Source organism: Pistacia vera, unplaced genomic scaffold (genome assembly GCF_008641045.1).
Source record: "Pistacia vera cultivar Batoury unplaced genomic scaffold, PisVer_v2 Contig710, whole genome shotgun sequence".
Taxonomy (NCBI): Eukaryota; Viridiplantae; Streptophyta; class Magnoliopsida; order Sapindales; family Anacardiaceae; genus Pistacia; species Pistacia vera.
Window position 1 is genome coordinate 101876 of NW_022196569.1, and position 57166 is coordinate 159041.

Sequence of the window (57166 nt, forward strand, 5' to 3'; positions counted from 1 at the left end):
TTCCACATGCAAACTCAACAAATTCCTTAGTAATCATAATTTATATGTACATGCATAGAAAGTATACATGCATGTCAAATTCATTACAATCCATGGTCCCATAATTCATCATACTTAAATTTATCCACATGCATGTCAAATAAATTACGAAAATTTAGAGATTTCTATTTCCAAAAGCTGAATTAATACCAAGATAATATAATTATGCATATATATAAAGAACAATCCAATAGAAAATGATTTAATCTAATTTATACTATTCCACTCACAATTTTTTCTTCCTTCCTAGCTCAAGTTCTTGGTCCTTGCCTCACTTTCTCCTATTTGTTTCAAATTTTCCAAAAGAATCAGGATCTTCCATGGAAAGAATGGGAAATTGAAATACAATAGTTTAGGATACAATGCATGCATGAATCAACTTACTCTTCTTCTTCTTTACCAAATTTCACTCAATTCTTTTTCTTCTCTCCTTAATCCTCTGGGCACTCTCTCAACATTGCTCTCCAATTTCATTTCTTCAATTTTTTTGTTGCAAATTAACTAAATCTAAATTTATATATAAAACTTCCCTGGAAAATTTCACTTTAGTTTAAAGTCCCTCGGCAAATTACCATGCACCCTCTAGGAATCGACTATCACCCTTCACCTCCCCAAAACATATAATAAATATTTTGACATATCACAAATCACCCCTTGGAAAAGTCTGCATGCAACACTATTTGGAAAAATTCAACAAAAACCCCTTATATTTTGATAAGTTCTTTGGCCCCCCTTAAATTTATACATCTTCATTTGTACTCAAGTCCCCTTGCCAATTTTTTATTGATCCTACCAGTTCTTATTTCCTTACCACAACGCCTTGGAAAATTTTAATTTCTTTCAATTTACCCAGATATAGAAAAGAATAATACTACGCATACAACATTCTCATACAACATTATGTGGTAAAAGATAATTTGGTGAAAATTTAATTTTAATTTAAAATTAGCCAATCATATTTTGCCACATAATGTTGTATGAAAATGTTGTATATATTACTCTATAGAAAATCAGTTATTCAAGTTTAATGAAAAGAAATACCGGGGTATTTCATGTCTTGGACCTACAGATAGACCCCAAATTCTAAGGAGAATACTAGTTTATTCTACATAATTGACCTGATGCAGATTTTACCCGAGTGGGTCATGATTGGGTTTTCAGTTGGTTCAGGTGAAAATGGAAACGGTTCATACTTCAATCATGGGAGTTCAACTCAAATTTGGATATAAATGAAACAAAACAAACTAAAGCAAGACATACAAAAACAATAGTTGTTGCCACAATTTCATTGTTTGTCATTGTTATGGGATTGATAATAGGACTAATCATATTATTGAAGAAGCGAAAGTTGATAAGAGGAAACTGTATAGAGATAAGGAGCTTGACTTCGATTAACGATGACTTTGAAAGAGATGTAGGACCAAGAAGATTTTCTTATAGAGATCTTGCTTCTGCAACAAACAACTTCTCGGATAATAGAAAGTTGGGTGAAAGAGGGTGTAGTGCTTTTTCTATATGGGCAAAAATTCGTATTGGACTCCTGTCAGGCCCAATTGCAAGCTTTACCTCAGAGTCCACCAACAGATGGCCCAATGCCACGACTTCATATCAAAGCTCATCCTTTAAGAGGGTCCACTCTACGATTTGAGCCATTCTACAAATTGAGTCCATCTATGAGTCAGAGTTCGCGTTTACTACTCCTTAACAAGACTCCCTAAGTCCCATAGAAATTCTAACATTCTAAGGATTCCGAGTCTTATGGGAACTCAAACACTCTTAAGTACTCCTAGTGACATAGGAACTTAAACCACCTTAGCTCCCTATAAATAGGAAGGTTGGTCCTCTCAGAAAGACATTCACACACAATTCCTCTCTTTGATACTCTTGTTCTTGCTCTTTTAAATAGTCACCGTTCCTAGCCGTAGAGCTAAGTTTTGATCATTCTACACTAATAGTCATGCCTCAGCTCCACGGTCATGGTAAACCCTATCGCATTCTTTTCCACACTAAATTTCATCGCAACCATGCTGACTTAAGCATCGGAGTGCCTACAGCCAACACCACACCGGTGTCTTGGACTTCGTGTTCATTCTTCTCTATTTCTTTGCCTACAAGTCTACAAGGTTGTCAGTGGCCTTTTTCTCACAAGATCATCCTTGCAAGCATCCTCAATAGATTCTAGCAGTCTACATTTACAAAGGTTACCTAATTGACATAGACATGGTTGTTGCGGTGAAAAGAATTTCCTGGGGCTCTAAATAAGGTAGAAATGAATACATTACAGAGGTGAAGAACATTAGCCAATTAAGACATCGCAATCTGGTGAATCTTGTCGGCTAGTGAAGGTGAATTTTTACTCTCCTACGAGTTTATGCCAAATGGAAGGCTTGATTCTCACCTTTTTGGCAGCAAGCGACCTCTTGTTTGGGCGTTAAGATACCAGGTATCTCTCGGTTTACCATCTTCTTTACTTTATCTTCATGAAGAGTGGGAGCAATGTGTCATCCACTGAGATATCAAGTCAAGCAACATAATGTTGAACATAAATTTCAATGTCAAACTAGGTGATTTCGGATTGGTGAGGCTCATGGACCATGAACTGGGTCCTTATACAACTGGATTGGCAAGAACTTTTTGATATTTGGCCCATGAATATATAAGCATTGGCAAGGCTAGTAAAGAGTCAGATGTATTTAGTTTTGGAGTAGTTGTTTTAGAAATTGCTTCATAAAGAAGTCAGTTGATTCCATTCAAGAAAAATCTGAAATGGGTTTGATAAAGCGGATTTGGGATCTATGCAGAAGAGGGAAACTTGTTTTGGGAGCTGGTGAGAGAACGTTTATGGAGTTTGATGAAAGAGAAGTTGAGTGTTGTAATACCCACATTCAGAAATATGGTAGGGGTTATTTTATAGTCATAGTGAATATATTTAACTAGTTTTATAGTGGAATTCCATAAAAGTTTCAATAGTGGCAAAATGGTCATTTCACACATAATCACATGTTCAAGTGAAAAGTAAGTATGATAAATATAATGTACTAAGTGTGCTAGCCATGAGAATAGAGTGGTAGAAAGATTATGGAAAATACATGTGATGTGATGCCGAGATAAATACATGTTTGTAAAGTAATAGAAAGAAACTAAAGAATAAGGGTAAAATGGTATTTTCAATCACAACTAGATGAAAAAGTGGGGAGTGAAAATGACCAAGAACATGTGTTAAATCAGTGAAAAGTGGGGTATATCGGTAAAGCACGTATGGCATAATTGGAATTATTATAAAAGTGCAAGGCCAAATGGGATACACACACACACACACACACAACACCACCACACACACACACACAACACACACACACACAACATATAGATATAGATATATATATATATATATATATATGTATGTATATCATTAGTTATAAGGATAAGGCTTCAATTGACAAAACCGTAGTCATTCTCATCCCTTGGGCACGCCACCTTCTTCCCCCATTTCTCCTCCATTTCTTCAAAGTCTTCCAAGAGAATTACATGAGGATTCATGCCTAAGTGAATATATGTTCATTTTGTGGTTTTCTAAGCATGAATCAATGGAGAAAGTGAGCAAAGGAATCAAAGAAAATGATTCTTGCAAGAAAAAGGTAAGCAAACCCAATCTAAGCTTTAATTTGAGTAGTATATGTGTAAGTTGATTCTTGAGTGTTTGTGTATGATGTATGATAAGAAGTATTGGCTGTTTAGATGCTTGTTTGATGGAGAATAATGTGTAGAAATTCGGCCAAGATGAGTAGTTATGTAGATGTGGTGTTTTGGTTAAACTTTGGATGAAATTTTGATGAGTTGATGTTGGAATTTGGAAGTGTTGAATCCGGCCAGATTTGAAGTTAAGTTTGGTGAGTTTTTGGTCCAATGTTAGTGGATTTGGAGAGATGTTGAAGTGTGGCCAACCAAATATTGCATGTGCATGTGTATTGTTTGATGAAAACTCAAAGAGAAATGCATGCTTGAGTTTGTTAAATCTTGTTGAAGAAATTGTTTGAGAAAGGAAAGAATTGGAGTTGAAAGGTTATGTTAGGCTTAACCAAGTGTAAGTTTTAGTATTCAAGAGTGCATTTTGTTATGCCAAAATTTAGAATAACACTTGGTTATATTAGTTCAATGAAATGAATGGCCTTTAGTGCATGGTTCAAGTTGCTTGAACTTTTATTATTAGTTTGAATGACATATTGTATTTAGTCATTGAATTATAAGTTTTGAAACTTATGACTTTAGAAAAATGATGGCAAGAATTGCATATTAAATTGTTGCAATAGTGTAGTATTGATGAGAGTAAAAGATGGGTGATTATACTATAATATTACAATATGCCACCATAAATTGTCAAGCTTGTATGCTTGAAATTAGAAAGATCATTCAAAGAATAGCTTGGCCAAATGACTATATTGTTGTTTCTTGTTTTGAGATTAGTTATAAACAATATGTAATAAGTGATTTTATTGTAAAAAGAATTGAAAAGCTTTCCCAAGTATAAATATCAAAGAAACATCAAGGAAATAGAAGTTTAGTTTATGTATTAAATACAAGACCATTTTAGAAATTGATTGGCATGAGTATAGTTTTCATGCCTTATAATATATTACAAGCTATAGAATTGTGCTAGAAGATCTTGAGAATATGTTGTATTGGCCAAAGTTTAGTTAAGAATGTTAGAAAGAAATTAGAATTTAGCCAAAGTATATATGTTGTGCCATATGTTAGATTGAATTTACAATTATTAATATGACAATATAGATTAATGTATAGAATGTAGCCAAAAGAAAAGAAGAAAGAAGGGCATGTATAACAATGTTGATGGTCATGTTAAGAGAATGAAAATTTATGGCATTAAGATTTGTATTTAGAAAGTTGTACAAGGCATGTTTGTTACATTAGAAAATATTACAGAGTAGAATTTGTGAGAGATAATGTAATTGTATACATGTACATTTTACATAGCCTGATAGAATTGAAGAATTATAGAATTATGTAGAAATTATAAAATCACGTACGTACACATGATGCATAGAATTCATAAATAAAAAATAATATAGAAAATGTTTAATTTAAGCATGTTAATAGAATATAACTTTGGGCTTTCCAAAAAAGTATAGAAATAAAAGCCTTAGAATTAATAGAATACATGCCAGAGTCAAACACGTATTTTGGGATCATGCATAGATAGCATATAAATGCATGGCATAGCATAGCATATATTTCAGAAATTTTAAAATTATTGGAAAATGTCTAGCTAGTTATTTTGCAGATTTATAGAGCATGTTTTCAAAGAGTTGTTGTGATGGGGAACCTGTGAGCATTCGCTGCGTTAGCTAGTGGCGACAGAGATGCAAAAGTTTCCCACATGCACGCCGCCATCAATGAGCGGCCTTAGAATAGAAAACAGAATTGTACAGTCCGCTAGAAGTGCATGTGGATGAGAACAGTACCCAGAAAGAATTTCAAAATACGCTCATACAGCCAAGGTTCCAAATCCATGCCTCAGCCTAGTCCAATCGACAAACCAGAATAGAAAACAGAAAGAGTTTCAAAAAGAAAGAAAAATAGAATAAGAAATAGAAAACAAAAAGAATTTCAGAAAGAAAGGAAAAGAATTTCAGAACGAATGCAAACATGATCATTTGCATATGCATTAGACATTTTATGTGCATTGCATCTTATGCATTTATGCATAGATTAAAGAGTTTATTTTATTATTGCGTGTCTGACTAGCCAAGAAAAGAAAATAGAAGCCCATGAGAATAGAGAAGAAAAGAAAATAGAAGCCTATGAGAATAGAAAAGAAATTAGAGATATTCAAGAAAAAGAATAGAAATCAGATACATGCTAGAAAAGAACAGAAATTAGAAACATGACAAATAGCAAGGAAACTTAGCGATTTGTTAAGTAGAGAAAGAAACAGAAAGTTATAATCTAGTAGAGAAGAGAAATAAAATGATAAAGAATAGCAGAGCACTAGAAGGATTTAGAAAGATTTGAGAAAAATAGAAGACTGCTAAGTAGTACGCCTGAGAATAAAGAGAGAAAGCAAGCATAACTTTAAAAGCAGTACTGTGAAAAGGGGGACAGCAGAGTAAGAGCATAGTTAGATTTGGTTTACTTACTGAGCATTTATAGCTCACCCCGTTGCTTTTTTTATTTTGTAGGTATTAGATTGTAGTGGTTAGGAGACGTCAAGCTGGCAAGAGGATTGCACACACTGTCTCAGTGAAGGAATTAATGTGGATTTATATATGTGAGCAATAGTCATTGTGTAATAGTATGTTATAACTAGATTAAGGATAAAAATTTTAGATGAACACCCTTTTTTAAGCTAGCAATTCTCTAGATTCTCTCTATAAGATACTCAGTGAATACTTGCCTAGTGAAATATTACAAGTGTTTAATGATTGTTGGATTATGGTGTGCTCACCCTAATTGCAATATCAGTGTTGAAGAAAAGAGGACAAGCCACTTTGGAGAGGATCAGTTGACTCAGTCATCTAAACAGAGTTGATGTGTCCTGTGACCTGTGACTTGGCGCCTATGACTCATTGGGTCCTATGACTTATGACCTAGCACCTGTGACTCATTGGGTCCTATGACTTATGACCTGGCACCTGTGATCTGGCACCTGTGACTCAACACTTACAACTCATACAACTCATACAAGGCTACAGATTTTGTTATCGGCACATCACATATTGTTAAGAGTTTATCTTAGTCTACAAGAAATGTTCTTGCACTTATAGTCGTTAGATTATGTCTTAGCATTATAGTAATTGGATAATGTCCTAGGTTTATATATATTTGCCGCATCTTAATGGAAAAAAGAGTGTTTATTTTGCTCTCATTCTTCTTGTTGTCTTCGATTTTAGCCTTTGCATAATATTACACATATAACATTTTATACAATATTTTTTATACAACATGATGTCGTAAAAGATGATTGGCTGATTTTAAATTAAAATTAAATTTTCATCCAATCATCTTTTGTCACGTCATGTTGAATAAAAATGTTGTATGTATAGTATTACTTTTAGTTTTTTTTTTTTTTTTTTTTTTTTTCTGGTAATTCATTGCTTTTGAATCTTAAACCAAGAGATAAAATTCTCACAATAAGACCCTCAATAAGGCAAGTGTTTTAGGTTTTAAATTTTGAAGCGCCATTACCAAATCCTCCTGCAAAGATGCTTATTCTTGAATATCGTGTGTCTACAGCATATGCTAGTTCCAATGAACCATCCATCTCTATATCAAGCCGCATCTCAGCTTTTACTGTTATGATATGGTAGTCTTTAATGCACTCTTCATATTCTTGTGTTTATCCTTAAATATTGTTTTTAGATACACTATAAATATGGTGTTGATAGAGAATAGATAAAAAGTATTAAAAAAAAAAAAATCTATACTTGAATTTGGTTTTAAAATTTTCCATAATACTTTATAAAAGTGATTGTAAATAGCACCAAAAACATTGCATCATGACCTAATTATAAGGTTTATGAGTACCTACTACTTTTAAAGTACCCAATTTAGGGTTTTGCTTAGTTGCAGACAAAGTTATCTTCTTTTTCCAAACCACTAGAGGGTACCAATTAACTATCATAAATAGAACCAAAGTATTATCTAGTTATTCATTTTTGGGTCGTATAAAATAATTGATTTATTAACAACTAGTAGATCTATGACAAGTACATTAACAATGTGTCAAAAGAAATTGGTACAAAAAGTTGTGGATACACTTCTGGATAATGGAATTCTAAGAAGGGATGGTCCTATTAAAGTCTTAATTAATTGTTCTCTTTTTGCGTCTTATAAAAGAAATTTTACTTAATGTCAAACCTAAGATTTCTTATATGAATGAGATTTGATCCTAAGATTTTTTGTCCAACCTCAAAAATCAAACCAATTAAATTAATTAATACCCCCAAAATCTTTAGGTTAAAAGCTTCATAAAGAATTACAAAAACCAAAGGATAATCTAGTGGGGATTGGATTAGCATAAAATTTGGTTGTCAAGTCCCTTTGCACTGGACATAAGTACAAGTTGTGGAACTACCTGTCAAATCACATTGTGTTTTGACAGGTGCATTTTACATGCTGTCTATGCACATAAATGAAGTGAAGAACTCAATTTCAATTTTAGGATTTAGTAGCTGAGAATGCAATGCTTGCAAATTAACATGTGTTTAAATTAAAGAGGAAGATGAAACCCAATACCCATGTGATTACTTTGAGAGGACAGCTCATGTTTGAGCCTGGACTCTTAACATGTGTTAGAAATGAATATATGGTGATGCATCACCAAGAATTGTCATCCTTAATTAACCAAACTCCATAATATAATATCATAAAATTAATATTAAATAATATGCTTAAAATTTTATTTAAAAATAATAATTCTAGGCTCTCTATAAGAAAATACTAAACCCCTTATATTTGGATATGTCTTATAAATAAAATTAGAAAATATATAACCAACCCATCTAAACTAATGGGTGTATTATAGTTTATGTTTGAGTGTAATTTATTTTTAGTGTTTTATTATGCAAATAAAAGTTTGAAAAATGCAAGTATGACAAAAATTTCTTTTATTAGCAAGATGAAAGTAAATTTTTTGTTCTAACTTGCACTAGTTATAAATAAGAATAAAATTCATATTGTAATAAGTTATAACTTTTTTAAGTTAAGAACTTGTCTTTATATAGTAATAATTATATGTATATTGTAAAAAATATATATTATATTACATTAAAGGTTTAAGATAATATAAAATATTTATCTAAAATTGTTTGGGAAAATGATTTATGCTTTAGAGTTATCACCACATATTTTATCTTGCAGGTACACAATAAGTCGCCAACATGGATATCTTCTTGTTAAAGCTAAAATATTTTTAGCTTTTCAAACATATTTAGAGTTTCTTGGCACGAAACTTATGTTATTTCTGGACTATCATCCTCAGGATTATCTCATTCCTCTTCTTGTCTAATTTCAGTAATTATTTCTTCTTTAGTTAAAACATACACGATTTGTTGCTCATTTAGATGAATGAGGAAAACATTAATATCCATTTGATAAATGTAGTGAAATTGTTGAATCTAATCGTTCAATTCTAAATGACTCTTTGATATCCATTTCCATACTACCCTAATGCTATTAAAACAATAAATTGAAATCTTAATACTACTAAAACATGAATTGAAATCCTAAATAAGAAATCAAAACAATAATTTTTAAATAAAAAATAATAATTCTTGTAACTACACCTTTATTAAGTTATAACCTCCTCATAATGATAAATTTGGTTCGTCTCAACATTATAACTATAGAGAGGTTCTACTCTGTGTGTGTGTGTGTGTGTGTGCGTGTGCATATATATATATAAAATATTTTATATTGATTTTACAGTATTTTCAAAATTATTAACCAAACAAATATAATCAATAGAAATTAGTCAATCTCCAAAAACTGTTTTAATGTTTTAAAGTCCTGTTATTCTTGATATTAAGTTTGATTTAAGAAAAAAGGTGTCAAACAAAAAATTTAATTAAGTTTGAAGTTGGGAAAATAAATCTAGTTAAGTTTAAAAGGTTATTTTGGATATTAAATAGGGTTTAAAAAGATTTTTTTTTTTTTTTTAATTATAGAAGATGTGTACTTAATCATGGGTGGCAATGTTTTAAAACCTAACTGATTGATCCGATTAAATTAGGGCCTGGTGCCTTCACCGAGCCGAGTTACCAATTTTCTTATTCATCGAAAACCCTAGAAATTAAGACTACGATCAGTGAACAATTAAAGGTTTGGATGTTAAGAGTTTGAAGAGAAAGGATCGATGAGTGCAACAGTGGCGACGAAGGTGATTTCCAATGAGTCAATCGATCGAAAATCACAAAACTAAATCGACGACAAAAACTATTTGTTGTTGACGATTGGCTAGGCTATTGAGGGAAATGTGAGATGGGTTTTGGTCAAGAGGCTGAGGGTAGTGTTTCATAATGACAGGGAGTGTTGCTGTTGCCAAAAACAGACCCTATTTGCCTTGATTTGTCGATGTCATCGGTGGTGTTTGGGATATTTTTATAAAATTTCAAACCTATAAGGACTTTTTGATCCACCGATCAAACCGATTAAACAAGCCAACCCTGGACCTAACCACTTTGTCGAGTTTCACCCCCCGTTGGTTTTTAAAACATTAATGGATGGTGAATATTAATTAGATGAGAGCTAAAAATCACTTCTCCCAAACCAATAGATCATGCTTTTCTCTTTTAAGGGTTCGCATTATTCAAATATTGCAAAGCATATATACCCACATTCTCGTACATAAATATTTATAATAAATATCTACCATGGAGAACAAATAAAATGCCATAAATATGTTGTGATTCATTAAAACTAAAACAGAATCCTAAGAAAAATGTTGCTAGTGACTAACTGGAGCCAATCTATAAAAGTAATACTAGCCTTACAAAGAGCCATACAAAGAGTCAAATCCAGCCATTGAAATTTATAATTGCCTCTTTCTTTTTCTCTTTTTCCCTTCTTTCAAGGACTAGATCTGACTCTTTGTATGCATCTTTATAAAACTAGTATTACTCATTCTATAATACAAATAAGGTTCCTACTATTTGCGATTCTAATTAGATGATAATTATTAACTTGATAATGCTATTCTGTACATTGATTATCTAATCAAATAGATATCCCAATCCTTCACCATTGACCGTTATTCCCAATGCAATGCTACAATTTATATCTCTATTATTACTAAGGAAAATGATAGACTTACCGACTGGTGTGTACCGATTTTGTGCACCGAATGACGTGACAAAATCCTGACCGTTGATTAATATTAACTGATAATAAATAAACGGTCAGGATTGTGCCACGTCATTCGGTGCACAAAATCGGTACACACCAGTCGATAACTGTAGCATTACTCTATTACTAAAGAGATTGTTGCTTTATTTTTTCCAACTAAACATGGACATGAATGTATTGCCAGAAAACGCCAATAAGACAAGTGTAATGGGGTTTTGACATTTTAAGTCACTATAATATTATATGACAAAGGAGTCACAATCTTCAGGCCTAGGAGTGTTTGAGAGACCACGACTGAACATTCCGCTTTTGGAACAAGGTTCTATGGCCACAAAACAAGATACAGAAAATTGACAAAAATGTCTCAAAACACTTCCCCTGATTTCCCCCTATATTAATTTATCCACACACCGAATGTGCTTGTTGGTTAATACANCCCCCCCCCCCCCCCCCCCCCCAAGCGAAGACAGGGATGACCTCATACATCCAAGCCTACATTGGAAAAAAAAAACAGTCTATATCATAATTCAAACGCATATGTTACAAAAAAATATAATAAAAAGCTATTAATATTTACCTACATTGCCCATGGGAAGCCAAACAAATTGTACGTGCTTGGTTTATCCTTCCCATCCCATTGGGACTGCTTTAACGCCATGTCTAGTTTTTTCAGGCTCCTGATGGTTCGGTCATATGATTTCAGTCCCCATGGATAAGAATTAAAGAACTTCAAGTTGCTTGCAAATAACAGCCAATCTTTCTCAACAGCTTTTCTTGAGTCACCAGCCAATAAGATCTAATGTAAAAACAAAACCAAGCACACTTGTATCTTCTCTTTATCAGTATATTCAACTGTTTCTAGACTTTTCTCTAAACCCTGTGTTGTAATAGACTTAGCCCCCTGCAAAACTTTTTATGAAACTGTATGGCTCTCCAACTATTCTTTACTGCCTCTGCCTTCTTTTCTGGCACTTCCCCACATCGTAAGCCCGTCACGAGGGCATATTCCATCATCTCAAAACGTAGTGGCTTTTCCGCCCACCACAAACCACATTTCTTTTTTTTTTTTTTTTTTTTTTGGCATCTTACTGAGTGTAGCAACATGTAATGCACTCCCTGCCCCCAAAATGCATTTTTCCAATGAGTTTTGAGTCTTAAAAACTGACCGAAACAAGTTTGACTGAAATCTATATGACCATTCCTAATTCCATCTAAAATGTCCTGTATTCTGTCAAAAACTTCCCAACTGGACCTGACCATCACCCTTGCAGGGAAGTAGGGCACTTTATCGCTTATAAGGTCCAACTCGTAGTCTGTGATGTTTACGGCCCGCACAATCTACACAATCGATATAAACAAAATGTCAGCAACAAAAATAAACCTAAACAACTAATAAACAAGATATAAGCAACAAAAAATTATGACTGTGGTCGGTTAAGCGATGTCAGATCGGTTAAGAGATCTTGACTCTGCCTCGTGCAAGATCACTTAAGCGATCTTAAATCGCTTAAGCGACTAAGAGTCAACTTAATCAATCGCTTAAGCGATATGAAGGATCGCTTAGCCGATCTTAGATCTGGGCAGATGGAGAAAAAGAGGTTAATCGCTTAAGCAATACAAATGATCGCTTAAGCGACAGTTAAGAATGTACCCTTTCTTCGGCGGCCTGCTCGCTCTCGCCGGCCTCCTGCTCGTCGCCTGAATCATCAGATGACTCCTCCTGCCCTGAATTCGCATCGGAATCCTCCTCCTAGCTTGAATGATCGTCGGACTCCTCGTCTTCAGAACCGTTTGACGATTCTTCCCTCTGTTCTTGTGCCGCCGGCGTCTCCTCTCCCTGTCGACCACCTTCACTGATCGGATGATCCACCGGAGCAGCCATTGAACTGCTTGCGCCACCAAAATCTAGGATTCGAAGTGGCGTTAGGTTGTCCTCGTCATTGTGAGTATCAGCCATGGTTTTGGATTGAATTTGGCATGAAAATTTGTTGTTTGGATCGGAAATATTGGTTGTATCGCCGGAAATCTCAACTATATTTTGTTTAGGGTTCAAGAAATTGAGTTTATGATTGAATATGGTGTGGAAATTTGCGGGGTTGGATCGGAAATCGCCTGTCTCCCTCTGGTTCAAGAAATGGATTTTTGCCCTCATGAATTTCGATTAAGTGAGGTGAACAGTAAATAGGGCTTGTTTTGAGAAATTTCAAATTTTAAGAAAAAAATTTTGTCTATTCGACCCAAATATGTTTTAATCCTTTCATTTTAACCCATTTTATGTGTTTAGGTATTCCCGCTTGGTCAGTTGAGCGATCTCTTCCAAGGAAGCATAAAATCTGCCCAGATAGATGATCGCTTAAGCGATCCTATGGTATCGGTTAAGCGATTCCTTGCTTTTACTCTTGGTCGCTTAAGCGATTTAAGATCTCTTAAGCGATCTCTTCCGAGCCAGAATAAAATCTGACCAGATCTATGATCGCTTAAGCGATTCCTTGCTTTGACTCTTGGTCGCTTAAGCGATTTAGGATCTCTTAAGCAGAATAAAATATGCCGAGATCTATGATTGCAAAAGCGATCCTCTTGTATCGCTTAAGCGATTCCTCGCTTTTACTCTTGGTCGCTTAAGCGATTTATGATCTCTTAAGCGATCTCTTCCGAGCCAGAATAAAATCTGCCCAGATCTATGATTGCTTAAGAGATCCTCATGTATCACTTAAGCGATTCCTCGCTTTTATTCTTGGTCGCTTAAGAGATTTAAGATCGATTAAGCGATCTCATCCGTGGCAGAATAAAATCTGCCCAGATCTATGATCGCTTAAGCGATCCTATTGTATCGCTTACGCGATTCTTCCTTTTTACTCTTGGTCGCTTAAGCGATTCAGGATCTCTTAAGCGATCTCTTCCGAGGCAGAATAAAATCTGCCAAGATCTATGATCGCTTAAGCGATCCCCTGTTATCTCTTAAGCGATCCTCTGGTATCTCATGCGATTCTTCTCTTTCACTCTTGATCGCTTAAGCGATTTTAGATCGCTTAAGCGATCATTTGAGAAAAAATCTTGGTTGCTTAAGAGATATCTGTGGTCGCTCATATATCGCTTAAGCGATCATGAAAAAAAAAAAAGAATCCTACATTTCTCCTGTATTATGTAATAAGCTGTCTTTTATAACTCATTTTCCTCCCAAATACGAAAAGAATAAGCAGCAAAATGAAGTCATTTATATCAATCTAATCCATCATAGATCAAAAAAATAAGAGACATCAATGTAATTGAAAGTTTATACTTAAAATCATTCATAATAGTGCCAAAAATGAATAAATCCTAAGCCATTTTGACAAGTTTTGGAATTCGGTATAATCACTGTCTGAGATCATTCTTTGGTACCATGCCTTGCCAGTAGCCTTGATTGCAGATGCCGCCAGTATGAGAAGTTTTGGAATTCGGTATAATCATTGTCTGAGATCATTCTTTAGTACCATGCCTTGCCAGCAGCCTTGATTGCAGATGCCGCCACTATGAGAAGTTTTCAAATTCGGTATAATCATTGTCTGAGATCATTTCATGGTACCATGGCTTGCCAGCAGCCTTGATGGCAGATGCCTTACCGGGAGCCTACTCTGACAGCCCAAGCCAGTTTGAGGAGTTCCATCTCATTGTTTGCCACAACCTGCAAAATTATCCGGCACACCTGCAGCCACGTTAGCTTTTCTAAATAAAACACAAAAAAACAAAATGTTTTTCAGGGCCAATTTGTTAAATGGAAAGTTGGGATGTCTGGGGAGTAATATTTTCTCTCTTCACGAACCCAAGTTATGGAGTGCAAGATTGAAAAGTTCAATGAGTCCGTCTATTTCGGTAAAGCTGTGTATAAGCATGACACCTGTAGCATCAGCACCACAACCCAAGTATCAACATCAACATCACATAAACTACAAAATTAAAAAATACAAGTTCCAAACCTTTTCATTGGGTTGTGGTCACTCAAAATGGATCAATTTCCCCATGGAAGCACTCAACAGCCCAGCGCTCCCGAAAGATGCTCATTGTTTCGTCATTCAATCCGTCCATCGGGCTGTTGGTCATGTCGAATTGAATAAATTTTATGGCATATGCCCCACAATCAGCACTGCAATAGGAAGATGACATTAGCATTAGAATCAGCTTATAGAACAATTCTATTATGTAAGTTAGTTTTATAGAAAATTTACCTTGACTTATTTGTTGGGACGGGAACGCGCTTGAGTGGCCACTTTCCCGTCAATGCTTCATCAACGAGGTGCTCAAACATCCCGCTCTCGCATAATAGCCGCAGGAATAACACAGACAGTGCCTCCAACTCGGTCTCCAACTACTTGTCTCGACAAATTGTTGGGTTGCAGTCAAGGATCTTCAGCAACCTCTCCTCTAAGAGCTCGACGACTGCTATCCAGTGCATTTCCTTGACCAGGATGATGCAGTAGACACTTTTAACCTTTGCCCAACTGTGGCCATATTTGGGCCTGTCCCCCATTACATACTGCATAATCCTGTCATCAAACTTAAAATCATTAGGGACGCAGTCCAAGTCTTCTGTGCCTGATCATTTTCGCTTGGCTCCTTTTGCTACAGATGTACCAATGGCCTTTTTCAATAAATTGCGATATGTCGATACTAGTGTTTGGCCAAAGGCCACATCGGTGATGACACAATCGAGATACAGTAGATCACCATTGCTAGTTTGTCGCAGCCTCATCAGTGCCAATATCTCATCGATGTGCTGCATCAAATAAAAACAACATGATAAGTATACAATACCTCATGGAAAACATAAGCAAAAATAAGGAAAATTAAGCGAAAATAACTCACCGAGTCGTGAAGCCAGCTGCCCATCGTCAAAATCTTTTCATACCAATCCCGAGAATAATCCCCGGTCTTACACTTTACAAGGGCATCACTTCTGGATTCATTGTAATAGGCATAGAAGGGTTTTTTTCTTTTCCCCCTCTATTGGCCTATACAAATCGACAATGGACTCCATTTTGCTTGCCCGCTTCCTCCCGCTTCCTCCATTTGTACATCCCCGCTTCCTTTGCCTCCCGCCTCAACCTCCTCAATTATAACTGCCCCACTTCCTCCAGAAACCTCTTTAACCCCCTCAATTTTGGCTTCTTCCTCAATTTGTTTCTTTGTTTTCCTCTTAATTCCACATGTTAGTATGATGTAAGGCGATTTCACAAAACCTGCTCTTTTGGCTCTCTTTTTTCAGCCCAGGTTGCACTTTAACCGCCTTCAATACTCCACCAACTTCCTCCTGCAACCTACCAACTTCCTCCTCCACCCTAACAACTTTCTCTACCACCTTATCCACTTTCTCCTGCACCCTACCAACTTCCTCCTCCACCCTAACAACTTTCTCTGCCACCTTATCCACTTTCTCCTCTACCCTTTTCAACTGCTTTTCCATCTTATCAAACAAACTCTTTATGAGGTCAACCACCTCACTCTTCCGACCCCGACGCCTTGGCAAAGCGGTACTTGTTGTACCGGTTTGCTGAGGTATACGAACCTCTTCCTCCCTCTCTTCCTCCTCCCTCCCACCGATTGTGTCTTCATCCTCCTCAGCGTCAACCACATTCTCAAGCAGTGGCCCTGCAACTGCCCTCACATGTGTGACCCCTTGTAGGTCCCGCGTCAGGCGGTCTATCCCTTCATCCCTTTGATCCTCCAGTGCTCGGAAAGATGTGACATAGTGCTGTTGCGCTTCACCCCCAGTAGTGGTGAGGAAGGGACGGACAACCCCCTGCAATAAGAAACAAAATCAATCAGATTTAATCGACATTTTAAAGCAAGTGCATGTTCAAGCTTAATCCTTTAATCTTACCCGAGCTGATTGAATTTCAATCTCTATTTGCTCATAATCCGAATGGGTACACTTATGGTCGTGCCACCGCAACATCCTAGGAAATGTCTGTTGCACAACCGAAGCCCTAATCCTCCCCCCTACCTTAGCCAGGACAGGGATGACCTCATACATCCAAGCCTACATTTTAAAAAGACAGTCCATATCATAATTCAAACACATATATTAAAAAAAATATAACAAAAAACTATTAATATTTACCTGCATTGCCCATAGGAAGCCAAACAAATTGTACGTCGCCGGTCTATTCTTCTCGGCCCATTGGGAGTGTTTTAACGCCAGGTCTTTTGCTTGCAGGGACTCTATGGTTCGCTTAAATGATACCTTTCCCCACGGATAAGCATTAAAGAAGTTCAAGTTGCTTACAAACTTCACCCAATCAATATCAATGGCTTTTGTTGAGTCACTAGCCATTAGGATCGAATGTAAGAACAATACCAAGCATAGTTTGAATGTCTCTGAATCTTTAAACTCACCATCTTTTAACCTGTCCACTAATTCCTGTGCCTTAATAGACTTCTTCCCTGCCAAAACCTTGTTAGCCAACCTTTTGGCTCCTGTACTGTCCGTTATTCTTTTTTCGTCAACCTCACCTGCCAATTCCCCACATCTTAAGCCAGTCACCAACGCATATTCTATCATCCCGAAACGTACTGGCTTTCCATCCACCATGAACCACATTTCGTGCTTTTTGTTGCTTTTTATTGAGTACAGTAACATATAATGCACTCCCGACCCCCAGAATGTCTTTTTCCATTTTGTGTCCATATCCCAAAAATGACTGAAACAAATCTCTTTGAATCTCCTTTCACCATTCCTCACTGTCCCTAAAATCCCCGTTATTCTCGTTAAAACATCCCAACTTGACCTCACTGTCACCCTCACAGGGAAGTACGGTACCATATCGCTTACAACCTCCAATCCGTACTCTCTATAGTTTACGCTCCAAAAAATCTGCACAATCAATATAAACAAAATATCAGCAAAAAAATTAAACCAAATCAAATATAAACAAAATACGCTCTAGAAGAATCGCTTAAGCAATGGGCAGATGATTCTACCTCATACGAGATCTCTTAAGCGATCTGAAATCGCTTAAGCGATACAAAGGATCGCTTAAGAGATTATAGATCTGGGCAGATTTGGTTCTACCTCGGAAGAGATCGCTTAAGCGATTACAGATCGCTTAAGAGATCTTGTACGAGGCATAATCAACATCCGCCAGATCTAAGATCGCTTAAGAGATCTTTTATATTGCTTAAGCGATTCATCGCTTTTACTCTTAAGCAATCCAAAATCAAGAGTAAAAGCCATCAATCGCTTAAGCGATCCTTTAAGCGATATAAAGGATCGCTTAAGCGATCTTAGGTCTCGGCAAGTACAAATACCTTTTCTTCGGCGGCCTCCTCCTCCTCCTTTGAACTCTCGCCGGACTCCTTTTCCTGGCCTGAATTCTGCCCGGCCCCCTCTTCCTCTTCAGAACCGTTTTGCTCCCGTTCTCGCTCTTGTTGTGCCGCCGTCGTCTCCGCTGTTGGAACACCTTCATTGATCGGAAGATCCACCGGAGCATCCATTGAACTGTTTGTGCCGCCGGTCTCTACGATTCGAAGAGGCATTGGGTTTTCCTCCTCATTGTTAATGTCAGCCATAGTTTTAAGAAAGGAAGAAGCTTTAGAATTGAATTTAGGTGTGAAACTTCGCTAAAATGTGGACTGTTATAGCCGAAAATTGCACAGATGTGTTTAGGGATTGAAGATATCGATTTTTGCCTTAATTGGTTTCGATGAAGGGATTTGAATATTTGGGGCTCTTTTGTAAATTTCAAATTTTAAAAACTTTCATTAATTATGTTTTGTCCTTATATGTTTTAATCTTTTCATTTTAACCCATTTTACATGTTTAATGGATCCTAATTGTGCCACGTCAGCTTCTCTAAATAAAAAAAAAAAAATTGTAAACAGTTTCATGGCCCATTTTTTTAAATCCAAACTTGGGATGGGCGGTCAGCTAAATTTTCTCCATGTTTGAACCTGGACTTTAACATCTGTTAGAAATGAATATATGGTGATGCATTACCAAGAATTGCCATCCTTAATTAACTAAACTCTATAATATAGTATCATAAAATTAATATTAAATAATATGCTTAAAATTTCATTTAAAATAAACAATCCTAGGCTCTATATAAGAAAATACTAAACCCCTTATATTTGGATATGTCTTATAAATAAAATTAGAAAATATATAACCAACCCATCTAAACTAATGGGTGTATTATAGTTTATGTTTGAGTGTAATTTATTTTTAGTGTTTTATTATGCAGAATAAAAGTTTGAAAAATGCAAGTATGACAAAAATTTCTTTTATTAGCAAGATGAAAGTAAATTTTTTGTCCGAACTTACGCCAGTTATAAATAAGAATAAAATTCACATTGTAATAGGTTATAACTTTTTTAAGTCAAGAACTTGTCTTTACATAGTAATAATTATACGTATATTGTAAAAAATATATATTATATTACATTAAAGGTTTAAGATGATATAAAATATTTATCTAAAGTTGTTTGGAACAATGATTTATGCTCTAGAGTTGTCACCACATCTTTTATCTTGTAGGTACACAATAAGTCGCCAACATGAATATCTTCTTGTTGAAGCCAAAATATTTATAGCTTCTCAAACATATTTAGAGTCTCTTGGCACGAAACTTATGTTATTTCCGTACTATCATCCTCAAGATTATCTCATTCCTCTTCTTATCTAATTTCAGTAATGATTTCTTCTTCAATTAAAGCATACACGATTTGTTGCTCATTTAGATAATTGAGGAAAATATTAATATCTATTTGATAAATGTAGTGAAGTTATCTAATCTAATCGTTCAATTCTAAATGACTCTTTGATATCCATTTCCGTACTACCCTAATACTATTAAAACAATAAATTGAAATCTTAATACTATTAAAACATGAATTGAAATCCTAAATAAGAAATCAAAACAATAATTTTTAAATAAAAAATAATAATTCTTGTAATTACACCTCTATTAAGTTATAACCTCCTCATAATAATAAATTTAGTTCATCTCAACATTATAACTATAGAGAGGTTCTACTCTGTGTATGTGTGTGTGTGTGTCTATATATATATATATATATATTATTTTATATTGATTTTACAGTATTTTCAAAATTATTAACCAAACAAATATAATCAATAGAAATTAGTCAATCTCCAAAAACTGGTTTAATGTTTTAAAGTCATGTTATTCTTGATATTAAGTTTGATTTAAGAAAAAAGGTGTGAAACAAAAAATTTAATTAAGTTTGAAGTTGGGAAAATAAATCTAGTTAAGTTTAAAATGTTATTTTGGATATTAAATAGGGTTTAAAAAGATTTTTTTTTTTAGTTATAGAAGACGTGTACTTAATCATGGGTGGCAATGTTTTAAAACCTGACTGATTGATTCGATTAAATTAGGACCCGGTGACTTCACCGGGCCGGGTTACCAATTTTTTTATTCATCGAAAATCCTAGAAATTAAGACTAAGATCAATGAACAATTGAAGGTTTGGATGTTAGGGGTTTTGAAGAAAAAGGATCGATAAGTGCAACAGTGACGACGAAAGTGATTTCCATTGAGTCAATCGACCGAAAATCACAAAACTAAATCGACGACAACAACTGTTTGTTGCTAACGATTGGCTAGGCTATTGAGATGGGTTTTGGTAAAGAGGCTGAGGGTAGTGTTTCATGATGATGGGGAGTGTTGCTATTGCTAAAAACAGATCCTATTTGCCTTGATTTGTCGATGTCGTCAATGGTGTTTGGGATATTTTTGTAAAATTGCAAACCTATAGGGACTTATATGTTATTCGTAGGGGTGTTTTTATTGGATTTCAAACTTTTGGACACCTTTGACCCGCCAATCAAACCGATTAAACAAGCCAACCCTAGACCTAACCACTTTGTCGAGTTTCATCCCCAGTTGGTTTTTAAAACACTGATGGATGGTGAATATCAATTAGATAAGAGCTAAAAATCACTTCTCCCAAACCAATAGATCATACTTTTCTGTTTTTAGGGTTCGCATTATTCAAATATTGCAAAGCATATACCCACATTCTAGTACATAAATAATTATAATATATATCTACCATGGAGAACAAATAAAATGCCATAAATATGTTGTGATTCATTAAAACTAAAGCAGAATCCTAAGAAAAATGTTGCTAGTGACTAACTGAGGCCATTCTATAATACAAATAAGGGTTTGGTAAATTTTACACTATTTGCGATTCTAATTAGATGATAATTATTAACTTGATAATGTTATTCTGTACATTGATTATCTAATCAAATAGATATCCAAGTCCTTCACCATTGACCGTTATTCCCAATGCAATGCTACAATTTATATCTCCATTATTACTAAAGAGATTGTTGCTTTATTTTTTCTAACTAAACATAGACATGAATGTATTGCCAGATAACGCCAATAAGACAAGTCAAATGGGGTTTTGACATTTTAAGTCACTATAATATTATATGACAAAGGAGTCTCAATCTCCAGGCCTAGGAGTGTTTGAGAGACCACGACTGAACATTCCGCTTTTGGAACAAGGTTCTATGGCCACAAAACAAGATACAGAAAATTGACAAAAATGTCTCAAAACACTTCCCCTGATTTCTCCCTATATTAATTTATCCACACACCGAATGTGCTTGTTGGTTAATACAGTATCCAAGACTCAACATGAAGTAGATATACAGTGAAACCACCGTAGGTTAAAATAGCCCATGATGATGCAAAACTCTACTGCTTAAAACTTCTAATATGTAAATGTTCTTCAGGTAAGTTTTGTCAATTCTTTCAAGCATATCATACTATCAGCCAGAAGTCTTGTTAATAATTGTAGGCAAGCAGCATACTCCTGGAACGCACGAAAAAATCAAAGAGATTGTATGCATTAGCACACTTTTAAGGCATGAAGCTCTAGATAGACTGCGATGCAATTTCTAAAACACCACCCAGAGACAAGCCTCACTGCATGTTATCTTCTATATGATATGAGGTAATGAGCAGATTTACGAAATGATAAACTATTATCACATTACAGTCAATCTTTTTTATAGTTACATTAATACTCTGCAGGTGCTAGATATGGTTGGTAATGTACCTGTCTATAATAAAGAACAAACAGCACCAACCTTTGAACTAGCACATAGAGAGCTGAAGATGTCTATTTCAGGATCATCAGGTACCACGGTTTGGGCAGACATTAGCAAAATGTGATGGATCACCGCATACATAACATCTTCTACCAGATATGGGATCACCAGTAGCTGACACAAAAGTCATATCCGGAGCACGTCCTACACTTTGACTGCCTCTGCCACGGCCACAGCCACCCCTCCTGCTCGTATTAGATGCTGAGCCGCTGATGTGTGCATGTGGATTATTTCTTCCCCTAGTGCCACTGTTGAGGTCATCTTCCCATCTACATTGCAGTCAATAGGATGAGCAAAGAGGCAAAGTCATTTATTTTATTTTTTGAGTGCTGTATGGATTACTTATTTGAAATATACTGCTCACTGTAGTGATTTCTGGTTCAAAATTCAACTTCTATTTTACTATACATCTAGTTAAACATTACACCAAGTTTTTATTTAGAGTAACATTACATTTACAAACTACCAAAATAAACTTGTTCATACAAAGTAGAATAAAAGTAGCGGATAAGTGATAGCTACAAATAAAGTATAATAAATGACACGACAATCACACAGTAATGCAACTACAGTTTGTAGTTGTAAATTAAATATGATTCTTAGATTAAGGCAAATCAATCTTCTAAATGACAGTAAATATGCAAGCAGTTTATGTTTTCAGCACATGATGAGTACTGGTTGAAGTGACGGTAGTCAGACATATTTGTAGCGAGTGATGGTCGCTATGCCTCACCAACTCAACAAGTAGAATCCTCCCATCCAAACTAAAAGATGTATTAAGAAGGCTCTCTGGAAAATAGAGAAAGGAAAAAGAAAGAGGAGCAAAGAACCCCAAAAAGTAAAAAATGCAGGGAGAGAGAGTATGCTCAATCAAGATAAACAACTAAAACCCAGAACAGAAAGCAAATGAATTCCTACGGGTCCAGTTTAAATGATTGTCTAGAGCAATTAATTGTCTAGGTACTGGTATACATACGCAAAGAAATTGCACTCTTGCGAAGGACATGAGTAGAACTTCCTTCCTCTGTTGTTTGCTGTATTAGCAGTTCGCAAAACACATGTCGTTCCACATGTGGTACATTGCATAAAAGACTCTCCTGCCAAAAAAAATTTCAAAAAGAAATTTCATCAGAACAAATATCAATCCAATCCCCAACAGTGCCATAACAGCTGCTAGCCAGAAAGTACAATCACAGTCTCAAATCACAGTTCGGCAGCCAATGCAAGTAACAACTTCCAAACTGGTCTCAAGTTTAGCTCTCAAAACAATAGTTATTAATGCATTTGTAGGCTGTAAGCCAGTATTGTTCCACAGAGCCTAAAAAAAATCTGCTAAGTTGGATGTTCCCAAATAGTAGTTATGTCAAACATATCCTACAGATTTTATTATAAATTTGAACCCTTAAATGCAAGATTAAAACCCATTGTTCTGTCTCTACAAATTCAAAGTTAAAACTGGCTCAAGATGATATTTTTCCCTGAGTTATTTGTGCAGGTAAAATGTAATCTGAAAGCAGATAACAAAGGAAGAGGAAAGGAGAAAGACAGAAACCAGAAAATAAGAGGGAAAGGTGGAGAGTTGAGAGTTGAGAGTTGAACAGGAAACATCTTTCATAACTTTCGTTTCAATCACTACCAATATCACAGTCCTATTTCTGGGCTTTGATATAGATGATAGGAAACACTGAATCTGACTCCAAAACTGGAAAACATGAACAGGATGAATTACACAAAATAACGTACAAAATTGACTGAAAGTTGCACAGATGATTTCAGAAATTTCTTCCACAATACTGTCTACAATTTCTATTTTGTAACATAATTTCAGAGAAGGATAAGCTTCGAAAGAAAATTTAACTCTCTAAAATTAGAAACATTACCATTTTAAACTCATGTGATACAAGAGTACATAATTCAGTTTCTACACAAGCAGATAATTGTGTCCTGTTACTGGGCATGTGTAGTAAATGCAATAGTAAATTGACAAAGCAAAAGTACGTTTTTAAAAAAATATTCCAAATGTTGAAAAGAAATGGGATTTTAGCATTTATACCACTTTGCATGTTCATCGCTCTAGAGCGAGCATTTCGAGAGCCTGAAAGTTGTGAAGGGCAATCACTTGAAGCATGCCCTGTTTGCTGGCAGTAAATGCAAGCACGCTGCCTAGTGTTACTTTGTTGAACATTACCAGATGATACACTCGGTCCTCGGCCTCTTGCTGGATAACACATCAAACATGCGGTAAGAGGTTTTTGTATGTCAGTTTGGGCAACCACAGAAGAAGAAATACCTGTAAGACTCATACCCTCCCTTTCCAAACAATTACGAGAGAGTACAGTGCAATGCTGCTTCTATTTTTCTTTATTTTATAAATTTACATACATATAAGTACATACCTGGAATGCGTGAACCAGTTCCACAGATTTCTATTAACTGTCTAAGAGTTTCATCACAACCACCAATGCAGCCTGCTCACATGTAGAAGAAATTCAGCAAGAGATAAAAGTTTCGGATTCCTCAAAACTATATTAATCTTTAAAATATCTCCTGCCGAGTGAAAAATAATAGTATGGAGTATGAGAAATTATGATTGTGTGTTTGTAATTGCAGCCAGAAAAATTGTAGATAGAATGAAGATATGAAAATTTATGAACAATAGTATAGGGGAAAAATGAGCATCATATAAATGCACAATTGACGCTCATTTTTCACGGGGCAAAATTCAAGAGAACTAGAAGATTAGAAGGATTAAAATGATTCAGTTGGCGTAAGAAGGACATTGTTTCAAGTTAGTGGTTTGGCTAAAGCAAAAAGATGTTCAACAAGTGAAAATTGCCATTCTCACAAGAGGTATCTCTTAATGTCTAATGTCTTATGGCTAGCAAGAATGCCAATCAAGGAATCACCAATTATTTGAATGGAAGACATGGTCCTAATCACTAAGTGAAATCTCTTGGGGATCAAGATGATGCATACCATAAGACATTAGAGATTAAGAGATACTTCCTGCAAAAATGGCAATTTTCCTCCTATGGGCAAGCAGCATTTGTCACCAAAACAGGGGTATAATGGATGAAAGAAAGAAATTGGGCTCTCGTTTGCTTGTCTTGAGATTTGATTGGGTTAAATCTTACTGGGCATGGTCTTAGATCGGTACTACCCCATCATTCAGCCAGGATGAAGCTGATCAACACCTGCCTCTTCTTCCACAAAACACAGATACATCTAGGTAGAATAAAATAGCTTAAATTGATGCTTTACAATGTCAACCACACCAATCACTCTACATGAGAGGTGAGCTACAAAATATCAATCAAAAGGAGACGCGTAGCACAGAGGGTTTTAGGAAAATCCCTAGGAAAACAATGAAAACCCAAAGTATAAATAACATATTTTTTTATTACTTAGATCATGAAGTCATTCCTCTCTAACTGATACCTGAATCTTTATCAAAATCCTAGATCATTGCTTGGGAAATTCTATCTCATATCTCATCTATAAAATTTAGTTCCAACTTTTAGTTTTCTAACCCAAGATGAGGTTTTAACCAATTAGATGATCTTCATCAGCCTTATCAACATCTACAGATCGACCTGCTTAATTTCAACCGATAGCTTCTCAAGGTTCTAGCCATAGTGTTAAACCGAAAAACTAGCACAATACAGATAAGTCGTTTCTTTTTCTGGTTTCCATCCTAACAATTGTCCAAGTAAGAGTAAACTTTTCAATTTGTGTTCATTTTATCTTTTACTAGAGAGTAATTTCTTTCTGTAATTAGGAATTTAACCACTATACATAAGGGCCTTAATAATTATTGTTTTTTAGTCTTGCTTATGAATGAACATAGGTTATTTCATTGAGAATTCTCTCCTTAATTTCTGTCTGAAGGTCTCTCGCTTTCTTTTATAATTTCTCCCCTTTCTTCCTTATTGTGATTCTCATCAGTCAGAGAACCATAAAACCATACCAAAATTTTTTTAAACATTTATTTGTATAACCAAACTAAAAGCTAAGAAGGTAACTAATCCACCAACTACCCAGCTAAGAAAATAGGATGATTGCAATTCCCTCTAAACATTACAAAATCACAACTTAATTAAAGATTATAAAAAACTACATAAAAGCATATAAATGGAAAGAAATCTATAAAAAAAACTCAACATCAAAATTCAACCATATTTCTTCAGCTTGTTGTAATCTGAATCAGCTGCTTTCAACTTAAAAAAAAAAAAAAAAAGAAAAAAAAAAAGAAAGCATTCTTACTGTAAAGAACAACTCATTTGGAAAAATAACATTGCAAGAGTAGGCATGTCCATCATGACAAAAATAAAAATCGCCTTTAAATTGCAGACATGGGATCCAATATACGCCTAATTGTCCTTGGCAGGCCAAGATTCTAAATTAAAGGAACTAAACATGTTTCTGGCACACAACTATGGACAATAATACCTCAAAGCTATACTGAGACTCAAAAGTGTATAAAATAGAAACATATATATGTAAGTGAGAAGAAAGGTTGTAAAACAAGTAAAATTTTCACAACTTAAGGTCAACTTCAAAAAAAAAAAAAAAAAAAAAAAAAAAGGACATCATTTCAAAATGGCAAAAAAATTTAAGCCAATAAATTTAACAGCAATGAAAGAGTTCATAAAAATTCATGAGGCAAACGTACCCAAATGGGTGGCACTGAAACCGGGAGGTATTTCATGCTGACGAAACTTGAACTGAATCAGGTAAACAGGACCTATTGAGAAAGTATATTATCATTACTGACAAATGAAATCACTATATAAATAAATAAGATGGTTCATTAAGAAGCAGTGAAACTAATTATGAATTTATAAGTCAATGGAGATACAATTTGCATGTGACCTACGTTGCAACACTTAAAAAGATCAGGTGGATATCTGTACCAGACAAAATATGTTGTCAAAATGGTTACAGGTATGTGTTTCGGTATCAGACAAAACAGCAAAAAGCGTTCAACATGTCTTACAACAATTGCTAAACATGTTCCAATTTTCACAAAATACAAAAATAATGAAATACATAAAACTGACGGAGTTCCATGACAAACATGCTACAAAGTGATGTCGCATAGGGGCTTTGTACCAACTTAGGATATAAAGGATTGTAAGTTAGAACTGATGGTTCATCTTCTTCCCACCTACTACTAAAAACAGTTAGATAAATTGCTTCAGACAAACACTCAATACACAAATGTCAAAACTACAATCCAGTGCACAAAATATAAACTAATAGAAAGTTAAGTAGGAACCAGGACTGCAAGAGTTGCAAGCGTTAGAGGTTACAGCTGCTTCTGATACAGATCCAGGGAGCCAAACAGCATTCCTGCACTGCAAACATAAAGCACAGATCTTGCTATAGTAATTACTGTCCAAGTCACCATATGGCAAACAAAAATTGCAATAGCAATAGAACATTGCAGGTCGAATCTTTATGAAACGTCAATAGTGCTATCTGCTGATTTCACATAGTAATTAATTTGAAAGGGACTGAGTGTTTGTATTTAATGGTAAAATTTCTGTCTAAGTGAGAATAATTTTCCATTACCAGTGTCTTAAATTATTTAGTCAATTAGAAAAATGCTCAGCACCTATTGTTTGGATCCTAATGTGGAGATATTCACTCAATCAGTGGTCAAGGGATCAGGAAGTGTTTGCACGATATAGATGTAAAGAGGTTTTTCTAGAATGTCATATTACTATACTTATCAAATTTGTAGGTAGTTTTAAGGCTAACCATGTATAACGAAACTAAGCGTCTCAAGAGGCTTACTGAATCGTCTATGAGTTTACTAACTACAAGCCATCAGATATATATGTATAGTTTCAAAGATTGTTCATACACATAGCATGACAGGGTATATGCATGGCATGGAATGCCCCTCACACTCAACAAGTTTGCATGAAGAACTATTTTTGAAGAATGTGTGCTTATATACATAGCATAATAGATGCTCATATTAAGTTTGAGGGAGAGCATTGGTTGGAATCCACGAACCCCGTGCCAAAGTGGACCACCATCCAATTAAACACTGCCATAATATGAACATATTCATATCATAGAGCACCAATCATATTGGTGGTGTAGAGATACCAAACTGAAATTGGAGCACACATGGCATGATGTTCATTAAAAAATTCTAGTAATGGTGAAACTTAAGTTTGAGGGTGTTGTCATGGCCCTATGTTATACTGAAAAATTTATCGATAATCCATGATGTGTACCACTCATATAATATGCTGGGTCAAAATTCTATTGGAGCCAATGCAAACAACACAACCTTTGATCATGCTTAACTTCACAGGGCCCATCCTAATTACCCTAGACACAGTATTCATGGGGATTATTTGGTCAATTTAGATGACCAAAGCTATCTATTTGTTTGAACATTGTTTTAAAAATAAATATTCAAAAAAAAAAAAAAAAGAAAAGTATACCAACCTGTGGATAAGCCACACAACCAACCATGAAATTGCCATCCTGTAAAGAGTAATTAAATGACAGTGGTTTATCAGAAAATGAGTAACTATATTGCTTAGAACTTTATGATACAGTACAAAGTAATTACAATACCAAGAATCAAGACAGTAATGAATCCCAACCAATTTTATGTACCTCATCCCCCATAAGGATAGACATGTATCTATATAATGAAGACATAAATAATTACCAAACCGTTATTTATTAAATTAGTGAAATATATTGTATGAATTATTACCCGGCTTTGCCTAAGCACCATATTTGATTCTTGGCAAATACCACATCGACAAACAACTTCTCCACTTGCTCGCTGTTCATCACCACCAGATCTACAAGTTTTAAAGCTTTGCATTAACAAGTGAAATGTATTATCCACAAAACAGTAGGAAGATAAGGAACAACCTCTCAAAGAAAATTGCCATTGCTTGTAAGAGTTTAACTTTTTTCATCCTCGCCTGCCATGATTCCAGTTTTGTTATAGACAAAATATGAGTTCAAGAAAATATGGAAACAGGGAAATTTTTAATAGTAATTTGGAAAAATAAATAACAAAGTAAGATGCATGGACTAATTTTGAAAATGTGTGTTGTGTACAAAACACTCAACAGCAGAGCTTTGAAATAATAATACCATTTCCTNAAGAAAAGTATACCAACCTGTGGATAAGCCACACAACCAACCATGAAATTGCCATCCTGTAAAGAGTAATTAAATGACAGTGGTTTATCAGAAAATGAGTAACTATATTGCTTAGAACTTTATGATACAGTACAAAGTAATTACAATACCAAGAATCAAGACAGTAATGAATCCCAACCAATTTTATGTACCTCATCCCCCATAAGGATAGACATGTATCTATATAATGAAAACGTAAATAATTACCAAACCGTTATTTATTAAATTAGTGAAATATATTCTATAAATTATTACCCGGCTTTGCCTAAGCACCATATTTGATTCTTGGCAAATACCACATCGACAAACAACTTCTCCACTTGCTCGCTGTTCATCACCACCAGATCTACAAGTTTTAAAGCTTTGCATTAACAAGTGAAATGTATTATCCACAAAACAGTAGGAAGATAAGGAACAACCTCTCAAAGAAAATTGCCATTGCTTGTAAGAGTTTAACTTTTTTCATCCTCGCCTGCCATGATTCCAGTTTTGTTATAGACAAAATATGAGTTCAAGAAAATATGGAAACAGGGAAATTTTTAATAGTAATTTGGAAAAATAAATAACAAAGTAAGATGCATGGACTAATTTTGAAAATGTGTGTTGTCTACAAAACACTCAACAGCAGAGCTTTGAAATAATAATACCATTTCCTCTATGTGTGTGTGAGTGTGTGTGTGTATAATGGGACAAGAAGAAGAAAATATAAGTTCTAATAAGACATTAATTATGACAATCTTAAAATGCAAGCTAAATTTAAATTAACTTTATGGTTTACTTGTATCCCAAATAGATCCCCTTGGTTTCAGAAAATAGAAACCTACCTCACTGTTAATTTGAATATGCTAAAGCTAACAATTGACCTTATCACCGTTACCAGAACCCAAAATTTATTCTAAAAGAAGTCACTATAACAAGCTGGAATAACCTACTTCATCTATTCCACCTGGAGAAGTTTGTACCATAATCTTAAAGAAAAACTACAATGAAAGAGAAGTGATTTGTAGTTTCCATATTACTTTTGCACAAGACACCAACAAGGGGAAAGAAGAGGTGATTTGGAAACCTTGTTAGAACAACATAACCTATATTGATTTACCTAGAGAGATGATCAAACCAAAAATATTGACTTTACAATGCAATTTGGCTTTCCAAATCATGCAGTCTGGCTGAAAAGGCTAAGAGAGTGATCATAAATTGATCAATTGAAACATGAGCTGCATTAAAACATACCAAAAGAATAGAATTTCCAGACTATTCTATCCTCTCTCATCTCATCAAGGGAAACTGTGTCCACCATTACTAAGAGGCCGGACAGCTCTTCTTTATCTCTATCTTTCAAACTTCTCAAAAAGTTAAAGTTCCAAAGCCAACCCAAGCAACGAGAAAAAAGAGACTACCGTATCTTAAATGGCAGTGTTTTTATGTCTTGAAAATAATGTTTGGGGAAACAAAGCACAAAGGAGAATCATTAATCCACTTATCCTCCCGCGAATTTTTTCTCAATTTCCAAGCTTCCACTTTACGAGGGCTAAAAAAGGTCCAGACACTATCTCCCATTTCACCAAATGGAAACCTTTATCTTGTCCCATATTTTGTTCATAGTTAAACAGGAATTAATTATTTTTAATAACAAAATCATCAAATCATCAGTTTTTGGGTGAATTAAGGTCATTATAGTCATCTTGAAAGTCAGAATGGTCAAAAGACAAAAATCTGTAACAGTAATTGGCAATAGAAGGGGTTAGTCTAACTTTCCAAACCAATAGTCTTACTAAAACTTAGGTAAACCACAAGGGAGGTAAGTATAGTCTACCCTACAATCAACATTCATGCATTTAACCAGTTGTTTCATCGAATGCCAATTTCCTTGCACTCCTCTCTCACAACAAAACTTATAGAAAAAATGTGTCTAAAAGGTACATCCTACTGATCGTTCATATTTCCTGGTGAAAGGGAATCAAAGGAAAAAAGTGCTCAAATTTAGAGTGACTTCAGGAAAAAGAATAAAAATGATCAAAATTAAAATTACTTTCCACATTTCTTGTGAAAGGAAAAATCGAGAAAAAAACAGTGCTCAAATATAGTATGATTTCAGAACAAAGAATAAAAATTTTACAATAATTTTCTTATAATATCTTTTAAAAACAAAATTCTTTTGGCAAAAAAAAACTACTGTATTTTTTTATTTTCTTTGTTCAAATATAATTGTAAAAACTCATAAGGTTGTCAACTCAAATAAGATTCTTGTACAAAAGCCTTATGACTTCCTAATGGTAAAAATAATTTGAAAAACCTTCTAACAACAAGTGACAGAAACAATAAAAGCTAATTAATACCACCTCAGTCACCACAAAAATGTTATATTCTCTGGTAATTGAGCTCTCTTGTAAAATGAAAAGATGTTCACATGCCAGCAATTCATGTTAATTCTGCTAATTATTATTAGCATGCCATAACCCCAACCATAATAATTACAATATCCACTGACTTGAAAGATTTAGACCAAAAAGAGAGGCATTTATTGACCTGGATAACCAAATTCATAAAGCAAATTATATAGGATCAAAAAGTCATCAAGTTTCCACAATCTCGAGCAAGCAAAGAAAAAAATCAAATTCAGAGATGCCTGACAGCAAATGAACATACCATAAGTATATAAGATAACCAACCAACAACTTACATCTAAAAAGCAAGCTTTCATCTGCTGCAAGCAACTTGCCAAAACTTCAGCTCTACTCTTATTGCCTACACTAACTTCTTTCATGTCATTTTCCATCATTGATCTGAGATTTGGCTTCCAGAGCTCATACCTGGAAAAAGGTACTAAAAAATTACTATGACACCAGTATATACTTTACTAGAACTTCTTTAGGAAAAATATTAATAAAATTATGTGAAATGAGCAGTCAGAATCATGACAGTCACGAGTTTATAATACATAAGCTTCACAAAATGTTTTGATGCCAATCAGTATATATATAGCAGGCCACAATTTTCATTATTGTGTTGATTAACTGTTGTTAGTCACTAAAATTTAAATATTATTATTATTATTATCTGATAAGAAACATAAGGTTATTAGATTTGAAAAATAAGATACAGAAAGTGAACCAGAGGTTCCCAGAGACACCAGAAACAATCCTAGTGTAGATAACAAAAATTATACAAGTTGTATACTGCAAAATCTATAACCCAAACCAGTAAACCACCCCAAAGAGAAGGGAAAAATTACGACCCCAAGAACATATTATCCCAAAAGCTCCATTCCGCTTCAAGTTAATGAAGAAGAAGAAATTGTCTTGAAACTCCTTTGTCACATAAGCCCAAAATGAGCCAAAGAAATGAATTGCCTCATAGGATGTCCACCTCTTCATCCATTTCTCTTTCAAAAATATGGCTATTTCTCACCAATCTTCTGAAACAAAGCTAAGATTGCACATTTCCATAATCCTTATTCTTTTGTTCTACCCTTACTCATTTCTTGAATATAATTACCAAAATAGGTAAAGAAAAATACACACCACTAATACGACCATTAGAATTAATTACACAAAACCTGCTTATAGTGGCTATATAATTGCAAGTTCTGCACGACGACCTACGGTCTTCCAAAGAATATTCTTATATTTAAAAGGTTATTAATATTTGTCGTAAAGACCCATCACATTTAATCTTGTTCGTTACTGCTCCCAGAATGCCACCATTTAGATTGAATACACAATAGCTAATTTCTACCATGATCTACAGTGACAAAATTCAAATCAAGTGCATGAAGAGGAAGTGACTTACCCCATGTCATCATACCCCATAACTAGCGCCTCTCCCTGAAATTACATCAAACTTATAATTAAGAAAAGAAAAATACTACTTCATAGGAAACAAGACACGTTATCGTAGCATCTGCTGTATCTATTTTGTACCAACACTTTGTTTACATAAGTGCAGTATATGAGTAATAAAACTCTCAAAAATTCAGAAGCTACCTTAGAATATACATTATTTAACCATTTTGATCAACCTTATAACAAGATAAAAGAAAAAAGAAAAAAAATGTGAAAGCAGCAAGGAAAAACCTCCGCAAAAAATTATAATACAGAAAATATCAAACACTTTTTACTCCCAAATCCTTGACATGAAAACAAATTTGGGAATGTGACTCGAACATTTTACCCAATCATGCACACTACAGCTAAGACAGCATTGACTTGATAATCCTTGATAGCCAGGAGATAGATATTTTAACCTCTATCTGTCATTTCAATCCATAGGAGCATGATGTCAAACATCACTGAAAAACACAGAACAGCTCTGACTCTGAGTGACATCGATGCTTATGTCACTCCTCACAGAGCAGCAGTCAACAATTTAAAACCATTTTTGAAATGATAAGTAATGCCTTTTGGATTGGCATTAAGGAAAGGACTGTTCTAGGCAGATCAATGCCCAAGCAATGCCAAGAATATTAGAGCACAAACTTTGTTTCTATGTTAATGCAGAGGAAATTTCTTTGAATAAAAGCACTTTATACCCTCAAAATCTGAAAAAAGCTATGGCCTGAGTGCACATATACTATATGCCAAAGAATCCCAATTATTGATGATTCTATATAGAGCAGGAGAAAACAATAGAATCCTCGAACTTCCATATAGGCAAGAAAATGTCCTGGTTTCCACTAGACTGGATAAAAAAGTCAAAATTGTAGACATGCAATGACTATCAAAAAGGAAACCTTACATGGTGTAGAAATTCTTGATAAGGATAGTAGGGGTTTTTTAAACTTAGGATTTATCTTAATTTTATCTGTTTGAATAAAGGGATAATCTTGGACCTAAGAGTTATCAGGATATCCTAAAAAATAAAGTTTATATAACTAGACTGTTGTAACCTATGCAAATGTAGAATACAATAATAAAAATTATCAGGTGTTTTCTTCCTGATTTCATGGTATCAGAACCAGGTTCCTCTGGATGTAAATACTAATGGTGAAAATTGCCATGACTGGTGAGAGAAAAGGCAAAAGCTTTAGTCCTCCACCTGTTTGAGATTCATCCTCCAGTCCCTCCTCTCATCAGATTTCATCCTCCTCAAATATGAGATCTGGACAACCAGAAGTCCAGTTTTCTTCAGGTAATAATGATAATAATTCAATCCAGATCAGTATTCACAAACTAAATGGAAATATTATGTCTCACGGTCTCAAGCGGTAAAGTTAATGGTTTGAGGAAGAGGTAAACTAGGCTATGTGACTGGTACGATTAAAGCCCCACAAGAAGATGACCTAGCATACCAAAAATGGGATGTTGAGAATAGTATAGTGATGGGATGGTTAATCAATTCCATAGAAGAGGAGATTGGTCAATTGTACCTGTTTCTTCCCACTGCAAAGGATATTTGGGAAGTTGCAAAGGAAACATACTCTGATGTGGGGAACTCAACACAAATATTTGAGTTGGAGTCTCAATTGAGAGAGACCAAACAAGGGAACATGATGTAACTCAATACTATAGCGTTTTGGCTAAATTGTGGCCGAAGCTGGTCTTGTTCTTTGAAGCAGACTGGAGTTGTTCTCAGGATACTACCAAATACACAAAAATGTTAGAAAAAGAGAGGGTGTTTGGGTTACTTGTAGGTTTGAATAAGGAACTAGATGAAGTAAGGGGTAGGGTCTTGGAAGAAGAATCTCTACCTTTTATAAGAGAAGTATTTGTAGAGGTTAGAAGAGAATAAAGTAGAAGGAAAGTGATGATAGGTGAATCAATAGGATCCAACAGTTTAAGCACACTATCAGAGTCTTTAGCTTTGGTTTCAAAGGGTTGGGACAATCATACCAGGTCTGATGGAGAGCAGAGGATGCAAAAAAGAGGAGAAAAAGAAAAATCTGGTGTGAGTATTGTCATCGGCCAAAGCATATCAAGGCTACTTGCTGGAAACTATATGACAGGCCAACCAATTAAGAGATTAATAAGGCTAGCGACAAGGGATTTCATGCTAGGATAGAAGAATATGGAGATCATCCAAGGTCTGTACCATTCAGTAAAGAACAGTTGGAACACTTATAAGAATTATTCAATCAGTCCAATTCTGGTTCCTCTAATCACTCTTGTTCATTTGCTGAAACTAGTAATTCCCTCACAGCTTGGCATACCAGTGTAGGAACAACCAGTTCTTGGGTTATAGATACAGGGGCCTCAGATCTAATGTCAGGTAACTCAAGTGTGTTTGTATCCTACAGCCCGTGTTATGGTAATCTAAGGGTTAGAATAGCTAATAGTTCTTTATCAAAAGTAGTTGGTAAAGGGACTACCAAACTATATGATAATCTTTGTCTACAATTTGTCCTTCATGTGCCTAGTCTAGCTTGTAATCTCCTCTATATTAGCAAATTGACTAAGAACTTAAACTGCGTGGTTAATTTTTCTTCTTCTCATTGTGAATTTTAGGACCTTTTCTCGGGCAGGATGATTGGCAATGCTAGAGGAAGACTCAACTATTTTGATGCCAAGGATTTTGAGAATAATCAAGCTATAACATCTAGGTGTAATTCTGTTTCTATGTCTGGTAATTCAGAAATAATATTGTGCCATCACCGATTAGGTCACCCTAGTTTCCCTTATTTACAAAGATTGTTTCCAGTGTTATTCAGAAATAAAAATCCAATATTATTTGAGTGTGAAATCTACCAAAATACAAAACATACCAGATCAATGTTTCCAATTAATTAAAACAAGAGTTTGAGGCCATTTTCTATAATTCGTAGTGATATTTGGGGACCATCTAGAGTTAAAAATATTGTTTGATCAAAATAGTTTATTACTTTCATTGATGATCACACTAGACTATGTTGGGTTTATCTTATGAAAGAAAAATCTGAAACAGGAAGTCTTCAAGAATTTCCATTACATGGTTAAGAATCAGTTTCACACATATTCAAGTTCTAAGAACAAATAGTGGTAGGGAGTACTTCCATTCTAGCCTAGGAAACTATTTGCTTAGACATGGAATAATACACCAAAGTTCTTGTGCAGATACCCACAGCATAAAAGTATTGTGGAAAGGAAAAATAGGCACCTTTTAGAGGTTGCCTGAGCACTTATGCTCACCATGAACCTGCCTAATTATTTGTGGGGGGAGGCAATCCTAACAACAACTTATTTGGTAAATCGATTGGCTACTAAGATTTTAGAGTTTTGCACTCCTCTCTCCACGTTTCTTCAGACATTTCCTGATTTTAAAGCCTTAAACTCTCTGCCTTTGAAAGTCTTTGGGTGTACTACCTTTGTTCATGTTCACTCTCATAACAGAGGCAAGTTAGATCCTAGGGCCATTAAGTGTGTGTTTGTAGGGTACTCTCCCACTCAACAAGGATATAAGTATTATTGCCTTATAAGGAAGAAATTGTTTATCTCTAAAGATGTGATTTTTTTTAGCCACAGCCTTGTTTTACCAAATCCTCTCTTCGGGGGGAGAACTCACGGATTGATAATAAAGATAGTGTTTGGGAAATAACATTTCCGAAAAGTTAGAATCCTACCGCAAGTCAGAATCCCACATCCACTATAACACCTTTGAATCAAAACTCACCTTTAACTCAAATCCAACCTCTTACTAGTCATAATTCCATCAAAACAGAAAAACTTGAAAACCCTACAACAGAAGAGAATTTTGACACTTTTGACTCAAAAACATATGAAGATAAGGGGAGGTTTGACTAGGCTAAATCAACCAGACCCCAAAGTTTATTCTCGGAAACCTGGTTATCAAGACAGTGAGAATCCTTCTAATGATCGGCATGGCCAATCATCCTAACAGAAAGAAGTCAATGAATCACAGCCTTCAGGTGAGAAAATTTTGCCTCCTAGTGAGTTTGAGTCAAATGTTGATCTTCCTATAGTTCTTTGGAAAGGGGTTAGGTCTTGTACTCTACATCCTATTTCTCATTTTGTGTCCTATGACAATCTATCTTCTGATTTTCGAGTGGTTGCTACTAATCTCTCAACCATATAGGTTCTTAAGTCAATACAAGAAGCATTAGATGATCCTAAATGGAAAGAAATTGTAATGGAAGAGATGAAGGCCCTTGAAAAAAAGGGGACATGAGAATTGGTGAGCTTACCTGAGAGGAAGACTACTGTGGGTTGTAAATGGGTGTTTACATTAAAATATAAGACAGATGGTTCAGTTGAGAGATACAAGGCAAGGTTGATAGCTAAGGGATTCATACAGACCTATGGAGTAGATTACCAGGAAACCTTTGCCCCCATAGCCAAGCTAAAAACTATTCAAGTTCTCCTTTCCCTGGCTGCAAACTTAGACTGGCCCTTGTAACAGCTGGGTGTAAAGAATGTTTTCTTGAATAGTGACCTAGCAGAAGAGGTGTATATGGCGTTACCATCAGGTTTAGAAGGTAATTAGATAGGGAGGAAGGTTTGTAAGCTAAAGAAATCCTTGTATGGCTCAAAACAGTCTCTTAGGGCCTGGTTTGAAAAATTTACCAAGGCTATTAGAAGTTATGGGTTCACACAAGGTCAAACGAATCATACTTAGTTTTTCAAGAATAATAGGGGTAAGATTATTGTCTTAATAATATATGTAGATGATATTATTCTTACAGGAAACAATCTAAAAGAAATGGAAATGGTAAAAAAGGTTCTTGCCAAGGAGTTTGAGATAAAGGATCTAGGGCAGTTGAGATATTTTATAGCAATAGAGGTTGCCAGGAGTAAGAAAGGAATCTCTTTGAAAGATACTGGAATGTTAGGGTGTAGGCCTGCTGAGACCCTATTGAGCCAAATGTGAAGTTTGACCAGGATAGTGAAGATACACCAGTTGAAAAAGGCAGGTATCAAAGACTGGTTGGGAGGCTAATATACTTGGCTCATACAAGGCCTGACATAGCCTACTTTGTAAGTGTGGTAAGCCAACACATGCACAACCCATAGGGAAAGCATCTTGAAGCTGTAAATAGAATCTTAAGGTACATGAAGATGACACCTGGGAAAGGACAGTTTTTTGGGAAAACTAATGAAAGATAGGTGGAGGCATTCACGGATACAGACTGGCAGGTTCAATGAGTGATAGAAGGTCAACTTTAGGGTATTGTACCTTTGTTTGGGGAAATTTGGTGACTTGGAGAAGCAAGAAGCAAACTGTGGTTGTAAGGAGCAGTGCAAAAGCTGAATTTCGGGCAACGACATGAGCTGATATGGTTAAAAAGACTCTTGGCAGAACTAAAAATCAATAGTGAAGATCCTATAAAGCTCCACTGTAATAACAAGGCTGCGATTGGAATTGCACATAATCCAATACATCACGATAGAACTAAGCATGTGGAGATTGATAGGCACTTTATTAAAGAGAAGATTGAAGACAAGTTGTTGTGTGTTATCTATCTACCTACTAGCCAACAAACTACGAACATTCTTACAAAAGGATTGTCTAGATAGAGTTTTGACAATCTAGTTTCTATGTTAGGAATGCTAAATATTTTCTCATCAGCTTGAGGAGTGTAGAAGTTCTTGATAAGGATAGTAGGGGTTTTTTAAACTTAGGATTTATCTTAACTTTAGCTATTTGAATAAAAGGATAATCCTGAACCTAAGAGTTATCAGAATATCCTAATAAAGTTTATATAACTAGACTGTTGTAACCTATGCAAGTGTAGAATACAATAATTAAAATTATCAGGTGTTTTCTTCTTGATTTCACATGGCAATTAAATAAATTTATTAATTCCCACTCTAGAATAAAACAAGTAATCAAATTGAGTGCATCTACAAAGATGAGCTACTCTTAAGGTGTTTATGGTTTTCATTTATCCAGTTTTACCCCCATTTTTTACTTCTAACCTACCATGTTATTCTTTTCCTCATGATCATAGGAAGCAGAGCCCATGATCATAAGGAGATCACACATAAGAAAGCAAAAAAATATCACAAAGAGTTCAAGCCAAATAAGTTACAAGATTAGTTGGTGAGAAGCGCGTGTTTGCATCCTTTGTTGCATAAAACCTATCTAGCAGCTTCTTTATGTGATCATGCATTGTCGCATCTGTTCCAATGCCCGCCTGATAACAAAATAATAAATCAATATTACAGCCTTAGAGAGCAATAAAAGAATTAATCTAAAACCAGATCAGTGTACCAATCTGCTCACCTTGTCCATACAACTTAGTAAATCAGCTTCACTTAAAAGAGGCGGTGGTCTAGTGACTCCTGAATCAAGAGTCAATGTTGTTGGGATGAACTGTAACATTGACATATACAGTAAAAAAATTAACTAGTCTTCTAATTTTAAAGTAGATTCAACAAAAAGGCAAATGCTTAACCCAAATGTTCAGAACACCAAGCTTGTTACAGTAAAATGTTGTACTGCACCACAATTAAAAGATGAAATACTCTTGCTAAGTGCATAAAATATATTTAAACATTAAACCCGATGCAGAACCAAGAAGTGCTATTTTAATATATTAGGAAATATCTATTAAATATGATTAAGTTACTTTTTGGTTTTAGTTTATGTTACTTAATTTTAGTTCATCTTATTTGGTAAATTTCATCAGCATGTTATTTGATAAGATTTATCTATATTAGGTTTCTGTTAGATCAAACCAAAAAGGCCTTCAAGTATTTTTTTTTTTTTTTTTTTAAATGCTGAAATATGAATGGATAAGAATAATTAAACCTTGGTCTCTATTATCTTTCTCTCTTTTCTTTCCTATCTTTCCTCTCTCTTTAATTTCTTCTCTTTCTATGCCTCCTCTCTTCTCTGCTTTTTTTTTTTTTTCATATTCTATTTTCCTACTTCTAATTGTTTTACCCTTTATCTCTCTATTCTAGTTTCTACCCATTGCCCTTCTATGATCTTTCCTCTCTTTTTTCTTTCTCATCTATTTTTTTTACCTTCTTTTATTCAATGTCCTACAACAAATTTGATGTTACATTATGCCATAATACAGACCAAAAATTTAGCACATTCTATTAGCATACTTACATGCCATATTATTGATAAAATTGAAAGATGATGATAGTGGAAAAGATTCAAGGAAGAAATAAGATTTCGACATTCTTCAAAAGGAGATTGAATGAAAATAAACACAAACAAAGATGGCCATTGTTATCTTCTCTATTTCTCTTAAAAAATGTCAACAGTACACCCTAACTCAAATATATACGCACACTAAATAATTACAAGTATACCCTTTACCCTTTACACTACATATATATAAACATAGTTTCCAACACTCTCCCTCAAGCTGGAGCATATATATCTATCATGCCCAGCTTGTTACAAATATAGGTTACCCTTTTATCAACTAGAGACTTCGTGAAGATGTCAGCTAATTGTTCCCCTGTTCTAACATGATTAGTAGCAATTAACTTTTGTTCAAGTTTCTCTCGTACAAAGTGACAATCCACTTCTATATGCTTAATCCTCTCGTGAAAGACTGGATTGTTTGCTATATGTATGGATGCTTGGTTGTCACACCACAAGTCCATAGTCCCTGGGTCACCAAACCCAATTTCTCTAAGAAGATGTCTTGTCCATATGAGCTCACACGTAACTTGTGCCATAGCCCGATACTCAGACTCTGCGCTTGACCTAGCTACAACTGGTTGCTTGTTACTTTTCCAAGAAATAAGATTTCTTCCAACAAAAACACAAAACCCAGTCACAGACCGTCTATCCACAGAGGATCCTGCCCAATCAGCATCTAAAAAACCTTCTACCTTATTATGACCATGGTCACTGTAAAGAATCTCACGTCCAGGAGCTCCTTTTAGATATTTCAAGATATGGAGGACCGCATCCCAATGATATGTCCTAGGAGAAGACATAAATTGACTCACCACACTCACTGAAAACGCAATATCTAGACAGGTTATTGTAAGGTAGTTTAACTTTCCAACTATTCGTCTGTACTTCTCTGGATCACCAAACATCTCTCCATCCTCAGCATTCAATCTCACATTAGGAACCATAGGAGTGTCACAAGGCTTAGCCTCACTTAGACCCATTTCAGTCAACACATCTAATACATACTTGCGTTGAGAGAGAAAAATCCCTTTCTTACTCCGAAAAACCTCAACTCCGAGAAAATACCTTAAAGTACCCAAGTCTTTTGTGTGAAATTTGGAAGCCAAACAGTTTTTCAAACTCTGAATGCCAACATCATCACTGCCAGTGATTATAATGTCATCAACATAAACAACCAAAAGAATGATGCCAGAACTCGATTGCTTATAAAAGACAGAGTGATCATAAGCACTCCTATGTAAACCAGACTGAGTCACCACTTCGCTAAACCTCCCAAACCATGCCCGTGGAGATTGCTTTAAGCCATATAAAGATTTCCTCAGTTGCATACCTTTCCTGACTCCCCCTGAGCAACAAACCCCGAAGGTTGCTCCATGTAAACCTCTTCAAGAAGATCACCATGTAAAAATGAATTTTTTACATCAAGTTGGTGAAGAGGCCAACGATATGAAGCTGCAAGAGAAATGAATAGTCGAACAGAGGTCATGTTAGCCACTGGGGAGAATGTCTCAGAATAATCAATACCATACGTCTGGGCATAACCTTTAGCAACCAAACGAGCTTTCAACCGAGCCACAGTCNTTATAACATGATTAGTGGCAATTAACTTTTGTTCAAGTTTCTCTCGTACAAAGTGATAATCCACTTTTATGTGCTTAGTCCTCTCGTGAAAGACTAGATTGTTTGCTATATGTATGGCTGCTTGGTTGTCACACCACAAGTCCATAGTCCCTAGGTCACCAAACCCAATTTCTTTAAGAAGATGTCTTGTCCATATGAGCTCACACGTAACTTGTGCCATAGCCCGATACTTAGACTTTGCGCTTGACCTAGCTACAACCGATTGCTTCTTACTTTTCCAAGAAATAAGATTTCCTCCAACAAAAACACAAAACCCAGTCACAGACCGTCTATCCACAGAGGATCCTGCCCAATCAGCATCTAAAAAAGCTTCTACCTTATTATGACCATGGTCACTATAAGGAATCCCACGTCCAGATGTTCATTTTAGATACTTCAAAATATGGAGGACCGCATCCCAATGAGATGTCGTAAGAGATGACATAAACTGACTCACCACACTCACTGAAAAAGTAATATCTGGACGGGTTACTGTAAGGTAGTTTAACTTTCCAACTATCCGACTGTGCCTCTTTGGATCACAAAACATCTCTCCATCCTCAACATTCAATCTCACATTAGGAACCATAGGAGTGTCACAAGGTTTAGCATCACTTAGACCCATTTCGGTCAACACATCTAACACATACTTGCGTTGAGAGAGAAATATCTCTTTCTTACTCCGAGAAACCTCAACTCCGAGAAAATACCTTAAAATACCCAAGTCTTTTGTGTGAAATTTGGAAGCCAAACAGTTTTTCAAACTCTAAATGCCAACATCATTACTGCTAGTGATTACAATGTCATTAATATAGACAACCAAAAGAATGATGTCAGAACTAGATTGCTTATAAAAGACAGAGTGATCATAAGCACTCTTATGTAAACCAGACTGAGTCACCACTTCGCTAAACCTCCCAAACCACGCCCGTGGAGATTGCTTTAAGCCATATAAAGATTTCCTCAGTTTGCATGCCTTTCCTAACTCCCCTTGAGTAACAAACCTCAGAGGTTGCTCCATGTAAACCTCTTCAAGAAGATCACTATGTAAAAAAGTATTTTTTACATCAAGTTGGTGAAGAGGCCAACGATATGAAGCTACAAGAGAGATGAGTAGTCGGACAGAGGTCATTTTAGCCACTGGGGAGAATGTCTCAGAATAATCAATACCATACGTCTGGACATAACCTTTAGCAACCAAACGAGCTTTCAACCGAGCCACAATCCCATCGGGATTAGCCTTCATTGTGAAAACCCATTTGCACCCAATAGCCTTTTTATTTTTAGGCAACCTCATTAGAACCCATGTATCATTATGTTTTAGAGCCAACATCTCTTCTTCCAAAGCCTGTCACCACCCATCATGAGCAATTGCTTCAGACACAGAGTTGGGAACATACATAGAGTCTAAAGAGGCAATAAAAGACTTGGAAGATGAAGACAACGAGTGATAGGAAACAAATGAGGAGATATGATAGGTACAAGAGCGCTTACCTTTACGAAGAGCAATGGGAAGATCATGATCATGATCATGGTCAGAGGATGGAGGAACCGGATCAGAGGACGAGGCAGTGGATCAGATGTTGTTGCAGGTGTCTCATGGTGCTGGTGAACCCTGCAAGAGTATACTTGCGTGATAGGAGGACGAGATGGTAGAGGACTATGATGGGTAATGTGGTAAACAAGAAGATCATCAGGGGGTGCTTCAAGAGAAGTAGATGAGGTGCAGGACTCAACATATGGAGTGGTTTCAAAAAAGGAAACATCAGCTAAGATAAGGTACTTACCTAGGACAGGAGAAAAACAGCGATAACCCTTCTGATATCGGGAATAACCCACGAATATTCACTTGAGGAACCTAGATTCAAATTTGGATGCATGAGGTCTAACATCTTGAACAAAGCACGTGCACCCAAACGCTTTAGGAGGAAGAGAGAATAAAGGTTGTGATGGAAAAAGGATGGAGAATGAGATTTGACCACCCAAAACAGAAGAAGGCATGCGATTGATCAAGTGACATGTTGTAGAAATAGCATCTGCCCAAAATTTTGTAGAGACTTTCATGTGAAAAAGGAGAGTACCAGCGACTTCTAATAAATGACGATTTTCGTTCAGTAACTCCATTTTGTTGAGGTGTATAAACATATGATGACTGATGAATAATACCTCTAGTAGACAGAAAGAAAGAGAAAGGAGCAGAAAAGTATTCTTTGGCATTATCACTACTGAGAATTTTAATAGATGAAGTAAATTGATTTTGTATTTCTGCATAAAAGGTACAAAATATGGAGAATAGTTCAGAATGATTTTTCATAAAGTACAACCAAGTTACACGTGAAAAATTGTCCACAAAAATAACAAAATATTGATATCCAGACTTTGACAACACAAGGCAAGGACCCCAAACATCAGAGTGTATAACATCAAAAGGGGTTGTGGCTCTTTTGTTTATCCTAGGGCTATAGGACACTCTATGGTATTTTCCACACTGACACGTCTCACACTCAAGGTGTGACACTGGCCCTACATTAGGGCACAACCTTTTCAAAATGGGAAGGGGAGGATGACCAAGGCGACCATGTAGTATGGATAGAGATGAATCACTAGTACACGCAACAGGTTAAGAGATAGGAGTGGAGACATCATCGAGCATATACAGGCCACCTGATACACGACCCCTACCAATAATCCGCCTCAGCCCAAGATCATGAAATATACAATGAGTAGGAAAAAAGTAAACACCACAATTGAATGCATTAGTAATTTGACTAATTGATAAAAGATTAAAGGGAAAATGAGGAAGGCACAAGACAGAGGAAAGAGACATGGATTTGTTGAGATGGGCGGTACCACATCCAATAGTAGGTGTAGTAGACCCGTTAGCTAAGGTAACCGAAGACAAATTGGGAGAAGGTGTAAATGAGGAGAGAATACCTATATCGCCTGTCATATGGTGGGTAGCACTAGAATCAATGACCCAGTTACTACTAGAAGTAGACAAGCAGGCTGTAGGATTACCTAACTGGGTTAAAGTAGTGGTGGTCGATGGGATGGATGACTGGGAGCAAGAATTTTGAGTGAGACGAGCATATTCTGCTACGGAGATAGTAACCTGTGATGGGGTGGGTAAGAGACCATCTTGAGTTACAACATGAGCAAACTTCTGAGTGTCTTGCATATTTAGGGGCTTGCCATGGAGCTTCCAACAATTTTTCTTTACGTGACCCTCAGCACCACAGTGAAAGCAAGTACGAGGGCCATTACCACAATTGTTCTTAGGATCACGACTTGTCCCTTTGTTACCTTTGCTATCACCAGACTTCATGCTAGCTAGGGCCGCATGATCAACATTAGGATCCTTAAGGGTTTCTTTGTCCTTAGACACTCCTCGATCTTTCCCCTTACTAAGTCTGAGAAGGCGAGCAAAGACATCCGTGAGAGAAGGAAGTGTCTCACCGGTAAGAAGTTGTGTATGAGCTATCTTATATTCCGGTCTCAACCCAGCCAGAAAACATTACACAACCACTTGTTCTTCTTGTGCTTGCATCATTTTCACGTCAGTAGGGATATGAAACATAGCCATTTTTTCTTCAAAGGTTTGTTTTATCTCTGTATAATATTCGAGCAATGTCTTCTCTTGCATATTTGCTCGATATATCTTCAATAACAATTCGTGGGCATGAGACAAGTCTTGTTTACTAGCATACAAGAACTCTAGATACTCCCATAACTCCTTGACTGTATCACAGTGACCAATCACATCATCCACGGACGAATCAAGAGTGTTCTGAATCTGATTGAAGAGTTTATCATCTTCCATGAGCCATCTTTTTCGAGTTTTACTATCATCTTCTGTTTCCTTAGGTGGATCCTCGATTAAATGGTCTCCCATATCAATGCTGGACACATATCGTCGGATTATCCGCTTCCATTGAATATAATTCTTTTTTCCTAATAATTTTCGATCAGTAATTTTGGTGGAGGAAGTGACAATTTCAGTCAGCATCTTCTTACCGTCCGCGGCCATACTGTCCAGCAAAGAACTCGTAACTCCATAGATTCACAACAATCCTAACACAAAACAACCCAAGCAAACACAACAATTCCATCGATTCCCAACAATCCCAACAGTAAACAACCCAAGCAAGCACAACAACTCAAACCACCAAGATTCAGAACAACTCTAGTATCACATTTTCAACTCCAAGCCAACACAAAGCGTTCCCATTTTCACACAAACACAGAGCCATATTTCAAACAAAAACCATGCAAAAATTTTCTGCACCAAACCAACAATCAGAGGAGAGATTTACTGCACCAAACCAACACTCAGAATCAGCACTCGCTGGAAAAAAAAAAAAAGGAAAACAATGAAGAACAGAGTCAGACGTCGCCGAAAAACAGAGGGAAGAGGTCAGACGTCGCCGGAAATAGAGGGAAGGGGTTAGACGTTGTCGAAAAACACAGGGAAGGGGTTTGACATCGCCGGAAAACACAGGAAGGGGTCGGACGTCGCTGGAAATTGCATGGGAGGGGTCAGACGTCGTCGGAAAACCCAGGGAAGAAGTCAGCACTCGTCGAAAAACTGAATCACGCAAATGAATTTAGGGTTTATGCGTTTCAAGCTCTGATAGCATGTTATTTTCTCTATTTCACTTAATGTCAACAGTACACCCTAACTCAAACATATACACACTCAATAATTACAAATATACCCTTTACCCTTTACACTATATATATACACATAGTTTCCAACACTAAAAAAATATATACACAGACTTAGTAATTACAAATATACCCTTTACACTGCATATACATAGTTTCCAAATCTCCCCCTCAAGCCGGAGCATATATATTTATCATGCCTAACTTGTTACAAATATAAGTTACCTTTTTACCAACTAGAGATTTCGTGAAGATGTCAGTTAGTTGTTCCCCTGTTCTAACATGATTAATAGCAATTAGCTTTTGTTCAAGTTTCTCTCATACAAAGTAACAATCCATTTCTATATGCTTAGTCCTTTCGTGAAATATTAGATTGTTTGCTATATGTATGGTTGCTTGGTTGTCACACCACAAGTCCATAGTCCTTGGGTCACTAAACCCAATTTCTCTAAGATGTCTTGTCCATATGAGCTCACACGTAACTTGTGTCATGGCCTGATACTCAGACTTCTGTGCTTGACCTAGCTACAATCGGTTGCTTTTCACGTTTCCAAGAAATAAGATTTCCTCTAATAAAAACACAAAACCCAGTCACAGACTGTCTATCCATAGAGGATCCTGCCCAATCAGCATCTAAAAAACCTTCTACCTTATTATGACTATGATCATTGTAAATAATCCCACGTCCAGGGGTTCCTTTTAGATACTTCAAAATATGGAAGACCGCATCCCAATGAGATGTTCTAGGAGATGAGATAAATTGACTCACCATACACTGAAAAATCAATATCTGGACCGGTTATTGTAAGTAGTTTTACTTTTCAACTATCCGTCTGTATCTTTCTAGATCACCAAACTTCTCTCCATCCTCAGCATTCAATCTCACATTAGGAACCATAGGAGTGTCACAAGGCTTAGCCTCACTTAGACCCATTTCGGTCAACACATCTAACACATACTTGCGTTGAGAGAGAAACCTGGACTCCCAGAAAATAGCTTAAAGTGCCCAAGTCTTTTGTGTGAAATTTGGAAGCCAAAAAGTTTTTCAAACTCTGAATGCCAACATCATCACTGTCAGTGATTACAGTGTCATCAACATAAACAACCAAAAGAATGATGCCAGAACTAGATTGCTTATAAAAGACAGAATGATCATAAGCATTCCTATGTAAACCAAACTGAGTCACCACTTTGCTAAACCTCCCAAACCACGCTCGTGGAGATTGCTTTAAGCCATATAAAGATTTCCTCAGTTTGCATACCTTTCTTGACTCCCCCTAAGCAACAAACCCCGAAGGTTGTTCCATGTAAACCTTTTCAAGAAGATCACCATGTAAAAAGACATTTTTTACATCAAGTTGGTGAAGAGGCCAACAATATGAAACTACAAGAGAGATGAATAGTCGGACAAAGGTCATTTTAGCCATTGGGAAGAATGTCTCAAAATAATCAATACCATACGTCTGGGCATAACCCTTAGCAATCAACCTAGCTTTCAACTGAGCCATAGTCCCATCGGGATTAGCCTTCACTGTGAAAACCCATTTGCACCGAATAGCCTTTTTATTTTCAAGCAACTCCATTAGAACCCATGTATCATTATGTCCTAGAGCCAACATCTCTTCTTCCATAGCCTTTTGCCACCCATCATGAGTAATTGCTTCAGACACAGAGTTGGGAATAGACACGGAGTCTAAAGAGGCAATAAAAAGGCTTAGAAGATGAAGACAGAGTGATAGAAAACAAATGAGGAGATAGGATAGGTACAAGAGTGTTTACCTTTACGAAGAGCAATGAGAAGATCATGATCATGGTCAAAAGAAGGAGGAACCGGATTCGAGGGCGAGGCAGTCATAGAGGCAGTGGATCAGATGTTGTTGCAGGTGTCTCATGGTGCTAGTGAACCCTGCGAGAGTATACCTAGGTGATAGGAGGACGAGATGGTAAAGGACTATGATGGGTAATGTTGTAAACAAGAAGATCATTAGGTGGTGCTTCAAGAGAAGTAGATGAAGTGGAGGACTCAACATATGGAATAGTTTCAAAAAGGAAACATCAGCTGAGATAAGGTACTTACCTAGGACAGGAGAAAAGCAACGATAACCCTTTGGATATCAGGAATAACCCAAGAATATGCACTTGAGGGACCTAGGTTCAAATTTGGATACATGAGGTCTAACATCTTGAACAAAGCACGAGCACCCAAACACTTTAGGAGGAAGAGAGAATAAAAGCTGTGATGGAAAAAGGATGGAGAACGAGATTTGACCACCCAAAACAGAAAAAGGCATGCGATTTATCAAGTGACATGCTATAGAGATAGCATCTGCCCAAAATTCGTAGAGACTTTCATGTGAAAAAGGGGAGTACGAGTGACTTCTAATAAATGACGATTTTTGCGTTCAGCAACTCCATTTTGCTGAAGTGTATAAACCCATGATGACTGATGAATAATACCTCTAGTAGACAGAAAGGAGGAGGAAGGGGCAGAAAAGTATTATTTGGCATTATCACTTCTGAGAATTTTAATAGATGAAGTAAATTGATTTTGTATTTTAGCATAAAAGGTACAAATTATGAAGAATAATTCAAAACGATTTTTCATAAAGTACAACCAAGTTACACGTGAAAAATCATCTACAAAAATAACAAAGTATCGATATATAATGAGTAGGAAAAAAGTAAACACCACAATTGAATGCATAAGTAATTTGACTAACTGATAAAAGATTAAAAGGAAAATAAAGAAGGCACAAGACTAAGGAAAGCGACAGAGATTTGTTGAGATGGGTAGTACCACATCCAATAATAGGTGTAGTAGACCCGTTAGCTAAGGTAACTGAAGACAAATTGGGAGAAGGTGTAAATGAGGAGAGAATGCCTGTATCGCCTGTCATATGGTGGGTAGCACCAGAATCAATGACCCAGCAGTACTAGAAGTGGACAAACAGGCTGTAGGATTACCTAACCGGGTTAATGTAGTGGTAGTTGATGGGATGGATGACTAGGACCAAGAATTCTGAGTGAGATGAGCATATTCTGTTGCAGAGATATAACCTGTGATGAGGTGGGTAAGAGACCATCTTGAGTTACAACATGAACAAACTTCTGAGTGCCTTGCATATTCAAGGGCTTGCCATGGAGCTTCCAACAATTTTTTTTTATGTGACCCTTAGTGCCACAATGAAAGCAAGTATGATGGCCATTACCACGATTGTTCCCGGTATCGTGACTTGTCCCTTTGTTACCTTTACCATCACCAGACTTCATGCTAGCTAGGGTCGCATGATCAACATTAAGATCCTTAAGGGTTTTTTTGTCTTTAGATACTCCTCGATCTTTCCCTTTACTAACTCTGAGAAGTCGAGTAAAGACATCCGTAAGAGAAGGAAGTGTCTCAACGGTAAGAAGTTGTGTACTAGCTATTTCATATTTCGGTCTCAATCCAATCAGAAAACATTACACTGTCACTTGTTCTTCTTGTGCTTGCATCATCTTCACATCAGTAAGGGCAGGAAACATAGTCCTTTTTTCTTCAAAGGCTTGTTTTTTTATCTTTGTATAATATTCGAGCAATGTCTTCTCTTGCATATTTGCTCGATAGATCTTCAATAACAATTCATGGGCATGAGACATGTCTTGTTTACCAGCATACAAAAACTTTAGATACTTCCATAACTCCTTGCCTGTATCATAGTGACCAATCACATCATCCACGGACAAATCGAGAGTTTTCTGAATCTGATTGAAGAGCTTATCATCTTCCATGAGCCATTTTTTTGGAGTTTTATTATCATTTTATGTTTCCTCAGGTGGATCCTCGATTAAATGGCCCATATCAATGTTGGACACATATCGTCGGATAATCTGCTTCCATTGAATATAATTTTTTTTTCCCAATAATTTTCGATCAGTAATTTTGGTGGAGGAAGTGACAATTTCAGTGACCATCTTCTTACCGTCCTCTTGCCATACTGTCTGGCAAATAACTCCCAACTTCACGGATTCACAACAATCTCAACATCAAACAACCCAAGCAAACACAACAGCGTCCCAATCTCAAACAACCAGGATTCACAACAACTGCAAGCCAACACAAAAGGATAGCCAAAAAATGATTTACAACAACTCCACATTGGTATAGAGGAATACGAATTGAGCAATCATTTGAGTGGCTTACCGAATGATCAAACCTGTGGACTTTTGTTGTATAGATACAACTTTACCTTCCTTCAACTTGAGGTATCTTAGAATATTTTGATCAAAGTATGTCGCAAAGCATTCCCATTTTGACTAAAAAAAAAATGATTTACAGCAACTCCACGTTCATTGCACCAAACAACAACAGAGGTTGTCGGAGAGATCAAGAACAACGAAGAATAAACTCAGATGTCGCTGGAAGTAGAGAAGCTAAGGGCAGATGTTGTCGATGAGAGAGAAACCATGGACAAAGACGTCACAGGAGATCGTTGGTTGCCGAAAAACAGAAACAGAGGGAAGAACAAACTTAGACGTCGCTGAAAACAGAGAAACTAAGGGCAAACGTCATCGGAGAAAGAGAAACCATGGACAAAGACGTCACCAGAGATCACTGGTCGTTGGAAAATAGAAGCAGAGGAATGGGTCGCTGGAAAAACAGAAACAAGCAAATGGGTTTAGGGTTTACGCGTCCGGGAGCTCTGTTACCATGTTCACTTTCTATATTTCTTGTGTCTCAACAGTACAACCTAACTAAAATATATACAAACATAGCAATTACAAATATACCTTTTACACTATATATACATAGTTTCCAACAAGTTTCAAAGGAACTTCAAAACTCTTATTTTTCCTTTATATATCTTAACTGGGAGGGTGTTTAAGGTAATTTTGTATAGTTTGCTTTCCTTTGGCTTAGGGAAGGGAGGATTATTGTCGACAAAATTTTTTCAATATCTTGTATAAATTTCTTCTCTTTCTTTGATTTGATGTCTTTGTAGATTTATAGTTCACTAGTTTTACCTTTTTCAATTTCTTCTTTGCTATAGTTTAGCAGTTTCTTATGAAAAATTTCCTTCATATTCCAACACAAAATCATTATATTAATGCTTAATTGCATAGAAGATACGTTGAAAATTAAAAATCTTGTTGAAGAAATCATTTCTACAATTTTAAAAATGTGTACTTAGAAAAATGAGTTTGTATAATAAATTTTAATATTTCAAAGAAGCCTATGTATACTACATTGCATCAGAAAGAATTCCACTCTGGATTCCTTGTAACAAACTCCTAAAAAGTTATTAGTATTATCATGATTGAGTAGGCATAGGAAGCCTATAATCTTGACACCAATCTGTTGAAATTTCTTTTTTTCTTCCGAAATTAGTTATTTTCCTTTTATTATCATCCTTGTCTCTCTTTGATGTTACTCTAATTTTAGGAATGTGCAAGCCTCGATAGAAAGAGAAGGCCTTGAAGAAAAGGTTTGACACTCTTTAACATTTTTATAACTCTATTATGTTATCATTGATTTACTGTTAGACCTAAAAGTTTTAACTGATTAGAAATAACTCAACGATAGTATTGAAACATTAAATCATTGGGTAGTTTGGAGATCAGTCTGAGAAGTTATTGTCATGTATGTGATATTTGATTTGGCCCAATTCCTTTTTGGAGGAAATGAGAAAGATTCTCCAACAATGGTTGTAATTTTTTTTTAAATAATGGAAATGCCATCTGTATCAAAAATGCACGAAAAAAACACATGGAATCAAACACCTAGCCAACTTATTCTTATTTAATATGATGGATGGATTTAAGTGCAAAACCAATTGGTCAACTTGACTTTGTTGTCATGTTGAGTAAACATTAATTCTGAAGGCTTAAGGTGACATGAATTGATCAAACAATAGAAAGCTAAATCATTAGAAAGCTATGTCAACATAATGTTATTAATGAATGTTTTATGTACTTTGTATGTTCTTTGAGTCTAGTTTCCATGGTGGTAAGTTGATATGAACCTGAATGATTCACCCTCAACCAACTCAACTCACACAGATAGCAAGATTAAACAATGAATATTGCGCTGATATTTGTATTAATAATCTGCAGTACTTGATGTTCCAGTACTGAGAACTTTAATGGAAAATAAAGAAGACAAAATGAAGTAAATGAAAAGAAAAAGATAACTCTAGCACTTCGAGGAGCTAGGAACCTCCCAATACAACTTTTGTGAATAATCCCATGCCCTGTACATCTTTTGTAATCTTCTTATAGCCAATTATCTTAACAAACTTATTCTACTAGTTTGTAGGCCTAACAAACTAATTGCTAATATGGTGCCACGTATATATATTCCTTTTAAGCACTCCCAGCAACTCCCATGTGGCCTTCTAATCCACTTTATTCTTCCTCACGTACACCTTGCGGCTAGGCTGTGTAATTCCCTTGATGCCCTCCTCTGAACCTCTTGGAATGTTTAGTTTCCTATCATAAGTACAAAACTTTTGCTTTATGTCTTAACCAATTGTCCTTGTTGTAGGTGAAAAATAATTTTAATGCTCCATCGTCAGAAAGGTTGTCTTTCTTTCTCAACTTGTGTGTGAAGTTCTTTCCCATTACTTAACTAGGCATTTTTTCGGTAATGAATCTGGTATACAAATCTTTTCCTCCATATTCTACTTTATCTGGAGCATTATGCTCTGTTTGGTCCATGGAATAATATCTTGTAATCAGGACAAACCAAAATTTCTTTCTTTTAGGTTCTGAGCTTTGGAATTGCTTTTAGGAGTTTAACATTGTTGTGACTTAATCGTACGCTAGCAAGTGCACTAGTCGACAAGCAATAAAAGTGATAAATAGAGTATCGTATCCCACGAAGACTGAACGTAAAACAAACAATTAAAATGACTAATCTTAAACGTTATTTGAGATGTGGAAAATGGTGATGTGAAAAATGTAAGAATAAGAACACTGGAAATATTAGAAATAAAATAATCAACTAATAGAAATAGTTATCACAATGCAGAAGAGTTAAGGGATTAATTCTACCTAAACCCATATTGATAAGAACTTCAAGATAAATTTTAGATTCAGGAAATTATTAATCATGAGAAGGCGAAATTCCCAAAACTATTAAATACTCTTATCCAAGTTCAAGAAAAATTAAGATGCATAAAGTTTATGGAATTTCTTGACGGTTAAGTTCCACGCTTGCATAGACTTAGACTGCCCATATGAATCTTATAAGACTTCACCCAATTAAAGGCCTTGAGGAAGCCATTCCAAGTGTCTCTCATCTGAGACCTCTCGGAGCCTCAAAGATTCCCCCTGTCAGCGCTAACCCCCTTGAGTGGAAGGGTGACCTCCCAGGTGGTGACCTGATACTGAGACCTCTTGGGGTCTCAAAGATTCCCCCTATGGGCACCCACTCACTAATCAGTCGGATGCCATCCCAGGGGGTGACCCGTTATCGAGACCTCCTAGAGCATTAGAGATTCCCCACGTGAGGAGCACCCTTCCTAACCGAGAGGATGTCCTCCTAGGTGGAGACTCGTTTATTGAGGCTCGTGATCTTTTGGCCCACAAAACGCTTAAAAGGGTGACGAGAAACCAATCGAGTGACGAGTCTTCTGTTGACGGCTGTGAAGGGTTGTTAGCCATGTTTCCTACTATCCCCGTCGAAGACGTCGAGGTGGACCTCCACTCTGACATAGAGTGGCCCATGCTTCAGTCCCAGTCCTTTCGTCCATAGGATCTGTTGGCGCTCAAGGGTAAGAAGAGTAAGAAGAAAGGATGATGATTCTAGCTTCTTGTTCCTTTTCTTTATTGTAGAGCCTGCATGCTCTCTTTGGGCATTTGTGCCTCTTTTTGTGTCTTTGTTTCCGAGCCTACGTGGTCCTATGTAGGAGTCTGTGCCTTTTTTATTTGAGCATGCGTGCTCTTGAGACAAGGGCGTGTGTGCCTTTGTCGTTTGCGTTACTTTGTAACCTTCTTTTCGTTTATAAAGCTTACTTACCCAAAAAAAGTAAAAGTGAAGAAACTAGATTCTTGATGATTCAATCTCAAGAAAACTTCCTGCTCCAACTTCTCCCAAATGAATGGTGCAAGAGAAATCTTCAATGATTTTGAGTTCTCCTCTAGGCGATCGATTTGAAGTGCGATTTTCTCCCCTTTGCTTTTTGATTTCCGAAAAGTCCCCAAAACAAGCATTGTAGCCCTTTAAATTAGCTTTCCATCCCCATCAGAATCGCGTGATTTGGATATTTGTAGCAAAAGTTATGCCCCAAATATCGAAAGTTGTTCTTATAAAACGGGAAAGAGGAAAAAAATGATTTTTTCCTTTACACAAAAATAGGAGATTTTTCTTATCTTCCAAAAGTGCTCCCCTTTTAATCTCCTATTCATCTTGGACGTCTCTTCTAGAGAAATTCTCTTTTTTCTTCTTCTCCTTTTAATCTTGCCAAAAAAAAGGAAAATCTCAAATAAATATCCAATTTATGTAAAATTGAAAGACTTAAACGATAAATCCTGTAAAAAATTAAATAAAAATAGGATTTATCAAACATTATCTATCTTGATGTTTTTAATAGGAAGGGAGAGCCTTGGCAATCTTTCGAGATTTATTTCTTGCTAGTGTTCCTGTTGGTTCTGTTGTAATTATTTTAAATTGGAAGAAACTTTCCAACTTTGATAGTTTTTCACAATTTGTTTTTACTATGTAGGTGCATACTATTAATTTTGTCCAAAATGTATATATGCTGCGGTAATGTTAAGAAGGATGATGGAGGCAATGTTAATAAGGATGAAATGGATGACAAGGTAATTCATTGAAGCGCCCAAACGATTGAAATTTCCTTAGGTTCTTTTGTCTCTTTTCAGTTTATAATTATTATTCTTATTATTTCTAGAGAACAAAATTTTTGTTTTTAATTTTCACTACCATTATTATTTTATTTCAACTTTCTTGTGAGCAAAGGAGTTTTACTAGGAGCGTCGAGGAACAGGATATGATCCATGTATGTGGGTGCATACACATGAATTTTTATAAGAAAAATAAATAAAAGAATTTTTGTGAACCATGTTCATCTAGAAGATTATTGTGGTTGACTACTTGGAAGTGACATAAGGTGCGGTTTAGAACCAATTCTTTTCATGCATTTTAAGAAGTTCTCATCCTTTTCTCATTGCAAAGGCTACAGTTTTGGCATGATGAAATGATTTATAGGCATTCCTCAAACTTTTATTTGAAGTTGTCACATCTCTAGCACTGTTTTTAACATCAGTAATGTTTATTGAAACAAATGGAAAGCTGCTTTACTATGGATCCTTTGTACGAAGGAAAGCAATGCATTTTTGCTTTAAACAGGGAAAGCAGATGGATTTATTTGTTTTAGTTTACTGTAGTATTTATTTTTCATTTATGGTCTTCATGTTGGGTGGAAAGACTTCTACATCTTATGCCCATGCTTCTGAGTTCTTCCATCCTCTTGTATGCTAAGAAACAAAGAAGAATCCATGTAGTAAACTAAAAGGAAATTATTAGAGAAACAACATGATGCCCACCAGGAAAAAAGAAAAAAGACAAGCTGTCATAAAAACCTTTTAGGGTGCCAAAGCTGATTCAAAAAGACAAATTAGCTCTGAATCTATATGCAAGAGAAGTCCCCAAGTTGGAAAATCTGAAAAAGGCCCTTGACTAGGCTATTGAAGCTTCCAAGTTTGATGAATAAAGGAAAAGGAGAACTTCTTTGAACTCTGAGGAATTATATACTTTATTCCCATAAAGATGAAAATTGTTTCTCCTAAATTGTAAAGAATTTCCCTCGTTTCTTTTTAACTACAAAACCCCAAATATGGTTGTAAAACACATGCCCACAACAATGCCTTTCTTTTGTCTCCAATAGCTACATATCTTTTGAGAGAGACAAATGATAGATATAAAACTCTTTAGGGAAATTATTCCGCTATATAAAGTAAAAAGAGATGGATCTAGATCTAATGCTTCTGAGGAAATTAAGAGCACAGATAGTCCTTGACAAGAACCATCCAGACGAAGGTGTTTTGGTGGCCGTTGATCGTCCTTGCTTTCGCTTACACTATCTGTAGATTCTTGTTCATGCTCATCCCTCCTATTGTTCCTTCCATTGATGTCGACGCATCTGAAGGTTCTTCTTTCTATCTCGAACTCAGCTTGTTTTTGTTTCTGTGAAATGTTTTTTGAAACTACTTTTTCATTTTGTTACGATGTTGGAGGATGGCAACCAAACTCAGGAGAACAGTTCATTTGTATGAGCTTTTAGTTATCTTAACTTTATTTACTTATTTGTTAGATTTTTCATTTATTTTGACATAAATGTGGAATGAATATGAATTGATTTTAATTTAGTGGGTAGATTCGTGTTTTTTTTTTTTATAATTATTTAATTAATTAAATAGATGTTCACTAGTGTTTCAAATTAACTTTACTTATATGCTTTAATCAGTTCTATATCTGTCTGTACATATTTTCCATAACCAAGATTAGAGGATTTTTTTTTTTTTTTTTTTTTTTTTTTTTTTTTTTTTGGGTAAGTAAGCTTTTATAGAAAGGGGAAAAAATGTATAAAAGGCCTAAAAGTTGGTTAACCTACCTCAGGACAAGCCCTGGGTTAG

At 35.8% G+C, this 57166-nt stretch overlaps 1 protein-coding gene and 1 pseudogene across 1 annotated transcript; one reads left to right on the forward strand and one right to left on the reverse strand.

The window, feature by feature from the left end:
• Positions 1–1091: 1091 nt before the first annotated feature.
• Positions 1092–7364, forward strand: LOC116114484 (annotated as a pseudogene).
• Positions 7365–21606: 14242 nt separating this feature from the next.
• On the reverse strand, positions 21607–42494 carry LOC116114485 (DNA topoisomerase 3-alpha-like). The gene is made up of 16 exons (XM_031400630.1): positions 42327–42494; positions 40516–41544; positions 39368–39457; positions 39174–39278; positions 33005–33039; positions 31896–32025; positions 29632–29684; positions 29468–29558; positions 29191–29229; positions 27306–27384; positions 26700–26771; positions 24424–24495; positions 24081–24245; positions 23004–23124; positions 22007–22296; positions 21607–21729 (listed from the first exon to the last, which is right to left on the reverse strand). Exons 1-15 carry the CDS (start codon positions 42492–42494, stop codon positions 22053–22055), a joined length of 2493 nt encoding a protein of 830 aa, XP_031256490.1. The 3' UTR covers positions 21607–21729; positions 22007–22052.
• Positions 42495–57166: the final 14672 nt, after the last annotated feature.

Coding starts and splice junctions, on each gene's coding strand:
- LOC116114485 (XM_031400630.1), bottom strand. CDS start 42,494: ATGGGTCTAAGTGATGCTAAACCTTGTGACACTCCTATGGTTCCTAAT. Junction 41,545..42,326: donor TTACTTTTTCAGTGAGTGTG/GTGAGTCAGTTT, acceptor TATGGCTTAAAG/CAATCTCCACGGGCATGGTT. Junction 29,559..29,631: donor ATGGCAATTTTCTTTGAGAG/GTTGTTCCTTAT, acceptor TAAAACTTGTAG/ATCTGGTGGTGATGAACAGC.